Below are 72,089 nucleotides of genomic sequence, written 5' to 3' on the forward strand. Positions count from 1 at the left end.
TGAGGGTTGGAGACCAGCAAAGACAGAAAGAAAGTATTTAAATGAGTCCATACACGAATTGGATTGTTTAGCGTAAAGGTGATTAAAAAAATGCCCCTACCCTAGGGCTGTGAGGTGGGGGACTACAAGTGGCTGATGGTGTTTACCCTGTCAGACAGGGATTCCTGTTGTTTAACTGTTGGGAGAATGAATTTTCTTTACTACAGGGATGACTTAAGAAGGATCCCACATGGCACAGTTGGCCATGCAGATTCCCCTTTCATCACGGTGTTAGAACAACCCTTGTAACAAAGAAGTGGCTTCACACTGTGGGCCCTACAGATGGAAAGTGGCTGACAAACCTTTCTTAGGGTGCTGAGGGTTGTCGTTTGGAGTCCAGCAAAGGCAGAAAGAAAGCATCTAAATGACTCCATACATCAATTGGTTAGGTTAGCCTAAAGATGATTCAAAAATAATGCCCCTAGCCTAGGGCTGTGAGGTGGGCAACTACAGGTGGTTGCTGTTTTTCACTCTGTCAGACAGGGTTCCCTGTTGGTTAACTGTTGGGAGAGAGAAGTTTCTTTGCTACAAGTCTGACTTGAGGCAGACGACCATGCAGATTCCCTCTTGGCCATGGTGTTAGAGAAGACCCTTGTAACAAAGAGTTGGGTTCCCACCGGGAGCCGTACAGATGGAGAATGGCTGAGACACATTTACTAGGGTGCTGAGGGTTGTGTGTTGGAGACCAGCAAAGACAGAAAGAAAGCATTAAAATGGGTCCATACACGAATTGGATAGGTTAGCCTAAAGATGATTTTAAAAATGCCCCTACCCTAGGGCTGTGAGGTGGGGGACTACAGGTGGCTGATGGTGTTTACCCTGTCAGACAGGGATTCCTGTTGTTTAACTGTTGGGAGAATGAATTTTCTTTACTACAGGGCTGGCTTAAGAAGGATCCCACATGGCACAGTTGGCCATGCAGATTCCCCTTTCATCGCGGTGTTAGAAAAACCCTTGTAACAAAGAAGTGGGTTCACACTGGGGGCCCTACAGATGGAAACTAGCTGAGAAATCTTTCTTAGGGTACTGAAGGTTGTGGGTTAGAATTGACCGAAGACAGAAAGAAAGCATGTATATGGCTCCATAGAGAGACTCGTTTGGCTAACAAAAAAGTGGTTCAACAAGATGCCACTACCCTAGGTCTGTGAGGTGGGGGACTACAGGTAGTTGATGGTTTTCACTCTGTCAGACAGGGTTCCCTGTTGGTTAACTGTTGGGAGAGAGAAGTTTCTTTGCTACAAGGCTGACCTAAGAAGTATCCCACATGGCACAGATGGCCATGCAGATTCTTCCTTCATCACGGTGTTAGGACAACCCTTGTAACAAAGAAGTGGCTTCACACTGTGGGCCCTACAGATGGAAAGCGTCTGACAAACCTTTCTTAGGGTGCTGAGGGTTGTCGGTTGGAGTCCAGCAAAGGCAGAAAGAAAGCATCTAAATGACTCCATACATCAATTGGTTAGGTTAGCCTAAAGATGATTCAAAAATAATGCCCCTAGCCTAGGGTTGTGAGGTGGGCGACTACAGGTGGTTGGTGTTTTTCACTCTGTCAGACAGGGTTCCCTGTTGGTTAACTGTTGGGAGAGAGAAGTTTCTTTACTGCAAGTCTGACTTAAGGCAGACAGCCATGCAGATTCCCCCTTGGCCATGGTGTTAAAGAAGACCCTTGTAACAAAGAGGTGGGTTCACACCGGGAGCCGTACAGATGGAGAATGGCTGAGACACCTTTACTAGGGTGCTGAGGGTTGTGTGTTGGAGACCAGCAAAGACAGAAAGAAAGCATTAAAATGGGTCCATACACGAATTGGATAGGTTAGCCTAAAGATGATTTTAAAAATGCCCCTACCCTAGGGCTGTGAGGTAGGGGACTACAGTTGGTTGATGGTATTTACCCTGTCAGACAAGGATCCTTGTTGTTTAACTGTTGGGAGAGTTAATTTTCTTTGCTACAGGGCCAACTTAAGAAGGATCCCACGTGGGGCAGACCCCATGCAGATTCCCCCATCATTGCGGTGTTACAGAATCTCTTATAACAAAGAGGTGGCTTCACATCGGGGGCCCTATGGATGGAGAATGTCTGGGAAACTTTTACTAGGGTGCTGAGGGCTGTGTATTGGAGACCAGCAAACACAGAAAGAAAGCATCTAAATGAGTCCGTAGACAAATTGGATAGGTTAGCCTAAAGACGATTTTAAAAATGCCCCTACCCTAGGGCTGTGAGGTGGGGGACTACAGTTGGTTGGTGGTGTTTACCCTGTCAGACAAGGATCCTTGTTGTTTAACTGTTGGGAGAGTGAATTTTCTTTGCGACAGGGCCAACTTAAGAAGGATCCCACGTGGGGCAGACCCCATGCAGATTCCTCCGTCATTGTGGTGTTACAGAAACCCTGATAACAAAGAGGTGGGTTCACACCGGGGGCCCTACGGATGGAGAATGGCTGAGAAACCTTTACTAGGGTGCTGAGGGTTGTTTGTTAGAGACCAGCAAAGACAGAAAGAAAGCATTTAAATGAGTCAATAAGTCAATTGGATAGTTTAACATAAAGATGATTCAAAAATAATGCCCTACCCTAGGGCTGTGAGGTAGGGGATAACAGTTGCTTGTTGCTGTTTAACCTGTCAGACAGGGATCCCTGTTCTTTAACTTTTGGGAGAGTGAATTTTCTTTGGTACAAGGTTGACTTAAGAAGGATCTCACATGGTTCACATGACCATGCAGAATCCTGCTTGGTCTCCGTGTTAGGGAAGGCCCTTGTAACAAAGAGGTGGTGTAAACTGGGGGCCCTACAGATGGACACTAGCTGAGAAACCTTTCTTTGGGTACTGAGGGTTGTCGGTTGGAGTCCAGCAAAGGCAAAAAGAAAGCATCTATATGGCTGCATAGAGAGACTGGTTAGACTAGCAGAAAAGTGGTTCAACAAGATGCCCCTACCCTAGGGTTGTGAGGTGGGGGACTACAGGTAGTTGATGGTTTTCACTCTGTCAGACAGGGTTCCCTGTTGGTTAACTTTTGGGAGAGAGACGTTTCTTTGCTACAAGGCTGACTGAAGGCACATGGCCATGCAGATTCCCCCTTGGCCATGGTGTTAGAGAAGACACTTGTAATAAAGAGGTGGGTTCACACTGGGGGCCCTACGGATGGAGAATGGCTGAGAAACCTTTACTAGGGTGCTGAGGGTTGTTTGTTAGAGACCAGCAAAGACAGAAAGAAAGCATTTAAATGAGTCAATAAGTCAATTGGACAGTTTAGCATAAAGATGATTCAAAAATAATGCCCCTACCCTAGGGCTGTGAGGTGGGGTACTACTTTTGGTTGATGGTGTTCATCCTGTCAGACAAGGATCCTTTTGGTTAAACTGTTGGGAGAGTGAATTTTCTTTGCTACAGGGCCAACTTAAGAAGGATCCCACATGGGGCAGACCCCATGCAGATAGATTCCCCCATCATCGTGGTGTTACAAAAACCCTTATAACAAAGAGGTGGGTTCACACTGGGGGCCCTACGGATGGAGAATGGCTGAGAAACCTTTACTAGGGTGCTGAGGGTTTTTTGTTAGAGACCAGCGAAGACAGAAAGAAAGCATCTAAATAAGTCCATACACGAATTGGATAGATTAGCATAAAGACGATTTTAAAAATGCCCCTACCCTAGGGCTGTGAGGTGGGGGACTACAGTTGGTTGGTGGTGTTTACCCTGTCAGACAAGGATCCTTGTTGTTTAACTGTTGGGAGAGTGAATTTTCTTTGCTACAGGGCCAACTTAAGAAGGATCCCACGTGGAGCAGACCCCATGCAGATTCCTCCGTCATTGTGGTGTTACAGAAACCCTAATAACAAAGAGGCGGGTTCACACCGGGGGCCCTACGGATGGAGAATGTCTGAGAAACCTTTACTAGGGTGCTGAGGGTTGCTTGTTAGAGACCAGCAAAGACAGAAAGAAAGCATTTAAATGAGTCAATAAGTCAATTGGATAGTTTAACATAAAGATGATTCAAAAATAATGCCCCTACCCTAGGGCTGTGAGGTGGGGGACTACAGTTGGTTGATGGTGTTTACCCTGTCAGACAAGGATCCTTGTTGTATAACTGTTGGGAGAGTGAATTTTCTTTGCTACAGGGCCAACTTAAGAAGGACCCCACATGGGGCAGACCCCATGCAGATTCCCCCATCATCGTGGTGTTACAGAAACCCTTATAACAAAGAGGTGGGTTCACACTGGCGGCCCTACGGATGGAGAATGGCTGAGAAACCTTTACTAGGGTGCTGAGGGTTGTGTGTTGGAGACCAGCAAAGACAGAAAGAAAGCATCTAAATGAGTCCATACACGAATTGGATAGATTAGCATAAAGATGATTTTAAAAATGCCCCTACCCTAGGGCTGTGAGGTGGGGGACTACAGTTGGTTGGTGGTGTTTACCCTGTCAGACAAGGAACCTTTTTGTTAAACTGTTGGGAGAGTGAATTTTCTTTGCTACAGGGCCAACCTAAGTAGGATCCCACATGGGGCAGACCCCATGCAGATTCCCCCATCATCGTGGTGTTACAGAAACCCTGATAACAAAGAGGTGGGTTCACACCGGGGGCCCTACGGATGGAGAATGGCTGAGAAACCTTTGCTAGGGTGCTGAGGGTTGTGTGTTGGAGACCAGCAAAGACAGAAAGAAAGTATTTAAATGAGTCCATACACGAATTGGTTTGTTTAGCGTAAAGGTGATTAAAAAAATGCCCCTACCCTAGGGCTGTGAGGTGGGGGACTACAGGTGGCTGATGGTGTTTACCCTGTCAGACAGGGATTCCTGTTGTTTAACTGTTGGGAGAATGAATTTTCTTTACTACAGGGATGACTTAAGAAGGATCCCACATGGCACAGTTGGCCATGCAGATTCCCCTTTCATCGCGGTGTTAGAAAAACCCTTGTAACAAAGAAGTGGGTTCACACTGGGGGCCCTACAGATGGAAACTAGCTGAGAAATCTTTCTTAGGGTACTGAAGGTTGTGGGTTAGAATTGACCGAAGACAGAAAGAAAGCATGTATATGGCTCCATAGAGAGACTCGTTTGGCTAACAAAAAAGTGGTTCAACAAGATGCCACTACCCTAGGTCTGTGAGGTGGGGGACTACAGGTAGTTGATGGTTTTCACTCTGTCAGACAGGGTTCCCTGTTGGTTAACTGTTGGGAGAGAGAAGTTTCTTTGCTACAAGGCTGACCTAAGAAGTATCCCACATGGCACAGATGGCCATGCAGATTCTTCCTTCATCACGGTGTTAGGACAACCCTTGTAACAAAGATGTGGCTTCACACTGTGGGCCCTACAGATGGAAAGTGGCTGACAAACCTTTCTTAGGGTGCTGAGGGTTGTCGGTTGGAGTCCAGCAAAGGCAGAAAGAAAGCATCTAAATGACTCCATACATCAATTGGTTAGGTTAGCCTAAAGATGATTCAAAAATAATGCCCCTAGCCTAGGGTTGTGAGGTGGGCGACTACAGGTGGTTGGTGTTTTTCACTCTGTCAGACAGGGTTCCCTGTTGGTTAACTGTTGGGAGAGAGAAGTTTCTTTACTGCAAGTCTGACTTAAGGCAGACGGCCATGCAGATTCCCCCTTGGCCATGGTGTTAAAGAAGACCCTTGTAACAAAGAGGTGGGTTCACACCGGGAGCCGTACGGATGGATAATGGCTGAGACACCTTTGCTAGGGTGCTGAGGGTTGTGTGTTGGAGACCAGCAAAGACAGAAAGAAAGCATTAAAATGGGTCCATACACGAATTGGATAGGTTAGCCTAAAGATGATTTTAAAAATGCCCCTACCCTAGGGCTGTGAGGTAGGGGACTACAGTTGGTTGATGGTATTTACCCTGTCAGACAAGGATCCTTGTTGTTTAACTGTTGGGAGAGTTAATTTTCTTTGCTACAGGGCCAAGTTAAGAAGGATCCCATGTGGGGCAGACCCCATGCAGATTCCCCCCTCATTGCGGTGTTACAGAATCCCTTATAACAAAGAGGTAGGTTCACACTGGGGGCCCTACGGATGGAGAATGGCTGAGAAACCTTTACTAGGGTGCTGAGGGTTGTTTGTTAGAGACCAGCAAAGACAGAAAGAAAGCATTTAAATGAGTCAATAAGTCAATTGGATAGTTTAGCATAAAGATGATTTTAAAAATGCCCCTACCCTAGGGCTGTGAGGTAGGGGACTACAGTTGGTTGATGGTATTTACCCTGTCAGACAAGGATCCTTGTTGTTTAACTGTTGGGAGAGTGAATTTTCTTTGCTACAGGGCCAACTTAAGAAGGATCCCACGTGGGGCAGACCCCATGCAGATTCCTCCGTCATTGTGGTGTTACAGAAACCCTGATAACAAAGAGGTGGGTTCACACCGGGGGCCCTACAGATGGAGAATGTCTGAGAAACCTTTACTAGGGTGCTGAGGGTTGTTTGTTAGAGACCAGCAAAGACAGAAAGAAAGCATTGAAATGAGTCAATAAGTCAATTGGATTTTCGCATAAAGATGATTCAAAAATAATGCCCCTACCCTAGGGCTGTGAGGTGGGGGACTACATTTGGTTGATGGTGTTTACCCTGTCAGACAAGGAACCTTTTTGTTAAACTGTTGGGAGAGTGAATTTTCTTTGCTACAGGGCCAACTTAAGTAGGATCCCACATGGGGCAGACCCCATGCAGATTCCCCCATCATCGTGGTGTTATAGAAACCCTGATAACAAAGAGGTGGGTTCACACCGGGGGCCCTACGGATGGAGAATGGCTGAGAAACCTTTGCTAGGGTGCTGAGGGTTGTGTGTTGGAGACCAGCAAAGACAGAAAGAAAGTATTTAAATGAGTCCATACACGAATTGAATTGTTTAGCGTAAAGGTGATTAAAAAAATGCCCCTACCCTAGGGCTGTGAGGTGGGGGACTACAGGTGGCTGATGGTGTTTACCCTGTCAGACAGGGATTCCTGTTGTTTAACTGTTGGGAGAATGAATTTTCTTTACTACAGGGATGACTTAAGAAGGATCCCACATGGCACAGTTGGCCATGCAGATTCCCCTTTCATCGCGGTGTTAGAAAAACCCTTGTAACAAAGAAGTGGGTTCACACACTACAGATGGAAACTGGCTGAGAAATCTTTCTTAGGGTACTGAGGGTTGTGGGTTGGAATTGACCAAAGACAGAAAGAAAGCATGTATATGGCTCCATAGAGAGACTGGTTTGGCTAACAGAAAAGTGGTTCAACAAGATGCCACAACCCTAGGTCTGTGAGGTGGGCAACTACAGGTAGTTGATGGTTTTCACTCTGTCAGACAGGGTTCCCTGTTGGTTAACTGTTGGGAGAGAGAAGTTTCTTTGCTACAAGGCTGGCTTAAGAAGGATCCCACATGGCACAGATGGCCATGCAGATTCTTCCTTCATTACGGTGTTAGGACAACCCTTGTAACAAAGAAGTGGCTTCACACTGTGGGCCCTACAGATGGAAAGTGGCTGACAAACCTTTCTTAGGGTGCTGAGGGTTGTCGGTTGGAGTCCAGCAAAGGCAGAAAGAAAGCATCTAAATGACTCCATACATCAATTGGTTAGGTTAGCCTAAAGATGATTCAAAAATAATGCCCCTAGCCTAGGGTTGTGAGGTGGGCGACTACAGGTGGTTGATGTTTTTCACTCTGTCAGACAGGGTTCCCTGTTGGTTAACTGTTGGGAGAGAGAAGTTTCTTTACTGCAAGTCTGACTTAAGGCAGACGGCCATGCAGATTCCCCCTTGGCCATGGTGTTAAAGAAGACCCTTGTAACAAAGAGGTGGGTTCACACCGGGAGCCGTACGGATGGAGAATGGCTGAGACACCTTTACTAGGGTGCTGAGGGTTGTGTGTTGGAGACCAGCAAAGACAGAAAGAAAGCATTAAAATGGGTCCATACACGAATTGGATAGGTTAGCCTAAAGATGATTTTAAAAATGCCCCTACCCTAGGGCTGTGAGGTAGGGGACTACAGTTGGTTGATGGTATTTACCCTGTCAGACAAGGATCCTTGTTGTTTAACTGTTGGGAGAGTTAATTTTCTTTGCTACAGGGCCAACTTAAGAAGGATCCCATGTGGAGCAGACCCCATGCAGATTCCCCCCTCATTGCGGTGTTATAGAATTCCTTATAACAAAGAGGTAGGTTCACACTGGGGGCCCTACGGATGGAGAATGGCTGAGAAACCTTTACTAGGGTGCTGAGGGTTGTGTATTGGAGACCAGCAAACACAGAAAGAAAGCATGTAAATGAGTCCATACACAAATTGGATAGGTTAGCCTAAAGACAATTTTAAAAATGCTCCTACCCTAGGGCTGTGAGGTGGGGGACTACAGTTGGTTGGTGGTGTTTACCCTGTCAGACAAGGATCCTTGTTGTTTAACTGTTGGGAGAGTTAATTTTCTTTGCTACAGGGCCAACTTAAGAAGGATGCCATGTGGAGCAGACCCCATGCAGATTCCCCCGTCATTGTGGTGTTACAGAAACCCTGATAACAAAGAGGTGGGTTCACACCAGGGGCCCTACGGATGGAGAATGGCTGAGAAACCTTTACTAGGGTGCTGAGGGTTGTTCGTTAGAGACCAGCAAAGACAGAAAGAAAGCATTTAAATGAGTCAATAAGTCAATTGGATAGTTTAGCATAAAGATGATTTTAAAAATGCCCCTACCCTAGGGCTGTGAGGTGGGGGACTACAGGTGGCTGATGGTGTTTACCCTGTCAGACAGGGATTCCTGTTGTTTAACTGTTGGGAGAATGAATTTTCTTTACTACAGGGCTGATTTAAGAAGGATCCCACATGGCACAGATGGCCATGCAGATTCCCCTTTCATCGTGGTGTTAGAAAAACCCTTGTAACAAAGAAGTGGGTTCACACACTACAGATGGAAACTGGCTGAGAAACCTTTCTTAGGGTACTGAGGGTTGTGGGTTGGAACTGACCAAAGACAGAAAGAATGCATGTATATGGCTCCATAGAGAGATTGGTTTGGCTAGCAGAAAAGTGATTCAAAACAATGCCCCTACCCTAGGGCTGTGAGGTGGGGGACTATAGGTCACTGATGGTGTTGACCCTGTCAGACAGGGATTCCTGTTGGTTAACTGTTGGGAGTGAATTTTCTTTGCTACAGGGCTGACCTAAGAAGTATCCCACATGGCACAGATGGCCATGCAGATTCCCCTTTCATCAAGGTGTTAGAACAACCCTTGTAACAAAGAAGTGGCTTCACACTGTGGGCCCTACAAATGGAAAGTGGCTGACAAACCTTTCCAAGGGTGCTGAAGGTTGTGCATTGGAGTCTAGCAAAGAGAGAAAGAAAGCATCTAAATGACTCCATACATTAATTGGTTAGGTTAGCCTAAAGATTATTCAAAAATAATGCCCCTAGCCTAGGGCTGTGAGGTGGGGGACTACAGGTGGCTGATGGTGTTTACCCTGTCAGACAGGGATTCCTGTTGTTTAACTGTTGGGAGAGTGGATCTTCTTTGCTACAGAGCTGACTTAAGGAGGATCCCACAAGGGGTAGATGGCCATGCAGAATCCCACTTCATCTCAGTGTTAGGGAAGACCCTTGTGACAGAGAGGTCAGTTCACACCGGAGATGCTACAGATGGAGACTGGCTGAGAAACCTTTACTAGGGTGCTGAGGGTAGTGTGTTGGAATCCAGAAAGGAGAGGAAGAGATCATATCAGTGACTAGATAGATGGAATGGATAGGTTAGCCTAAAGATGGGCTGTGAGCTGGGGAACTGGAGGTCCTTGGTGATGTTTTCCCTGCCAGAAAGGGATCCATGTTGTTTAACTGTTGGGAGAGTAACTTTCTTTGCCCCAGGCCTGACTTAAGAAGGATCTCACCTGGGGCAGACAGCCATGAAGATTCCCACTTGGTCTCTGTGTTAGGGAAGGCCCTTGTAACAAAGAGATGGTATAAAGTGGTGGCCCTACAGATGGACACTGGCTAAAAAACCTTTCATATGGTACTGAGGGTTGTGGGTTGGAGTCCAGCAAAGACAGAAAGAAAGCGTCGATATGGCTCCATAGAGAGACTGGTTAGGCTAGCAGGAAAGTGATTTAAAACAATGCCCCTACCCTAGGGCTGTGAGCTGGGGGACTACAGGTGGTTGATGGTGTTTACTCTGTGAGAAAGGGATCCCTGTTGGTTAACTATTGGGAGAGTGAATTTTCTTTGCTACATGGCTGACTTAAGAAGGATCCCACATGGAGCAGATAGCCATGCAGATTCCCCCTTGGTCATGGTGTTAGAGAAGACCCTTGTAACAAAGAGGTGCGTTCACACCGGGGGCCCTACTCAAGGAGACTGGCTGACAAACCTTTCTTGGGGTGCTGAGGGTTGTTCATTGGAGTCTAGCAAAGAGAGAAACGAAGCATCTAAATGACTCCATACATCAATTGGATAGGTTAACCTAAAGATGATTTTAAAAAATGCCCCTACCCTAGGGCTGTGAGGTGGGGGACTACAGGTGGTTGATGGTGTTTACCCTGTGAGACAGGGATCCCTGTTTGTTAACTGTTGGGAGAGTGACTTTTCTTTGCTACAGGGCTGACTTAAGACAGATCCCACAAGGGGCAGATGGCCTTGCAGAATTCCACTTGGTCTCTGTATTAAGGGAAGCCCTTGAAACAAAGAGTTGGGTTTGTACCGGGGGCCCTACGGATGCAGAGTGGCTGAGAAACCTTTACTAGGGTGCTGAGGGTTGTGCATCGGAGTCTAGCAAAGAGAGAAACAAAGCATTTAAATGACTCCATAGACAGACAGGTGAGACCAGCAGAAAATTGACTGAAATAAAAAATGCCCCTACCCTAGGGCTGTGATGTGGGGGACTACAGGTGGTTGATAGTTTTTACCCTGTCAGATAGGGATCCCTGTTGTTTAGCTCTTGGGAGAGCGAATTTTCTTTGCTACAGGGCCAACTTAAGAAGGATCCCACATGGGGCAGATGGCCATGCAGAATCCGACTTAGTCTCAGTGTTAGGGAAGGCCCTTGTAACAAAGAGGTAGGTACAAACCCTGGCCCTCTGAATGGAGACTGGCTGAGAAACTTTTACAAGGTGCTGAGGCTTGTATGTTGGAGCTCAGCAAAGACAGAAGGAAAGCATCTAAATGACTCCATAGAGAGACTGGTCAGTTTAGCAGAAAAGTCATTCAGAAAAATGCCCCTACCCTAAGGCTGTGCAGTAGAGGACTATGGGTTCATGATGGTGTTTACCCTGTCCGTCAGCGTTCCCTGTTTTTTAACTTTTGGGAGAGTGAATTCAAATTAAGAAGGATCCCACATGGGTCAGACAGCCATACAGATTCCCCCTTTGTCTTGGTGTTAGGGAGTGCCCTGGTTACAAAGAGGCAGGTTCATACCAGAGGCCCTAGTGATGGAGAATGGCTGAAAAACCTTTACTAGGCTGCTGAGGGTCGTGTGTTGTGGCCCAGAAAATAGAGAAAGAAAGAATCTAAATGACTCCATAATGAGACTGGTTTGGTTAGCGTAAAGGTGATTCAAAAACTGCCCGTACCCCTGGGCTGCGTAGTGGGGGACTACAGGTGCTTGATACGGTTTACCCTGTCAGACAGGGATCCCAGTTGTTTAACTGTTAAGAGAGTGAATTTTCTTTGCTACAGGGCTGACTTAAGAGGGATCCCACATGAGGCAGAATACCATGGAGATTTCCCATTAATCCCAGTGTTTGGAAAGCCTTTGCACCAAAGAGGTGGATACTAATCAGGGGCCCTACAGATGGAGACTGTCTCAGGAACCTTTACTAGGGTGCTCAGGGTTGTGTGTTGGATGCCAAAGAACAGAGAAAATTCTCCCTGAGTCCATAGAACAACTGGTTAGGATAGCAGAAAGGTGATTCAAAAAAGACCCCTCGTCTGTGAGGTGAAGGACAAGTTAATGATGGTATTTACCCTGTGAGACTGGGTTACCTTTTAGTTAACGATAGTCCTCTAACCCTTGTACTGCATGGTCTAGTATTACTTGTGGATGATGGTGTTTACACCGTCAGACAGGGTTTCCTGTGAATTTTCTTCGGTCCTGGAATTGCTTTGTTATTATTCATCTTGCCAGACTGCCAAGTATTCTCCCCCTTGGTCCAAGTGGAATGAAAGCCCGATCCTACAAAATAGTCAATATAATCCAGGGTCTCTGTGGGTGCAGAATGGCTGAGACATCTTTGCCTTTACTCCGAGGATTATATGATGGAGCCAAAGAGCCCAGGAGCAATGCTCTTCCTGTGTTTTCAGAATGAGCCTTTGGGCAAAGAGCTGGCTGGTTAGGCTACCTGCTGCTCCTGCTTGGCATGGAGGTGGGGGAGACTCCAGGTACGCTGTGGTACCTTTCATAGCAATCAAGGTTACTGTCTGCAGTGAGTTTTTTGGGCTACATGGTACCGGCAAGGAGCAAGGTACTTTGGATTGCAACCCAGTGCTCCTTCACCCTTGCCCTGGGTAGAATGGATGCCCTGACTAGCCAAGTATTAGAAAGAAACCAGGGGCACTGCTGCTGGTAAATGGCTGAACAGCCAAGGCTGATGTACTGGCCACTGACCAATGGAGAGAGAATACCTGACCTCTGATTGGATATCATGACCCTCCTTGGCCTCAGAGAACACGTTAACCTGTTGGGCCCCATTTCTGTGCTCAGAGCTGGGACACTCGGTGAAATGTGGTGCCTTCCCTGGAAGACAGGGTCAGCTTGGAACTCATTGGTGGTCTATATCTGGTCTTTGCTGTAGGGCCTATGCAGAGAGTTATTACATGGAGATGGAGCCCCATGTTCATCCTATCTTGATTCTGCTGTGAGACTCACCCTCACTAGCAAAGCCTAGGGAATGAATGGGGACATCCATCATGAGAGGAATGGGAGACAAACCCTTGACCATACACTGATGTAAATTTTTAAGTGAGAAATGGTGTGAGAAGTCCTACCCTCTGACTAGATATCACAACCCTGCTTGGTCTCCAGAGAGCACATTAGCAAGTGGGTTTACAGACATCTGTGCTTCAGGTTGGACAGCTGTGAATGAAATGGGATGCCTCCCTAAGTAGACAGGCTCACTTTTGAGCTGGTTTTGAATTAAGTGGGTTTTTTGGGCTAGAAGCAAGAGCAAAATAGGTGGGGGTGATATCCCATGCATGACAGTAGAGTGAAAACTGTCCCTGGCAAAGAATTGGTATTCAAAAATGGGGTCTTTTCCAGGATTGGAATGTCTAACACACCAGGGTCTGTACAGCAGGCTTTGTTTCTGTGTTGCTACATCTTTTTCTGATCCTTTCTGGGTGTTTCTGTGTGTGTGTTTTAATGTGTGTCTGTGAATTTTTCATATAGAGGAACAAAATGAGAAAGATAAAACTGATGTTTTGGCCTAAGATTGAGTGAGCACTAAGGATGAGAGAATGGTGAGAAGAAAACCAACCACCACCTCTGGGCTGCAAGGTGGGGAATGAGGATGCAGTGTGGTACCTACCCTGACAGAGAGGGTTCCCTTTTGTCTAGCTGTTCAGAAAGTGAGTTTTCTTTGGTACACAGCTAGGTTAAGGAGCACCATACATGAGGGCAGACACTCATGTGGATTTGCCTTGATCCAGGTGGAACACAGGCCCTGTGTGACAAAGAAATAGGAAGATACCAGGGTCCCTGCAGATGGAGAATGGCTGAGAAACCTTTGTAAGGAGGCCAAGGATTTTGTGTTGGAGGTCAAAGAAGAGAGAAAGCAAGCCTCTGCATGAATCACTGGAAGGACTTGTAAGGATACAAGAAAGGTGATTATGAAGCATGCACCCACCTCTGTGCTGCAAGGTGGGGGGCTACAGGTACATGAGTGCGTTTACCCTATCAGACAAAGTTCCCTTTTGGCTGGCTGTTGGGCAAGTGAATTTTCTTTGCTACAGGGCTGGCTCGAGGTGGATAAGCCATGGTGGCCATGTGGACTCCCCCTCAATGCCAATGGACCAGAAGCCACATGTAACAGAGAAGTGGATACAAATCAGGGGCCCTATGGGTGTAGAATGGCTGAGAAACCTTTTTCTCTACTCAGGATTATGCGATGCTAGCAAAAGAGCAGAAGGAACAAGGCTGTCCTTGATTTGGAGTGGGCAGTAGGGCAGAGAGCCAGATGGTTAGAGTACCTGCTGCCCCTGCTTGGTGGCGACTCCAGGTGCAATGTGGCACCTCCCCCTTGTGTTTTCCCCTTTTATTCCTATGGAAGGGAAGCACTTTACATGAAGAAATGGAAACAAATTGGTTGAATGTTCTGAGGTAGAATGACTGAGGAACCTTCATCTCTGCACTGACAACTGTGTGATAGAGGTAGGAGAGTTTTAAGAGAAGTCTTTAAATGACATATTAGAGTTAGCAATGCAGCAATGAGGAAAGTGTTTAAAATATTTGCTGCCTGGTTCTTGTTTGATTTGTGGGGAACTTAGGTTCAATAAAGTTTACCCCATAAGACAGGATTACTTTTTCCCTTGTTATTTTTGAAATGAATTTTCTTTGCTAGAGAACTAATTCAAGGAATACCATATGAGAGTTCAGACCTCTCTTTTCCTTTTTCCTTGAGCTAGACTTAATAGAATGCCCTCAGTATCAAGGTGACAACTGCTATCTAGTGACTTTCTATATTTTTTTTTGTTTGATAAATAAGATCAGAGAGTTGCTGGATTTCATTGTTTATAGTTACTAATATGGTTGTGTGTGAGTAAATTAGGAATCATTTTCCTTCTATGTCCAGAGAGCTATGGCAATATGAAACCAAATAATGCCTTCTCTTTCATACGTGGTCACTTTTTGCTGAGTTATTATTTTTTTCCTTCTTCTATTCATGTTCAAGGTGTCACATAAGTGTAAACCACCGTGCTCATTTTACTTTTTAATGTCAGAATTGATATAATAGCTAGCCACAATGTGGAATGGAACTGAAGGCCCTACAACTGAACAATTCCAGATGGTCAATTTTTATTGTCTCTACCGTGGTCGATTTTGCCAGTGGATAAAGAGAGGAAAAAGCAAAATGCTATCGGAGTAATTATAATGACCTCTAGTTACCAATAGAGTGACCCACCACTTTCTATGTGATAGAATAGATAAAAGGCAACCAGGATCCCTCCTCTGGAAGGTCAACTGGGGCTCTGCCATTTTAAATTTTGGCACCTTTTTACTCATATGGATTCCATTCAGCTGTGATCTTTTTTTACATCTTTTATTCGTTTTACTAACGGGCAGGGTCATGGTGGTACTTACATGGCAGTAGCCAGCCATGCTCCTCCTGCGGGAGGTTTTGTTAATGTACACTCAATCACAGAAGTGGAAATAAACCAGTAAGCCTTTCAGATGAGACATGACTGACAGATTTGTGACCATATACTGGCTGCAGTCTTGAAAAGAAAAAGAGAATGAAGAAGAATCCCTTGTCTGTGTATTTACAAAGAATGAATGAGAAAATATGACACCTTCCTCCCTACGTGTTAAGACGTAGATGGATTTTTGTTCACTTTTTTCCACAACTGTTGTCAGTTCAGTGAATACGGTAAGTACGTAAAGGAAGAGAACATTTTGAGGAAGCCTTTCTTTATGACTATAACTCAATACAATTTTATAAGAAGAATATGAAAAGGCCAGGAATTTTGAGAATCCCTAGAAGATGCTTAATAAATTTATGTAAAGAAAATCTGTCTAAAATAAAAATATATTCACCATTTACAGTAATATAAAAGTAAAAAGAAACTAAACTCTGAATAATTTTCAAGACCATTTTTTTCCCCAACAGTAGATACTGAACCATGACTTTCTCTTTTGGTCTTAGAGTTTGGGCTCTACAGTTTCACTCTTTTTACATTCGTTGCCTGACAGGGTCACCCTTTGGGTTGTTGTTGCTTCAGTTTTTCTTTGCTACAAGGCATGTTCAAGGTGGATTTCCAGTGGGGACGACCATACCTGCTCTTTCTACCTTTTTATAGGTGCAGTCAATTATACTTTGTAGTAAAGAATTGGAAACAACCCGGGTGCCTTCCCCTAGAGGAATGGGTGAGTAAATCATGTCCTCACGTACGAACGTAACATATTATTGTACAGGAATAAAGGAGTAATATTAAGAAATCAAGAAACATTTAAAGACTTCTTTGATCTTATGAGTGAAGAAAGTTCAATCAGGAGCAGAATATATACAATGACTACAATAATCTAACTGGAAAAACAAACAAACACTAAAAAGAAGCTGAACTCTGGCTAATTGTAATGACCTGTGTCGACTGTAGAAATCAGATAATGCATTATACTTCCCCTTCTTGGGATGAGAGGTTTGAGTCTGTGGCTGCACACTGTTGCCTACACTGTCAGCCAGGGTGACCTTGGAGTTGCTAATGCCTGACTGTTTTCCCCTACCACAAGGCAGATTTAGTGTGGAACTGCAATGGTTCTGATCATACCTGTTTCAACTAAACTTGATATAGGTGCTATGTGTGTGTATATGTGTGTGTGTGTGTGTGTGTGTGTGTGTATTTTAGCAAAGAATGGAAAATAAACCAGGTGTCCTTCATTCAGGGAATGACTGTTTTCCAGTGTCCATGTAATGTAGTGTTATTATGTCGTGTGAAAGGACAAGTGTGAGGAATTCAGAGAAATATGGGCAGACCTATATAAACGGATGCAATCAAGTAAGCCTATTCAAGAGAAGAATATATATGCATATATATGTATATACAATAAATGAAAAGAATGAAAAAAAGGAACCCAAACTCTGCACAGTTAGAATGACTTTTCTTGGTTCCAAAGACCAGCTAATGAAATATGCCTTCCTCTCTTGGCTGAGAGGTGAGCACCTATGGGTACCGCATGTTGCATTCCCTCTATGAGTCACCAAATTACTGCTACTGTTTATTTTTCTTTCCTACGAGGAATTGTTTAATGCTGAAACAGAACAAGATTGACTGTTCCTGCTTCTGCTACCTTGAAATAGGTGTTGTGACTATCCCTCAAGTGGTAGGTGTGAACTTGACGCATTCCCCGGATGAAACTCTATGAATACAAGTTGCAATACTGTTTGGTATCTACAACAAAACCTCTATATAATGCTGGTGTTGTAAAGGAAGGATAGGCTAGAACCAGCGTACAAAGGGGGAGGGCACCAAGTGAATATTTAAGTTCTATACTAATCATAGTCTACCACATTTCTGCCAATCGCTGGTGTCAGGAGGCACGGTTTGACTCTCAATTTTTGAAATCATGAACTCTTCCATAATGGGTTCTGTTCTTATTGTCACTGTCAAATTGCCTTTCAGGGCCAGGGGAAGGCCCCCTTTCTAGGTAGGAGAGTTTCCTGCTCCTCCCTCTTCTTCGTTACTCATACCCCTGGCCCAAGAAATCTTGCTGCCTTTTCAGCCACCTGGAAAGTCACACATGCCGGTGTCACAATATTCCCAAAGAGGGGCAAGAATCAAGTCTCTAATTGCAGAGGCTTGGTTACGGGTACCTTGGGCCACATTCTAGCCAGTGCCTTTTCAAGCACAGCCTCTGAACAAATTGGAAAGTCCTTCCAAAAAGGAGCTCAACCAGGGAAGAGTGAGCAAAGAGGAGGAGGGAAGGGGAAGAAAGGGAGATCTCCAGCTGTCAGCTGTCAGACAGCAGCAGCAAACTTGGTGCTGTTGGATAGACTTTTTTTGTCCCCCTACAATGTGATCCCCTTCCCTTATGCTAGAGTTTAAGCAAACCCCTTGGCCCATGGACTTTCCTTTTCATGATGGCCCAGCTCTGCCCCTCACAGCTCCTAAATGCTGTGACATAATCACAGGACACTCTGTAATGTGCCCCTTATTATAAAATCTGAGACTCTCAGGACAGGCTCCTGTGCAGTGCCATAGGTCTGTTGGTGGAGGAGTATCTTACAAAATTCCCCACAGCAACTCTCTAAAGACCCACTTCTAAGTTTGTAGAGGGGTCACAACATTTGTTGGGAATACCCACAATATTCCAGAAGTGTTACAAAGACTCAGAAACAGGAAGGCTTTTTTAAGTAGTCTAGACCATCCTCCCACTCTGTGATATTGCTGTGGGGAGAGTGGGTGGAGGGGGAGCTTCTCTGAGCCTCTGTTTGAGCACTTCCAGCATCAGGAAGCTCACACTCCCTTCTGAGGCCTACTGATCCATTGCAGGACACCTCTGACTGTTCCTTGTACTAGGCTACAATTTTTCTCCCTGTGACTTCCACCCAATGGCACACATTCACTTGGCACAGTTTTCCCATTGCCATTTTCCCTCCATTGTACATGCGTCTCTTGCTACCAAGGAAGGACTCAATCCCAAAGGGGAATACAATTCAGTAATGTTGAAAATTCCAAAGGCTGAGATATTTATAAGCTTCTCTAAGGTCCAGAAGAAAGCATTTTACTTTTAGGATCTTAATCAAAGAAATAATAACCCAGCCTAAAAAAAAGTAACAATAAGTACCAACCCAAGGGAACTATGTGCCTAGCCCAGTGCTAGACTACATTCACCCTGGGAGCTACAAAGACATATAAAGCACATTCCCGGCCCTCAACACAAGCTTGAGCTCACCATTCGGCAAGGGAACCCAGGCTCACACATAGGTTAAGCTGAGTAACAATACAAGACAATAAGAGAACACTCACTGGACAGTATATGATGTGAGTGCCAATCAAACAATACAGTACAGACAAGTGCTGTTTGAGTTCAGAAGAGGGAGAGGTCCCCTGAGACTGTGTGGGTCAGGGAAGGCTTCATGGAAGATGTAGGGCTTGAGCTAAGCCTTTGAAAGATGACAGGGTTCAAGTCTCATCTCCTCTGTAAAGCTCAGCTCAAGTGACCCTCTTCAGAGGTCTCATTGTGGTGTGGAGAAGGTGACTGGGAATCCTTGAAGTCTGTGCCCCAGGGGGGTAGGAGGACAAGCTCCCTTGCCAGGTCTCCAAGGATGGGCCAAGGATGGACTGTTGTATGAGGACCAGCCAAGCTAAGTTCATAAAGACTTAGGGCCAGGTCGGCCTCATGGTGATGAAAGTTTTTGGAAACAGTGCCTCTCAAAGAACATCAGCTAAGCCACAGAAGGGGTTATAACCTGTATCAGTGAAAGGAGTTCCCACACCAGTGAAATTACAGATCCTTGTAGTGTTGAATCATTTGAAGGATGGGAGATAGGGTTGGAAAAGGTAGTATGGGACTGGAATGTGGCCACCAGCCTAATGAATCTGGATTTGATCCTATTAGGAACAGGGAACCACTGGAAAGTCTTTGAACAGGGAAGTGACATAATGAATGAAATCAGTAGTCTAGTGACAGCTCTGGCATAATCCCTCCCTCTCCCTGAGCAACCGACTCTTTAACAGGCTTCACTCAGCCATCTTAAGAGGGAGTTCAGCCTACAGTGTCTGTGGCTCCAGAGCCCCTCCAGGAGCGTACCTGGAGCCACTCGGAGCCAATGCTCCGTTAGGCACAATGGTTTCTAGGAGCCAATGCCCCATTAAGCACAATCGTTTATAGGAGCCAATGCCCCATTAAGTACAATGGTTTCCCAGGAGCCAATGCTCCATTGAGGAAAATGGTCTTGGGCCAAAAAATAGGGTGTGGCTCCCCAGGGAGACCACATTGCTCCATGGTTCTGATTATTTTCACTGCCTGAGCCCAGAGTAGCAGTTACACCAAAGCTGCTTACACAGTTTGAACAAAATGGTCTATCTCTGTCTATTATTTCCTCTTTAGAAATGCCAGAAAATCAAATGCTTTGGGCCCAGGTACATGTATTATTTGCAAGCATGCTGGGATGCTTACTTCTTCTGCATTATAGCTAATTAGTAGTAGACCAGGAGCTCAGGCCAGTTTGCCCTCAAGGCCTCAGTTTTACCAGCTGCAAATTTACAGATTAGGACCATAGTATCTCTAAGGTCCCTTCAAAAGAACCTTGGACTTGAAGTCAGAAGACTGAGTTCAAATCCCATCTTTGCCTCTTTTGTGATTTTGGGCAAGTACTTCCCCAGATGGATTCTCCATCTGTTAAATGAGGGGGTCGGACTGGATAGTTTTGTAAGAACTACAGAACAGCTCTCTAACTCTGAGGTTTGATGACCCTATTCCAGGACATATTCTCCTGAGGGGTTACAGAAATCATCCCTCAACTTGTCAGTGTAGAAATCACTTGCTAAGTTTTTGTAGGATCGTAAGGATGCTTCCCCAAATCCTCCTTATATTTCTTGTCCTCCTTTTGATCTTCTCAAGACCCCAGATGAGCTAAGGCTATACACTAGGCATTGATTAACGCAAACGAGGGGCTGTTACTGCAGAATGTTTGACCGACCTTTGTAACCATCTTCGAAGAATGTTCTTCCAGTTGGGTTTCCTTTTCCGCTTCCTCTTCCGCTTCTTCTTCCTCTTCCTTTTGCTCTTCCTTTTACGCATCCCGATCTGGATCACTCAGTCTCTCTCACATTGGTGACTTGCTTCTGGTCCTGAGGGGAAAAGAACAAAATCGTCAAAGCAAAGTCTGACTCTACTTTTCTTCTATCACCTGAGACGCACAGCTCTTACTTTTCACGAGGTAATCATTTGTCCAGTGATTTTGGAGGGGCTATCACCTTTCATTAGGGAAAGAACAGACGGGAAGAAAAACAGAAATTTCGACCTCACAGTAGCAATCACCTTACAGACAATGGCTTGGGACTGTAAGATTTTAACATTCATTTTCATGAACACAGCTAGGCATGTTTCTGAACTTCAACGGAAAGAGGTAGAGTTGGGTTCGATAAAGGGAACTATGTTATAGTTTATGCTAGAGCTGGGTCTTTCCTTTCCTCACACCCACAAAGGCAGATCTTTTGATCCTTGCTAGAAAAAAGGGACAGGGTTCAGGGATACACATGTGGACCAGGATGATATTACAAGTTGGAGGCTTTATGCCCTTCTAGGAAGAAATCCCTTTGCCTGCTATGAGGGAGATGTGAGATTGCTTTCATGATTCTAAATGGTCCTCACTAGTGAGGGCAGGACACCCCCCCAGGGGAACCTCACTTTGTGTGATCTCCACATTCCAAGGAAATTATGAGTAAATCAAATCTATAATGATGGAAGGTTTTTCCAAATAAATATTTTTAAAATAGAATCCTTTAAATCCTTTAAATGTGTGAGTGGAACTGATTAACTAAGGAGAACCTGCAGTGTAGAATTTGACGAGGGAGGGGAATTTTGGAAACATTTTCTCAAAAATATTACTAAAAATTGGCAGCTTATTGCCCAGATATTGGACTCTTAAAGATGTTAGGATACAGTTTCCATGAGGCCTGGGGATGAGGCAAGCTGGAAAACCATTTTTAAAAGTATTCTTAGGGCAGCTGGGTGGCGAAGTGGGTAGAGCACTGGTCCTGGGAATCAAGAGGACCTGAGTTCAAATCTGGTCTCGGATACTTATTAGCAGTTTGACCTTGGGCAAGTCACTTAACCCCACCTGCCTCCCCCCACCCCCCCCAAAAAAGTGTTCTCCATTAGGCACTCTAGTTAAAGCAAGGGGCTACCCTTGAAGACTACACTGGGGTACATATTATCCCCAGAGCACGGTTTCCTGGACCTATCAGAGCCAATGTTGCCACTATCATTTTATAAAATGAATGGTTTGTCAAAAGACACTTGAGTGGCTTCTTCATATGCTCTGTAGCTGCTTCTATCTTTTTTTAATATCTGTGTCTCTTAAAAATTTGAGCTTGTCTGTATATAGTTAATAGTGAGAGTAAACCAGATTCAGAATATCATTTTCAGTTGTGCTACATGACTTTTAGTTGTACAGCGGGAAGGGCCTCTGAAGAGGAATTCCTGGCATCATCCCCTTGGATGGTAAATACGAATGCCAGACATAGAATGTAGTATTTTAGAGCTGGAGGAGACCTTAAAGGTCAGCTTATCCAAAATCCTCTTTTTGCAACTTGGGAAACTGAGGCCAGAGAGAGAAAATGATTTGCCCAAAACCAATAAGTGGCTAAACTAGGCAACAGGTCTTTCCACAACACGGCATTAGTTCTCTTTCCAGCTCAAGGGGACAGAAGTCTAGTCTAAGTCTTTTCTCCTTTTCAGAAATGAAATCAATTAAACTTTCTGACTTTTTAAAAAATAAATACATGGTTCCAAAGTGGGCAAGGGAAATATTAGGAGACCTAAGGATTTTTTTTGTGTGTGTTTTCTTTTCCAACATGAAAACGTCTTCTCTTGCTTTTCTCATTCTCTTTCTCCACCCTAATTCCTGTAGAAGCTTATAATTTTATGAGGAAGTTGATTATCTGAAATCACCTTAAAAAATATCCTAAAAACAAGTTAAACAAATCTACCCCACCACGAGCCATATCTTCAATGCTTTGCCAGTGCTTCTCCTCGGGCACCACCACCCCCAAACCCCACCCCACCCCCTGCCCTGCCCCGCCCTGCCCCAGAGCGGTAACAAAAAATGTTTCCACTAGGGGCAAGCTTCACAAAGTAGGAGTGAGTAGTAGAAAATGCACCTTCAAACCAGCTTTTTAAAGAGGAATTCAGTTAGGGCAGAAAGGCTGGGCATAGACAATTTTTTGAAGGAGGAAGTGGAACATGAAAGGAACTAACCTAGGGTACAGCAGCTAGGGGGAGTGAGGGGGTACCTTCTGGTAGCTTCCTAGTTTACTGAGTTGTATTTACACTTAACTAGATGGTAAACTCAGTCAGCCTATGCTGCTGAAGGAGCATGAATGCTATTGGTGCCCTCTAAATGTAACCTCTATAAAGCAAAGCTCAGACTGCCCATCCTGGTTATGTCTCTGAAATCCATTCTCCTTTTCAAATACTATTTTGCTTTTGTTTATTTGCTAAGATACTAGACTGCTTTAGGTTCTCTTTGACTATAAGAAAGGGCATTAAAATGACCTTAGATAAGAAAAGCTTTCCTTCAGTCACTGAATAAACAGGCTTTTGGGATCAGAGCTCCTCAGCATCTCACGTTGAAGTCAAGGTACAATGGTGAAAAATGCCCTGGAGTTGGCTTCATTTTTGTTTTTGAATCCCCAATGTCCAGTCTAGTGCCTGGCACAGAGTGCCTACATTTAATATATTCTTAACATATTGATTGTTGGAGTCCAAGGACCTAGATTAGAATCCCACTTTAATCAAGACCTCTGGAAAAAGAAGAGGTTGGACTTAATCTATAAAAGTCCCTTCCTGTGATCAAGGAACAATCAAGGAAGAATGAAAATATTCTAATCTGTGGCCTCAAGGCCACATATGGCCTTCTAGGTCCTCGAGTGCGACCTTTTGACTGAATCCAAACTTCCCAGAACAAATCCCCTCAATAAAAGCATGTGTTCTGTAAAACTTGGGACTGAGTCAAAGCACCACACTTGAGGATCTAGACAGCCACATGTGGCCTCAAGGCTGAAGGTTCCTCACCCTTGTAAATCTAAGAGGAGGCCCATTTTAAACTTCCACCATAGCAAAGAAGGGCCAATTTGTTCTGGAATGACTGGATATAGAGTCACTCCCACCAATATAGGGTGCCTATAGGGTGCCAATAGGGCGACTGTTCCTGGGGACTCTCCAACCTGTGATGTAGTGCTAAGACAAAAGCCCTATTTCTTAAAACTTATCATGGTGGCTGTAGAACCTAGTTTGTACTGATGAGGAAAAATCCCTGGGAGGAGTATTAGCCCTTCAAAAGACTGAAAGAGCCCAAGGCTGGAGAATCAGTAGATAATCCCCACCCTATGGCTAATTCACTGTGTGTCCTTGGATGAGTGAGTCTCTTCCTTTCTTTGGGCCTCAGTTTCCCCAAATTGTAAAAGAAGAGAAGATTGGACTAAGCCATTTCTAAGCCCTCTTGGGGCTCCAGCATTCTATGCCTCTATGAATCTGAATTTTCCTCTCAACATGCTTGCCCTGGATTTACTTCACAAGGTTGGTCTGAGAAGCAAATGAGATCATGGTTTCCAAAGTGATTTGTAAATATTCCTGACCTAGTGCTTTAAAGTTTGCAAAGTGCCTAGAGCAGTGCAAGTGTTAAGGAATGTTATTATTTTTATAAAATCTGACTTTCAAAGCAAGTGGCCACCTAGCCCAAAAACTTTGATCAAAAACGATGGCAAGTTTGTGACCCACCCTTCCCCCAATCAGATTGCTTTAATTTCTACCTGCCCCTGGCCCCCCAGTAGCCTCCTGGTAACACTGAGGTTGGGGGGAGAGTTGGAAGGACATAAACTGCTATTTGGACAAGGGGTGTTTCCCTCAGTTAGGTTTCACCAACAAAACAGTTACAGATTGACACTGGCCAAAGCAGAGTACCCCTTTCTGCCTGTTAGCTCATGACCCCAGGCAAACAATGGAGAAGCAGCTTCAATATTTGGGGCACTGTTTACATTACTGAACCCTATATACAAGTAGCCCATCCCTTCTATAGTTGTGTATTCCCATTTCTATCATCAGTCATCTCAAGCTTCCTAGGAAGTTTCTGGAAGAATGGAAGGACACTGTGGAAAAAAATGTGGGCTCCTTGAGCACAAGGATAATTTGGGGGGCAGTTTTTTGGGGCAACTTTCTTTTTATTCCTTAGTGCTTAGAACAGTGCCTGGGCACATAGAAGGTGCTTAATAAATTCTTGTTGATTTAAATTGACTTGGAGGGAGAGGAGAATAAGGAGCCAAAAAGGAAATAGAAAAATTACTCCTTCCTTTTGAAAAAAACAAAAACAAAAGAGAGAAAACAAGTGGAACGGATATCCCACTCCTTGCTGCTAGTCCCTTGGGTAGATATGTTGCAAGATTCATAATAGAATATATGATAGGGGGTTAGGGCAAGGGTTCCTAATACATGTGCCCTTAGAAGGGATGAAAAGCTAGTCCTATGGGGAATATTTGGAAAATAACCATTAATGAAATTAATTAATCTCCTAATTTCTTATTTATTTATTTCTTACATGCATATGAGTTACAAACTCTAGCATTTATTTCTTTTCATACTGAAAAGGCGGTTCAAGAAGACTAGCTGAAAGCCAAGGGAGTATCCGAATGAAAAAGGTGGGAACCCCTTATATAAATTAGGAGAGATGGAAGAGTGATTGGTGATCCTTGGGTTATGACGTGGTGCCCATGGGGCTTTGGGGCTGGCTGGATCCTTAGGAACCTTTTTCATTGAAGGCACCTTTGGTGCTTGGGGGCCAGAGGGTCCAGGGTGTGGTCCGCCAGCTGAATGTCAGGCATTGGTTCTTAAGACTAATTTTTGGCTCTAGGCCTTGGTGGGAGAGGAGCATGGGGGAGGGGACAGGCTCATATTTTCATAGGGCTTTAAGATTTACAAAGTACTTTTCTCAAAATCATCCAGTTAGGTAGATAGAAGTAAAGGATTATTATCCTGATTTTACATAGGAAGAAACAAAGATTCAGAGAAATGTCCAGGGTTACACAGCTAGTCATGGCCAGGATTCAAACTCAAATCTATCCCAGAATCTAAAACTAGAGCTCTTTACACCATGCTAAAAGTGACATTTTGTTTCTTTCTGGCTTTTCCAGCCCAGTCCCCCAGGATAGGAAAGGAAAAGGGAATTAGGGACAGACTGACTGAAGCTGTATCCCTCAGGAGCCTAAGTGCAGTGGATGAGGTGTGAAAGAGTGAGAAGTCATTCCAGTGGCTAAGATACCTACCCCACCATCCTGTTATAGATATCTGAAACTCTGCAATTAAAAATCCAGTTGACCGAAGAAACTGTCCCCTGTTAAAATGCATGTTAAGCCCTTACTGGACCTTATTTATCATTAACAACTCAGCATGAATTAGTGTAAAAGATGCTTTTCCAAAGTGAGAACTGGTTGAAGACACTGCCCTGCTGGAATGAGATACAGGACAGTTTAGTTTTAGTAAGGGTAATAGTAGTGAGCTAGGTTTAGAAAATGGGTATGGTATGGGTAAGGTAAGTGGACGCCAAAAAGACAGCTGGGCAGCTTTGCCGATGGCCACACCCTAGTTGGCTGTACTCTTAGATCTGACCAAAGGGAGAACTGTTACCTTTGAGTCCCTTGGGTCCCAAGAATATACTTGGCAGCTCAAAGATGGCCAGGGCTGGGTGGCGGTAGGAGTAGGGTGGAGGGAGAGGAGATTTGACTTGGAACAAACTCAGGGAGTCAGATCATACCCTTTGTTGGGTGCCACTCCTCACTTCCCCACCATTTCTAGCAGAACTATGTACAAAATGGGGAAGCCTAGAGCAGGTATCCCATACCCTGAACTCACTGCCTCTTTCTCAGTGACTTCTTGACTTCTCTCTCATAAAGCCAAGGGGGCTGGTTGTAGCTCACCTGGACTGCTGAGCTAGGTGGGGCAGAAGTTTCTATGCAGTTTCAATGCTCATTTTCAGAGCAGCCGCTCTAACTTTATCTGCCAACGTGGATGATTTACTCTGCCAACGTATATGATTTTCTGCGTCAAAATAGATGATTTTCTCCATTCAGGAGACCTGAAGTTCCTATGAGGAAGAAGAAAAAAGACCTTTAAAATTCTCAGGATAATAGCCCCTTCCTCTATCCCTTTATGAGTTATTAAAAACACAGAGATTCAACAACCAACGATGATCAAGTCATCTGTACGCACAATGGAGAAAATATTGTCTTTATTTAACATATGCCATCGCCAAGTGCTGGAATTCACATTATCAGTCCTCCCCTTAAGACATCTCACTTTGCTTCAGGGTACTTAGAATGATCACTTTAGCCATACTACGTTTACAAAACACCAGGACCTGCTATAGGTCTCCATGGGGTGACCTTGTATTTTTTCAAACTTGGACTTCTCTTTGCATTTTACTCTTTAACTCAATATCAGTCCCCTGATAGAAAAGTTACACATTATTCACATGCTTACCAGAATTCAAGGGCTTCAGCTATCTACTCTACAGAGTCAAAGGGCAAGACTTTTTTTTTTCAAAGTGTGTATTATATTGACCCGGCTCTGGGAGCTTTCTGACCTTTCCTGTACACTTATTATCCATGGTATTGTAGCAGTCCACACAATCTATCATGATATGTAAAAACAGCTATGGAGTTAAGTTTTTGCATTGCCCCATACTTCTCTTAATCAATTCTGTTTATACAATGCTTTTTCTAAGAGGACGGAAACTCCACACCCTCAAATGAACCCAGATAACATAACAGAATCTGTGAGGGGGAACCAGAAGAGAGGAGCATTTCAAAATAAGATTTATGCCCCTTTTACAGATGAGGAAAACTGAGGGCACTGCCACATTAAATGATTTTCTGCCAAATGAGTGAGCAACTTCTTTTTCTCCAAACAGAAAAGAGACAAGGTTCTGTGTGGGCAAAGCTTCCCGCATACTACTTTGTAATTCCTAACAAGGTTGGACGTCTGGACTAGAATACTTCTCTTAGATTGTGGCACTACGGCAATTGCCAAGATTATTATACATACAGGTGATATTAACTGGCTTTGTTAAGGATGCTTGCTATATACGGCACAACTTTTACATAGAGAATAAGTTTCAGACTCACTCCTTGATAAAAGACATGTATTTTTTTAAACCAAATTTCAAAGGCTGCACTTTATGAGAACTAAAAGGCCTGGCTTCTAATTCTATCAGAGATTTCCTTTTTTAACCACTCCGAACACACTGAAATAACTATTTACTTTAGAACAGATTTGGTGGGTTCATCTTGGATCCCATCCAAGAATTTGGTTCCTAAAGTAATTTTAAAGGACCCTATTCTAAGTATATCTCTCCTGTAAAGCTCAGTACCTGGCCCCCTACCTCTAAAACAAAGGGATTATAAACTCCCCAAGGGCAGGGACCTGGCCTCCTCCTTCCCTTCCTCTAGTTTCCCCCACAGCGCCTAGGCACGGCAAGCGCTCCATACATACTTATTGACGGGTTGACCGCGTCTCCGATGCATAGCACGTCAGTTTCGCGAAGTTCCTGGGGTGTCCCACGAAGTCCAAACTCGCCGAGGAAGAGAGGAGAAATTCGGCCGTCGTCCAGATGTTCTTCTTCTGTAGCGTGAGCTGCAGCCGAGTCACTGCACTCTCTGCAGCCGGAGGGTCTCTGCAGAGATGAAACAGGAGACTTTGGGAGAGTCAGGGGCTGGTGTTCGCCCCGTGAAATAACTCATCCATCCTAGCGTCTCTGCAGACGCAGGAGTTGCTCCTGATCTCAGCAGTGGCGATTCTGCTCTGTGCGCAGCCCCTTTTAAATGTTGGGTCCTGACTCACCTTCCCTCTTTCCTCCCACAATGCCCAATGAGAGACTGTTAACAAGACGAGATCCCAGGGTCTGTTTTCGGAGCAGATGGAAGTCTGCCAAACACGGAGAGACTCGGCTTGCCTCCCAGCTCCACACAGGCTCACTGTCCCGGCAGAGCCAAACACCAAGAACAAACTCCGGCATCCTCCCTCCTCCAAACTCCTCGAACTTCCAGCCCTAGTCTCGCAGCAAATTGGACCCCAGGTGAGTTCTCCAGTCCCCACAGCAGCACCAAGTCAGCCCCTTAGAGGTCAACTCCTCTATTCAGAGCCTGCTGGGGAAATGTATGATCCTCCCTTTGCTAAGAGAGGCCTCCATCTGGCTGGAAAAAAGGGGGGATCTTTTTTTTTTATTTAACTTAGGTTTTACTGTTGATTAAGCGATAGCATATTAGAGAGATTGTTTGCAGAAGAAAAACCAAGTCCTGTTGCAGTCACCAGCTATCCACCCAAAGATGAAGTATAGCCTTTCTGTGTCATTAGTCTCATACAGGGTCCCCACACACAACAAAGAGGATGTATGTTACCTTAAACCATATATGGCTGTATACACTGGGAGAAGCACCTTAATATAGGAAGGAGCACAGGACCAGAAATCAGGAGAAATGAGTTCACTAGAAGTTCTGCCACTAACTTGTGTGATTCCCTACTTTGCCGGTAACTCACAGTCCCTTGGACAAATCACTTCCCTTCATTTGCCCTCAGTTTCCGATTCTGTAAAATGAGATTGAACTAGATGATCTCTATGTTCCCTTCTGTTCTCTGACATATGATTCAAAGACTCAAAGCCACTTCATTCCTCTGAGCCTCAGTTTCCTCACCTGTCAAATGGGGATCGTATGACTTCCTGCACAGTTTTGGGGAGGATCAAAAGAAATGATAAATGAGAAAGTGTTTTACAAAACCCTTTGCACTTTGTATGGACCTATGTAGGTATACACAAAAATCATTTCTAAGCCCTTTTCAAGCAGAAGAAGGACCCCTAATAAACGGATGATCCAACTGGGAGCTTCCTAGTCCTAAGTTCCTTCTTAGTTTTATACCCTGATGATGGAGAACCAGAAGTGAAGGATAACTTTCTTTCACAAAATAAAATCTTAGCAACTGCAACTATGGGAAGATGATTACCCAGTACTACTTTCCTTCCCCTGTGATCAGGGACGCTCCCTTGGGGCTGCAGCTGCAGTGGGGTGTTTCCCAACCTTTTTCAATCAGAGCCCCACCTGTGAACATGTTGGGACATACTATGCCCCTGCCCACTTGTCCCAACGTGTCCATCCTTCACCATTCCCTGACACCTGTCTATCCCACACTCCCTACTGTTCACACATAGAAGGCCATCCTCAATCCTCTCCTCAAAATAGCTGCTATCATTCTTCCATCCCCCTACCCTTCACCACCACCATTCCCCAACCACTCAAAAGTTGACAGATGGATGTAAGGACATAAACCTTACTCATCCTTCAAGGACCAGGAATTCCCGGTGCCTCTATGAAGCCTTCCCTGACCACTCCAACTCCCAGTGATTTCTCAGTGTAGACTTCTCATAACATTTAGAGTCTCTGACACACAGCAGGACTCTTAATTATGTTCTGTCTGTATTGCTTTCTTTTGTTTAAGGTTACAAGTCCTGTCCGGACAACTAGATTCGATGATCCTTAAGGACACTGACTATGTCTTATATTTCTGTCTTCACAAATATAGGCTAGCGCAGGGCTTGATGCACAGTGGGTACCCCCTCCTGCCACAGAAAACCCAACTTATTGGATTAATTGATTCATTACAATAAGCCAAAGCATTCTAGAGCCCTCTTTTATCTCTTTTTCAGGTTATGTCCCTAATCTAAAATGATGTAAGTTTTTCAGATTAATTCCTTCCCTGACAAGATAGGTGAGGCAGGGACCCGGAGAAGAGAGGTGTTGAAATAGAAGGGTGGGGTGGGTAACTAAATTGCTAAAAATACAAATTTATGGACTTTCCATAACGTCCATAATTTAAGTATTGCTACAGTTTCAGGACTAGAAAAATCCCAAGATTTGCCATTTTGTATTTTGTGGTGGGGGAAGTTAGTGTGTAGAAGGTATCTGATTTGAAATGAATTTTTGGAGAGTAGAGATGACATTGGCATCGTCAAGGTTCTGGGGAACTGGGTTAAGAGTGCTCGCTTTATCCCAGACTGAGGGCATGCTCAGATTTGGATCAAGTCATCTAGACATTCCCCCAGAACCTGCTTCTTCCACTGTTCCCTCAGAGCAGTGGTTCTTAACCTTTCGGTGTTTCACGAACCCCTTCAGCAGCTCGATGAAACCCACAGACCCCCTTCTCAGAATAATGCTTACAAATGAAAATAAATAGATAAAATAAAATAGATAGGATAACAAAGAAGACCAACTATATTAAATATGATGGTCAATATATTTTAAAAACAAGCTCATGGATTCTGCCTTAGGGAAAATGCCACCTCTGATGGTATAGGAAGCACCACGGGTGCTCCAGGCTGGCTATAAGAGAATTAGGCATGTGGGTCCAAAACTGACCCTTAAAAGATTACATGTTTAACATATTAGTTTTATTAAGTTCCCCTGAGCCATATTTCTACCTTTACAACCCACCTAGTTCCTGTTAATGAAGCCTGCAGGACTAGCAATCAGGCAGTCAAGTCGGGAAATGCCCACCTTATTAGAAATTTTCTTTTGGCTTTAATTGAATGATAACTCTATGAGTCTATGAACTGACCCTCAGATCTGATGAAAAATACTAATATCCATTACACTGGTGAGGTCCCCACTGGTAGTGTGAAATGAATACCCTTGTAATCTCTGAACATCTTGTACCAACTGTCAGGCTATGGTCTGATTTGGTCTGCTCTGGTCTGCTGTTGTAGTCTCCCCACCGAGGCAGGGTCCCTATTTCCAGAGAAACCAGCTAGTACATATGCCCTTGGGAAGGGTGAGGAAAGGAGCAGAAAAACCAAAGGAAGCTCAGTTTTCTTGCCCCTTCAGTGGAAAAGCATTGGAAGGGTGGTGTCGGGAATCAGCACATCAGCCGACTTAGCGAGTCCCAGCTTCGGCTATGATTTTCAAAGACTAAGGTCCTCAGTCTTTCATAAAGACAAGCATGAGGAAGAGTCAGAAAGCAGATCTTTTTTAAAAAAAGTACTTAAATACAAAAGTACAAATATAGGGTCATGAATATGGAAAATCAACTTATTTGAATGAACTGAATGATTGATTATAGAAGCTTTAATTTCCTGTATATGAATTTACGTGAAGACTGAAAATTCAGGGAATCCTGTTTAAATCTTTTAGGGGAGCTAATCCCTTTTTAAAAAAACTAACTCATTTTTTTAAAGTGACTTAGCCCATAATTTTAAGTTTTAAACTCTAAGCATAGATTTCGTAAATATCCCATACATTTTCTATTAAAAATTTTAAAAATCATATCTACAGTACTTTAGTACCTGACTTGTATATTTATGTGACTATTGTTAGAAGTGACTAATTGGGTTTGATTAGCTTCATCATTAATATTCTGTCCATAATTTAACATGCTTCAATAAAATACCCTAAAGCAGTATAATGATTAGATTTCAGGAATATGTGTTTTGCAATTAAGTTGCTCTTGATTTTGATATGCAGATTAAGAAATGGTGGTCTCATTTAAAAAAAAAACTGCCCTTATTAACTCAGCAGTATACTCTGAAGATTAGGTAAGAAATCCAAGATTTTCTCTTTGTATATGCTAGTTAAAATGTATTTCAATCAAGCGTATGTGGGCAAATCAGATTTGATTAGTTTAAGTTCACAGTCATTCTATCTAAATGAATAATGTGTCACCTAACATTGCAAAAATTTGATTAATAGTTTATCAGTTAATTAAAAATGAGGTTTAATTTTTCTTTTTTAGGAAAATGCAAGGTAGATATTCCTTGTGTTCATCATAAATGCAAATTATTTCAGCTCGAATCTATTGTTCCTTGTTCCCTTCTAAGCCAACTAGCAAGAAAAATAGAGCTCTTCAAATTATCTCTTGCAGGGAGTAGTAAAACTTTGTTTGCTTCCACATATGGTTGCCACTTGTCTCAGGCTCAGAAAAGATTTTCATTGTGGGCTGAGTCCGAGCAACCTCAACTTTTTCCCCAAGCCTTTCCCAGTCCCAGCCCCATGGCTCCTTCTCTCTCTTCCCCTTTCCTTCTTACCACCAGTTTTTGTTTATTTTGTTTCTGTTTTGGAAAGACTATTTTCATCCAGCTATTTTGTTTACCTACTAGTATTGCAACCCCCTCACCCTTCACCAGTTCATGGGATCAACTTTACTAGTCACCTCTTAGAAACAGCAAAGAATGATGCCTTGACCCACCAATATACACGTACTGATGCCTTCTAAATTTGGAGGCTGACTTTTCACTATTCGGCATGAGAGGACAAGTCACTAAATCTCCTTGGGTTTCAATTTTTTTGAGATTTTTCATTCCCTTCCAGCTCAGATTCTGTGTTCTACCTGGGCTATTCCTAAAATCATCCAACTGGATCAACCAGAACCAGTCATTTAATGTTCTCTAAGAGGCTTTGTAAGTTGTAGTAGCCTTAACACAAATGTGGTATCCTTCTAGTTATTGGTTGTTGATTTGCACATGATCCAAGGGATCTGTGGGCAAATTATATTTGACTTTGCCAATGAGATGATCTGAAACAGTCAACATTAATTTTTACTTAAGCCTTTGGTATCTAAGGCTCTGAAATCTGTGCTCAGGGGAGGAATATACAAAAACAAAACAAAACAACAGAACTCACTAAGATTAGCACCCAGTCTTCTTGCCAGAATTAAGCTCCTTGAGGTCAGGGATTGTTTAGTTTTGTTTTTAATTCGTATACCCAGTATAGTGCCTGGCGCATAGTATGTGCTGAATAAATGTTTGTGGAATTGAAATGAATTAAATTAGAGGAGATTGGACATGAATTATTATAATAAAAGGTGACATAAAAGAGGTAGAAACAATTATGGATGAAGATTCAGGGATGGGAGAAAAAAATGGGGTGGGGTGGGAATAATTGTTTAAAGCCCTTAGCTTCCTTCCATCCACCCTCTGGGCCATTTTTTCATTAATTAGGTTAATTAAATGAAGCATCTTGGAACTACATAGAGTTGGGATTTTTAGAGTCCTTTAGATGAGGGAGGTCATTTAATAAGCAGTAAAAGACCACTGGGGTGGTACCATGGGAGAGAGAGGCTGGATCCCAGGGTAATTACTGAAGGGACAGACAACAGAGCCCAGGAACAAAAGAGAATGTCTTTCTTCCACGGAAGAGCTGGTCTGAATAAATACTTAGATGAATTTAATTTAAAATAAGAGAGTTAATGGCCTAATTCTCCCACTTGGAGTCAGGGAGGAGGCTACAAAGATCTAAGATCCAGAGGAGTGGAAACCATCCTTCTGCCCATCTCCGGGCCCATCCCTGGCCCTAGTAGCCACCCACAGCTTCTAGATATCATTTCAAAACCAGACCCCCAAAGCTGACTGAATCCACCCCACACACACCTCTGCCCCTCCTCCTCTACCACACCCATACCTTTCAGGCCTTCTTACTGGGTCAAGGCACAGGCAGAATCTGTGGGATGTTCCGCTGCCCACCTCGAGCATGAAGCTGCTCCTCTACACTTAGCAGAATCTATGCTTCAAGGTCCAGTTCACCTCACACCTGCCAGAAAGTCTTCCCTGACTTGTAATATCATAGAATTAAATCTGGAAAGGACCTTAGATGCCAATGAATATAGTCCTCCCATTTTACAGATGCAGAAATCGAGATCCAGAGAAGGTTAAGAGACTTGACCAGAACCACACAGCTAGTAAATATATCTGAGACAGAATATGAACCCACTTCTTCATCACTCTAAGTCCATTGCCCTGTCCTTTATGGCACACTCCTTTCCAGTCCACTTTTATTTCTTATAATCAATATCCCACAACCTGGGTAATATCCTGTCTTGTATTGTTCCCTAATTGCTTTTGGGAGAACCTTGCGCTCTAGTTAAACATCATGAGAGCAAGACTCTATCTGCTATTCCAGCTTCCTTGACTGAGCCCTCAGTGGGGGATCAGGAAAGACTGGTTGCCTTAACTTGAATTGATTCTTACAATCTCCCTGCCTCCAACCTCCATGTAAGCTAATGATGCATAGAAGCCTGATTTTCCTGCTGGGGAAGAGAGAGGGTTAGAAGGTCGAGGGGGAGAAAGAGGAAAATAAATCTCAGAGTAAAACAAATCATTCATTTTAAAATTGTTTGTAAAAGCGTTATTCAAGGATAAGTCTCCAACTGGCTGTGAGATAAAAGATGCCCATATAATTTTGTTTTCTTTTGGGTCCCAATCTGTAATTTCATCAATATAGACAACTCATCTGCAACTCACAGTCTTAGAGATTTTCCTGGGTCACAGAGAATTGAAGAGCCAATATGTTACAGAAGCAAGATTTAAGCCTAGGTCTTTCTGACTCCGAGGCTCCCTCTCTCCAGGGTCAATGGCCGAATAGTATCATTTTAAAAAGTCATCAAGAACTTCAACAGGATCTTTTGCCAGTTACCCAAAACATTCTACAGCAAGATTGGGGACATACTTGTGTCACCTTTTAGAATTTAGAACTTCTGAGCAAATATGTCTTTTTTTTTCCCCAGAGAGAATGAATATCCATTTTTTAAATGACATGGAAAAATTGACCCAAAGCCTCAGAAAAGAACTTCTAAAATTTCTGGTGTTATTAAGTGAATTTCTGATGAAATTTCTATAAAGATTTCAGAGTGAAACCTATCACCTTAAGGCAATTACAGAATAGATAAATTCTGTAGGCTTTTTTTTTTTAAATTTGAATTTAGCCATTGCAATCAGAGGGAACCACTCCTGGTCTCACTTCGGCAACGGCCTTTCTAACTGTACAGAAGCCAAACTTCCAAGTGCTTTGCAGCATCTGGTTATAATAAAGCCTTTATCCAGCATCTAGAATTCAGGCATACACCACTAAATTTGCAGGATGTATCTGGCCTGGGAGAGAAGTGCAGCTACATAAATGAATAGATAAAATCCTATCTATTTTATCTTTGGAAGTAGACAGAGCAAAGGATAAACTGTATCCCTGCAGCGTCACAGATCAGTCAGCACCTGAGCAAAGCTGAGTCCACTTAAATAAGGGTCATATTTTCAAAGGAGGGCCAAATTTCACTGTGAGATGCGACTATATAGGAGTGTGTAAAGGAGTCATGTGTTAGCATCCAAGGGCAGAATTAGCACCTGTGTTTGTGGCTCACGCTGTCAAAATCTGCAAAAGTGTTCTGAATTAGGCCTGATGCTCTCTTCCTCCTGCTCCTAGCAGCTCTCACAAGACCCAAGCATGATCTGTATGAGTTGCACACAGTAGGCAATTAATAAACGCTTGTCTAACAGAACATTGAATCTAGGCATGAATGCTGCTAGAAGAAAGGAGCAGCATAAGGATTCAGGGAAGAGAGCAGAGCTTGAAACGTTATCCTTTGGAGCCGATGGCTGGGCAAACCGTGAAGCTGTCAGGATTGACACTTAAGATGGCTGAAATCACCAGGCTGAATACATTTCACCTTGTTCAGCTATATTCCTGATGCCAGACATTTTTTCCTTTTCCGTGGAATTGCCTGGCTATTTTGGTATCCTGAGATGTTATCATCTAAGTCTTCACAAACTATCTTAATATGTCAATAATAATAATAATATTAACCAGCATTTATAATAGCATTTTAAAGTTTACAAAGCACTTTCCATCTTATCTCATTTGATCCTCTTGTTAACAAGGCAAAACTCTACCTGCTGCTTAACCATCAGAGATTTCATCCATTCTCACAGCTTCAACTATCACCACTGTGAAAATGACTATCTGTATCTTCACCCCAGACCTCTTTTCCAAGCTCCAGTTCCACATTTCCGACTATCTGCGTTCAGTCGATCCACAAGCATTTATTAAGTGTGCCTAGCACCGTGCAATGTGCTAGATATAAAAAGACAAAAATTAAGTAATTCCTTCTTTCAAGAACTTATATTCTTTTGGAGGAGAAGAAGTACCCATAAAAATATAATTGAAATATACATAAAAGAAAATTGGCCAAATTTTGCAGGAGGCTACTAGCAACTGAGAGTAACAGGAAAGGCTTTGGGTAGAAGATGGCTCTTGAGTAGAATTTTCTGTCTCCCTCTACTCCAGTTCCAAACCCATTTCCATCATTCTTATAATTTCCCGGGTCTGAAGACTCATAGTCATCCATCCTTTCAATCTTTCAGCTCCTTTATCCCCCAGAGCTAACTTGTCACTGTGGCCCGTCAGTTCTTGGTTTGGCTCCTTCAGCTCGGTTCCTGTTACCACTACTGAAATCTAAGTGTCCATCACCTTCCACTTATCTTCCTACAACAGCCTCCTAGCTAATTAGCCTGACTGAGCTTTCTTCTTATTTCACTATATTCTGTATGCTTCTTCTGGATTAGTCTTTCTCGTAAAAGACCTCTCTCTCCTCTTACTCCCCTATTCTGGGAGCTTCAATGACAGCTTGCTGCCTATTGCCTTAATGAGAGGGCCTTCCAAATTTGGTTTGGCTTGGTATGACTTCCTTCTGAACTTGGTTGAATGTGCACCACTTCAGTCCAACGAATCACTTCATTATCCTTTGTTTGTTCACAGAAGCAGAGTCTTAAAATCTTGGAGGGGAAAGGGGACCAGTTATAACAACTTCCCACCCCCTGTAGTAAAGAGAAAAGAACCCTGGCCTTGGAACTGGAAGACTTGGCTTCAAGTCCAGATTCTGACATTAGTTAGCTAGCTGTATGACCCTGGGTAAATCACTTAATATCTCTGGTCCTGATTTTTCTTATCTGTAAAATTAGAGCATTGAAAAGGGAGGTTTAAAATTCCATGAGTCTTGCTTGGGAATCTTAACTGAATTCCTTTGTTTCATTCTGTTTCTGCTCCTCCATTTCTAGAATTCCCTCATCCTACCACTTTCCCAATCCAAAGCTTATCAAGGTTCCTCCTCAATTTTCACCTCCTCCAGGAAGGATGGTGTCTGACTTAGCTCAGTGTCTGACAAATAGTTGGTGCTTAAAAACATAGTTGGTTACTCCACCTGCCACTGGTGTGTCCTTTGAAGTTGGTACCACACAGTTCAGCATTTGATTGTTCTACAATTGTTTTGGTTTTTTTTTTTTTTGGTAAATGAGTAGATAATTAACTTCTCCTAGGGTAAGATTGTATCTGATACAGGGAGCTGGCTAGAGTGCCGGGCCTGAGTCAGGAAGACCAGAATTTAAATCTGGCATCAGGCAGTAGCTGTGTGACCTTGGACATGTCACTTAACTTCTATTTGCCTCGGTTTTCTCAACTGTAAAAAAGGAATAATAATAGAACTTATCTTACAGGTTGTTATGAGAATCAAATTAGATAATATTTGTAAAGTGTCTAACATAGTGCTCAGCACATAGTAGGTGCTATATAAATGCTTATTCTTTTCTCCTTCCTCCTCTTCCCTTTCCCATATTTCCCCCTCACCATCTAACACAAGTCTAGGCATAAAGTTTAAGATAGATAAAAACTTTTTTAAATTAAAATGCTTCAATTGGGAAAAAGAATAAGGAGATAATTGGGCCATAGCCCCTCTATGGCACCAACCATTTGGGGATGCTTGGACCCCAGTGAGAAATGCCCCTATCCTGTGATTGATCCCTGGGTAGATTCACCCTTGAGCTGTTATTGACATTTATATGTGCACTACAGCTATTTTAGGATGCTCATTAGTACCGAATCCTTTTTTGCAGTCCTGGAGAGAAGAGGAGAGGAGAAGAGAGGAGAGGAAGTGAGAGGAGAGGTGAGAGGAGCTTACTTTTAATTCAATACTTAACTGCCTTTGAAAAATCTAAAGACAAAAACCTACTGTTAATGGGAGAAATATGAGCCTGAAACAACTAATAAAGTTGATGTCAGTCCAGTCATAAATTGCCGGAGATTTGCTGGGCTTCAGAAAATGAAGTCCCTGGTCCTTCCTTGGCCACATTTTCGAAAGGAAAAGCACAGAGTTCAGTCGGTCTTCACAGGATGCGTTGGGTTCAGCTTATTGAAGCCTTTTGTGCTGTTTATGGACCATTTCTGCATGTAAAACAGGAAATTAGAGTACTAAAAATGACTAACAGGCCAAATTAGCCTGTTTTCATCCTCACAGAATCCCCCCAAGGCCAAATTAACTGTGACCCAAAGGGTCACTTCAGGAGCCAGGGAGCCGCCTTTGGAGCCAGGCTGGGGGAAAGTGGGCCCTCCCACCTCCCAGGACTAGGAACCCAGGCTCTATTTCCTCTGAAAACACAGAAGGATGGGTAACCCCTCCCCTCGCATGAAAGCTCACTCAGGGATGCTTCACCCAGTGCAGAAACACAGTAAATGCCCACGGAGCATTTAAGCCCTTCGATCAACTACATTCAACTTCATTCAATAGGCATTTATTTGTTTCTATTATGTGCAAGGCCCATTCTGGGTCCATTCTGAGTGTCTTGGCATCCAGAAAATGGGGGCATGGGGACATAGTACAGGACAGCAGTACAGTGACCTTTGGGAAGGAGGTGACAGTAGAGATTCAAGCATCTGTATAACCTCCTCCTCCTCCTCCTCTCTTCTCCCTCTAGCAAGTGTGGGATAATGATTATCTTAAAACAACTCTCATTTATATAGTATCAAGCAGTTCACAGAGTGCTCTTCTCCTGGCAACCTGCAGATAGTACAAGTATTATTACCCACATTTACAAATAAAGGAAACTGAGACTCAGAGAGATGAAGTGATTTGTCAGCATTCACAGTTTGTAATCCTTGAAACCGAGGTGGGAAGCCGGAACTACTTACTGACTGACCACCCATTCATTCCTTCTCCCCCAGACCCCACTGATAGGGAAATTCTAATATAAACTCCTTGAGGGCAAGAGACAATTTTATGTTTTTATCTTTGTATCTGTAGGAGTTAGCACAGAGCAGGCATTTGTTGAAACTGTGGAAATTTAAAATCATATAGATGCAAGGGAATTGTTCCATAACAAAAGGATCCTTTCACTTTGCAAAAAGATTCCTTTAGGAATGCATTTAAGTGTTTGTTTATAGTTCCTTAAACACTTGAAAGCCTAGGCAACCCTAAAATGATGGTGTGGAACTGTGGATCTTTGAGAAAACCAGAGTCAGCCTGATCCATCAGGCTCTGGTACTGATTTGACTATCCAAACACCAGGGGAGTCTCCGTTTCTTCATCTGTATAATGAGAGAAAGAACACCTGCCCTCACCTCACATGTCCATCCTGAGGATCAGGTGAGAGAATGTCAGAGATTGCTTTGCCGAATAAGAAGCATTCCCAGGGTCCCCAGAGCTTTCAGCTAGAAGAGACTTCAGATATCATCGGGGCAAAGCCTTCACTATGCAGATCAAGAACCTGTACGGAAATGACTATCCAAGGTTGTGGTCACAATTCGTTGTTATTAAGAAGGCTTCAGCTTGTAGCACTTCAGTGGGACAGAACTCTTCAGGAAAAATGAGCCCCTTTGTTGTGATTTTGCATTCTTTCTCAAGCCCTGTCGCAGTCTCCATTTCCTTCTTTCTGTCTTGTTTTTGTTCTCTCTCCCTTCCCCCATCCCCTCCATGCCCTCTGAACATACCTATTTCTCAATAATCACCTCCTTGGGTTTACAATGTTTCATTGGTGAGCGAGAAAAGGTTGATGTCTTCGGTGATATTTATTGTGCAGAGGGAGCAGAGTACCAATAACTCACCGGTGGTACCTCTCCTAATGAGTAAAGACAAATACCATAACAGGGATCAGCCACGATGCGCCCAACAGAGTAAAAAATATGCCAAAATCACATAAAAATTCACTTCACATTAGTGAGGCATATAGATCACCACTAGATTAAGGAAATTAGAGCTTTTTCTTTATGAGGCTGGAGTGAATTCTGTCATGGTGGTATGGATGCAAGGAAGTAATGGGGACAGACCTCCCAGGAGGGAAATAAATCCCAGGTCTTCAGCAGAACCAGGAATGACTCTTACAGAGCTGGGCTCATAGCTCTGGAATCTGGGTCAGAGTATCATAGAGTAACAGACTGTCTCCAGCCTCAGAGATCATCTAATCCAGGGGTGGGGAACCTGTTGAGATGCAATCAAAGGACTGTGCTTGAGGACCTAGAGGGCCATGTGTGGCCTCAAGGCTGAAGGTTTTAATTTTACTGACGAGGTCAAAAAGAGGAAGAGGAATGACTAACCCAGGTAATATAGGTTATAATTGGTAGAGCTAAGATTGAACCTCTTGCCTTCTGATTTCAAGTATGGCTTTCTCTGGAAGCCCAGAAAGTACTTTGTGAATGGTTAGTGAGATAAGGTGTTCTTTCCCTCAGACCTGTCACAGTGCCTTTCTCCCAGATAGGTTGCTTTCCCAATAACCAGCCAGGGAGGTAGGTTGTAAGAATATGATTTCTCCCTTTTCACACGTGAGGCAACTGAGGCTTTGAGCAGCTAAGTGCCTTTAGGAGCATGATGTAGCTATTAAGTATTTGGGAACGAGATTAAACCCAGGTCTGGTCTCCTGACTCCAGGTCCAGAGCTCTTGCAGTTGTGCTATACTGCCTCTCTTATTTGATCAAAGCGAGTTTCACCTTGGTAGTGCCTGAAATCCTATCTTCCTTCTCCGGTGAGATTACAAACTCCTCCAGGAAGAAAACTGTCTTACCCAAGTCTGTAGCTTTCTCGCTACCTGCCTGGTATAGGGTCCCACACAGAGTAAGCAACTCAGTGAACATTTGATCATTAAAGACCCTGCTTGGTGTTAAAAAAAAAATCCATTCCCTTTGGAGGGATCTCAGCTGCTGGCTCTCCAGGGGAGCTTCCCATATTGTCAGCAAAGATGGGGAGAAGCAGGAGATTCACGGGGCCCCAGGGAGGGACCCCAGAAATGGAGGCATAGGAAGATGCCAGAATCCTTCTCCTTTGAATTCCCACCCATGGGTATGTGGCAGCCTGCTGTTCTGCAAGATTGTTATTCAGAGAGATGGATCATTTTGTGAGTGTGTGTGTGTGTGTGTGTGTGTGTATAAGGGAGGAACACAGAGAAAAGAAGCAGAGGGAGACAGAGAAAGACAAGAGAGAGCAAAAAAAAGGGAAAGAAATAGGTTGAAAAAAATCAGAGAAAAGAATAACAACTCTTGTTTTTTATAATCCTTTAGGGTTTACAAAACATTTTCCTAATGACAAAAAGGGAAAAGAGGGCAACCTTTGGGATGGGCCTGCCTGCCTCCATTTTAGAAGGAAGCTCAGCAAGGCCTGAAGCCAAAAGGGACAGAAAAGGACAGGAGACGGTGGACACATTTTCTCAGCTGGAGAAAGACAACTTGGTTTGTCCATAAGACTTTTAGGTAAATCCACTGGAATGGTTACTGTACTATGGGTTAGAACACTGTACACATTTAATAAATATTGAGTTAAATTGAAGTAAAAGAAAAGGATTGCCATCCTACCCCAAAGGTACCCAATCTAAGGGCTGATTGTAGAAGTCTTTGGAGATGATGGGTCTTGTCTCTGTAGGAAGTGAAGCAGGTGGTCCCAAGACTCTGAATTTGTTTGACCTGCCAGAGTTGACTCAGTCACATTAAAACTAAAATGATACATGAGCCCCGTTCCAGGATGTGTAGATTTTCTTTGAGTCAGGAATTTAGAAATCTAAACTAAAAACCTGAGATCTGCAGTAGGAAGCCCAGAAGCCCAAGCTGAGCATTACCAAAATCCAAGGTCAGTGAAAGGGACTCAATCCTGGCTCTAGCCCATGGAGTTCAGGCTCTACCATGTGTAGGCCACAATTCAACATGCGTGAAGATAGCTTGTATTATCTATCTTCTCTGAATAAGACAGGGAGCTTCGCATGAACAGAACATCTTCTCTAGAGTCTACACCCTCATCCCAATCTGTCTAGGAAGACTTTTCCTGGGAAGCCAAAATCAGGCAGGATTATGCACCAGTCCTGCCAAGGTCAAACACCAGCAATCCCAGAGTAGGAGACACATGGCCAGATCCAGGGAACGAGAAACAGACATGAGTCAGGGATTGGGCAACAAGCAAAAACAGATAGATTGCGGTCAATGACCTATCTGGCTCTTGGCCTCCCTCTCATGTTAACCCTGGCCAGTCTTCAGAACTCTGGGAAGTGGTCCAGGCTAGAGCCCATGACCAGGCCAAGGGACAGAGTCTGGAGACCAGGACAGGGGCAATATTTGCCTTGGGTCCAGGCGCAAATATCAAGATGACGAATCTAGGTCAGAAGCTAGACAGGCCTGGACACTGCAGCTCCTCTCGAAATATCTACTGCTGCTGTTGATGGACCTTTTATCTTTGGCTTCCTTTAAGTGAGTGACATCCTACCATGACACCTGAGTGAAGCTAAAAGACTCAATGTTGAGACCGCCTTCCCTTTTGAATTCTCATGTGTAATCCAGACAGATCATCCCTTGGGATTTCTCTTGGGAACAAAAGAGGGAAAATATTATGGGGGTCTGTTTCAGGGTTCCTGATCAAATGTAAATGGATATTAATTTTATTTTCCATTTACTTCAATATTTTAAGGATCGAGTTTTCATCAGGGTGGATACTTCTTCCATAGCAATGGGTTACTAACTCTCAGCCTTCATTAGTTGCTTTGGCTGGAAATAAAAAAAATCATATGGCGACCAACTTTCTGGAGATAAGCTCTCCAAACTTGGCTAAGCTGGTACTTGGATGGAAGATAACATAGTCTCAAGGCTTTTCCATCTTGGATTGCCCCTACCAGAGTTTGGTTGACACCATCGTAGTACTCAGAAACACTACATTATCTCCATGCCATGATAAGGCACCAGAGAAGGACTTTAGCAGAGAGTTTTCAATTTCCTCTGAAGACATTCTGTCAGAAAGCAATTCTGGCTCATGCCACATCCCTCTGCCAAAACTCTCTGAATAGCAGAGATGACCATTCCTTAGTCCAGTCCACTTCTACTCATAAGCATATTTTTATAGCTCAGACTAGTACAGGATGAATGATTCTGTTTGCATCTAGTCTTATATCTTCTTAAAGACCCTCATTGGCTGCCCATTAGCATAACCTTGAATGACACAGTACCTATACCACCTAAGGTGGTTCCTTTCTCCTGATCTTGGGTCTTCTCATCTGTAAAATGAGAAGCCCAGACCAGAAGAATCCTTAAAATCTCTTCCAGCTCTAACATTCTATGATCCTCTATATTTTTAGTCTCATTCTCTGTTTGTCCCTTCCTTCCAGCACTCCCAATACTTGATATAAGGCTCAGTCAATGTTGGCAACCAAATGGTTATTCAGCCATATTCTGTACCCCTTCAGCATTAATAAAGGTTTACTGTCTGTATTTTAAACCTTCCCAAATACTCCAGTTCAGAGTGGCCTTTCTCTTCTTTGGCCCCCAATCACACTTGCAGTGTGAGCCATGAGATAGACTGCAGATAAACACGTTACCTCCCCAGTTAGGCTAGGACCAGGAGCCACAGCTTCTTTTGTTTCCCACATGCCACCTAACACAGACTTTGGATCACAGTAGGTGTTCGATAAATTCATGAATAATTACAACATGGACCAAGTTGGGAATTCCCTGCAGTCCAGGAAAAGCTAAAGTGCCCTTTGCTTCCAAACCCTGGCAGAGAGAGCATGTGGGGGAGGAAGGGGCATGACAGACATGGCTAGGAACAGCAAACTCTGCAGCTAATTCTAGGCCAAAGGGGAAGATGGATAAAAGTAAATGTATGAGTGAGCTCTTGAAGTAATGAAGTGAAAGTAATACTGATTGGCCTCATTTAGAACAGTTCAGAAATGGATTGCCACCACTGAATAGCAGAGAATCAACTGACAATCATCACCATGGCCCAGCAACCACAGCTACCTCCATCAGTCGATGGAGAAATGTAATTAGGGACCATTTAAACTGGATCACTTAGGAAAGGTGAATTTTCTTTCCCTACTAGTAAGTACCATGGAAAGGGAGGGAAAGATGGAGGTACACAAAGAGAAGCTAAGGTACATAGAGACAGAGACAGACAGAAACAGAGTTGCAACACTTAAAATGAAATAAATTATTAAAACACCAATACCAAATATTAAAATACCAAAATACCAAACTGAATGAGAGGGCTTTAACTGCCACCCAAAGTGGCAGACTTCAAGGGGGCAGCTCTTATAATGAAAAAATTATTAAAACACCAATACCAAATATTAAAATACCAAAATACCAAACTGAATGAGAGGGCTTTAACTGCCACCCAAAGTGGCAGACTTCAAGGGGGCAGCTCATCACTCACTGTTTCTATAGAGCAAAGGCCAACTAACATAAAACTCTCCCAAGACAGACATTTCCCTGTATCAGGATGCAAGGGATTCAGGTTTGAGGCTTAGGGTTCTTTGATAGGAAGTATATGACTGGCCATCAAATAGAGTTTACCTAGAGAACCTTATCAGATGCTGCTCCTGCTGCAGCTGTTTGCTAGCAGGCAAACAAAAATATAAACATGTGAGGATGTTCTGTGCACATATGTGCATATGTTCATGTCTATTGTCCTAGAAATTATTATTAGGATGTAGGATAACTTTCTCCCCAGAATATATAATATATTAATCCAGAAAGGAAGCTTGGGAGAAATAAAGACATCGAGTTTAGATCTGAATTAGCTAGTAGTATATTATTTGAAGAAATGTTGAACAGCTTGGCAAATATTTGATACCTTTGAGTTTGAACATAGCCGTCGAGTCGGAGGCTGAGTTGGTATATTCAGAGCCAAAGCAAATGCTACTTCTTGAGACCCTCTCCTCTTTTGTCTCCCTTCTCACTGATATATCAGGTTATTATAATCTGCTTTGTAGGCAACCTCATGTTATGTGCTGAGACATAATTACAGTAACCTGCCTGATGGAATTGTCTGTGACATACACATAGCCTGATTCACCAGCCCTGATAGTCAGGAAAAGGTCTCAATGGGCAGAGGGGGAGGTAGGGACAATCAAACATATGTCTTTATCTACATGTAGATAAAGATATATGTGTATATATATATATGTGTGTGTGCATATATGTGTATCTATGTATGTACATGTGTATATATATATATATGTATTGTGTGTGTACACACACATATACATTTATCCTCCTTACATTCCTCAGTCCCATTCAAGGATTAAAGTAAGTATCTTCAGATTCTGACTGATGCTTCTGTTGAAAGAGGTTATAATGTCAGGGGGAGAAACTGCAGGATGGACATCTAGTTTGGCCCCTGATGAATAGTTTGTCTGTTATCATGTGGCCTTCTTGTGTGTCCTTCCAGAGCCAGTGTGTTGATTTACTTCCTCTTGCAAACAGACGCTTACCCTCAAGGAATGAGTTATGTCTGCTGATGATTTAATTTATCGTATAATTGAGTCAATTATAGATCCTCTGGGAAGAGAACAGGGTGGTAACTCATTTAGGTGGGCTGGTAAATTCTTAGCCTTTATTTTCAAGACTGAATTAAATCATCATTGTAAGCCCTGACTTTGTTTATCATACACAGCACTATTTTTATACACTTCTTGGACCCTTACCGTGTTCTATTTTGTACTATGTTTATTTCTCTCCCTGTCTCATTTGTTCAGCTAGACTACAAGCTCTTTGAAGACAATACCCATGACTTGATCATCTTTGTATGCCTAACACCTAGCCAGGTGATCTGCACATTGTAGGTGTGTTCACTTGAAGCACTTAAAGATGGAATACATGCTACTGCGTACCAGAAAGGCATATGAAAATAGAGGACTTTATGTCTTTTAAACATGGCATTCCTTGGGCATGCCACATGTAGCATGTACTGATACAGAGCCATTACCTCCATAGAGTTTTCTGGGCTTTATTGTGAAGAAATAATTAAATGTAAGTTAACTGGTAGGAGAAGGCCTCTCAGTATTTCCCTTACCCATTAGGAAGATTGAGGGAGAATTTTCAAATGGCATTTTGGAGACTGATACAAATGATTTGATATGGGTTCTGCTAGATTTTTTTTCTGCAGGAAAAATAAATTAATGTGAGGCCTCAAATAAAACCATTCAAGTCACTAACTTAAAGTGTCTTCATGGGTTCCACAAGCCTTTGGGCATCTTTATCCACTAAAACTTCGAGGATGAGGAATGAACCTTGTACATTCTGCAGTGACCTCTGCGCAAAACTTTGTAGGTGTCTCCACAAGATGGCAGTAGAATCTTTGGAATCTCCCAATCTGAGCCATAACCTCGCACTTTCCGCACCCCTACCCCCCCATTTTTTTTTAAATACAGAAAAGGATGGCGGTCCAACGACTGCTGAGTCCCGGAATCTTAAACCTTAGACCAGAGACAGAAGTGGCTTTATTTGGGACCATGAACCAGGGCGGTGTCAGCTGTGCCTGGAACATTCTGTCTCGGAATCTCGGCCTCCAAGGCTGACTGGGGGAACAGAGCTCACTAATGCCGTTGTTTGGTTGTAAATCAGTCTCTCCTCCAGTTAATCAGCGCTACTAATTCCCCACCACCCCAAAGCTCTCATCTTCCCCAGTGTCACTGCCTCATGCTGTTCCAGACAGTAAGGATGCTGATTGGCTCCTGCTGAACTTAAAAAAAAATAGAAAGAAAGAAAAAAGAAGAAAAAAAGGGAAAAGGAAATTAACCCGCCTGGGAATAGAAAGCAAGAAAGGGAAAGTCTGAGAGGGCTATAGTGTGATCTCTGGCTCCTGGCCTAGGGTTTCATCCATCCATCCATTCATTTGAACACTTACTATGTACCTACTGTGCATAAATCTGTGATGGGCACCAGATAAAACATGGAGATAAATAAGATAGGATCCTCTCTAGACCTTTGGGTGTCAAGACCAATATTTCAGTTCAGTTCAACCTGACAAACGTTTACTAAGCACCTACTGTGTGGAAGAGAGTGTGTGTCCTGGTGACATAGAGGTAAAAACTATAGAGTTCCTGCCTTCAAGGAAGACAAAACCTAATTAATAGTGGTAACACAGCATGTCCATGAGTAAATATGAGGCAAAATAGACTATGCTAGAAGCAAAGGAGAATTGAAAGTGCTCTAGGAAAACTGGGAGAAGGAGAAATCACTTTCAGCTCAGTGAATCAGAGAAGGAAGAGCTGGAGAAGAATTTCAACGGGAGGAAATGAGAGAGGGGCACAGTAACATGAATTGTACCTGAAGACGGATGGCCTAGCAGCATACTCTCTCATTTGGTCTTATGTCCCTACACATACACACACATGCCTTACACCTTCCTTTGTAGCAAGAACTAGATTTAAGAGAACTCCTATAATATACTAGCACCTCAAAGGGAAATCAACTGTCCTGGCGGGGAATGCTAGGAAAAAATATGGCATCCTCAAAGAACATGAGTTCTAGTCCTAGATCTGCCACTAACTTGGCCTGTGACCCTGAGCCAGTCCCTTCCCTCCTCTGGACCTCAGGGTCACCTATAAAATGAGGTGCTTGGGTTAGATGAACTATCTCTGGAGTGCCTGCTGACAATAGGGCTGCATTATTCTGTGATTCTGCAATGAAAGGCCCACCCAGGTTGGTGGCTGAGCCTCAGAGCCAGGAAAAGGAGGTAAGGGGTTCTAGGGTGGGGTTTTTTCTCCTCTCTGTTCCTTGAGTCAATCACATCTACTAGCAACCATCTCCCACCCACCTAAAATCAGTCTATATGTTTCTATATCACTCCTACTCCCAGGGACCAGTACTTCTAATACTCATTCATGGCAATTTCTTCCAAATAGCCCCTTTTTTCAACATCAGCAATTGGGACAATCAAGGATTCCTCCATCTATCCATCTATCTATTCTGTGAAAATTTATTAATTACTACATGTAAGATCCTACTGTAGGATAGGTGCATGGGAGAAGACTAAATTTAGTTTATTCAACCAAGAGGGGGCAGACAGCCCCAAGATAACAACAATACAGTAGAAAGAGCATTGGACTAGATGTTAGAAGACCCCCATTCTAGTTCCAGCTCTGTTACTCAGTTATATGATGTGGAGCAAGTCAGGGGCTATCTTAGGTTGGAAGAGACATTGATACAGATCATCTCAGCCAAGCCCCTTAATTTGCAAATGAAGAAAGAGGGATCCAAAGAAGTGAAATCTTGCTGAAGGTTGCCCAGACAGCTAATAATAGTTGATACTCAAGCCCAATTCTTCCAAATCTAAGTCCAGGCTCTGGGTTCTTTTTATTGTGGCACACTGCTTTGTACCCTTTCTGCGCCTTAATTTTCTCATTTTTGAAAAGGAAAGGAACAGACAAGGTTCAGACATCTGAGGTCCTCCTCTCCGGCTCTTTCAGTCTGTGAATCAAGGACAAATTTGGGTGGGGATGAAGAAAGAGAAAAAGATGGGTAAGTAGGAGATAGGTAGAAAAGAAGAAGAAAAAAAAGAGAGAGACAAAGAGAAAGCAACAGTTCCTTTTGTTATTTCATTTTAGGGGAAAAAATATGAAAGCGTCTCAAAAGTGAAAGTTGTAAAATCCACTAATAAAAATGAACTCAGGGCCTGTGCCTATAAAAAGTACATCTGGCTTCTGGTGTGTGAACACCACTAGGAATGAGGTCCTGGAAGTCCAGACCCAGCCCAGCAACGTGCCCTCTCACACCAGTCCTCATGTACCCAACTGCTGGGCTGCTGCCGGCCTTCTCTATTCTATATCCATGGCCTGGTCAAGAAGATGAAGAGGCTAAGTATGAAGCGGGGAAAGAGATATGCCCTTGGCAAATCATGGGAAGGGAAACAAGAACAAGCACTTGGAGACAAATTGATTGTGAGAGAGAGAAGGCAGGGGCCTCACTCCTTCACTTCAGCGGCCTGCTTCCCTCCCAATATTTCACCTAGGGTCCAGCCAAGAAGCCTAAAATTTGGATTTGGGTGAAGCCTACCGTTTTATTTTGAAATTCAGAAAGTCCTTAAACATCTCAGTATGAATGAGTTCAGCAGATCAATCTCCTCTCACAAGAGAGACCGCTGTCCCAAGAACACTGGGAATAGAAGATAGGCAGAGAGAAGGAATGGGAATGTGGGGAAAGGGGTAAAGGCTGAGATAAGCTTCTCCAGCTTCCACATTTTGGACAGCACTTAGAAGAAGCTTCACTTGGGGCAATACCCTAATGAGAACCACCTGACTATAAAAAAAAAAATCTCACCTTCAACTTCATCTGAAAGACAGATCATCCCTTTGGCCTCTATAGAAAGCTAATGTTGGGAAGCCAAGGGAAGAAGAGAGTATCTCTGAGACCAAATGAAGAGCATCACAGGACTTAGGCTGCCCATCTCTTTGGGCCTCAGTTCCCTCATTTGTAAAAGAAGAGGTCCCTTCCAGCTCTAAATCTTAAGATTTTGTGATCTGGCAATGCTTTCTCCTTCCCATTCCTTTTTTTTTTTTTTTTTTTTGGTCCTTTGATTTCTGACAGTTGGGACCCCTGGAGCACGATGCTCCTAGACTCACTAATCTAGTCCATCTCCTGTCCTCGGCTGGCATGTACCTAGAATGATGCAGACAGAGCAGTTATCTGTTTTCAGGGAAAGTAAGAGTCCTGCTTCCCTTATCAGCCTCTTCTAGAGTTCCACCACTTTCAACTCTGTATTCATTGAGAAGTCACCTCCTGAAGACTGATCTGCTAATCTTTTCCATTCCTCTGTCCCTGGAGATGTCAAGGGTAAGGAAGCCAGTCATGGAGGGCCACAGGAAAGATAGAATGAAAGAGCACTAGACTGGGCATCCAGAAGTTTTGGATCCAGCCTCTGCCCCTTCATACGTGGGCTCTGATTTCCTTATTTGTAAAAAGAGAGGTAATGGTCCCTGCGCTACCTGCCTCTCGCAACTGCTGTAAGGAACAGGAAGGACCACAAAGATGGGAGCTATCATTGTCATGGGTGATGGTCACATTAGTAGAAAACTTCCTGAAAAATAAGGAGCTGTGTGAACCACTGAGTCTTAGCTAGAACTGGAAAATCAGCTATCTATCCAAGCCTCTATTCTGAAAAGTAATCTTCTCCATATGTCTCTTAGTTTGGACAAGATACTTACCCTCTCTTGGCTTTAATTCCCCATCTGTAAAATGAAGAGGTTGGACTGATGGGTTGGATGATCCCTGAGGCCCCCTCCAACATTCATATTTTATAGGTCTCTACCCACCCTCCTTGTTTTCATAAAAGGGAAACTGAGGCCAAGAGAGTGAAAATGGCCTATTCAAGGTCACACACATAGCTAAGAGGAAGGGCTCAGACCAGAACCCAGTTCTCCTGACTTGAAGTTCAATAGGAGCTCCCCCTTACACACATCTTGCTGCCTCTTGTAAGTTATCCCGAAGGTTCTCCCAACCTCAAAGTCTAAAACCAATATAGTACTCTACAAAAATGCATTTGTCCTTGTTAGAAGCAGTATCCCATCCAAAAAACCAGCTTTTTTCTACAGCCTCTACACTCCAGACAGTGAAAGCATATTTGGGGGACTGGGAGGGGGGAAGGGGAGAACTTCTCATTTCTGGCTCCAGTACCCTCATCTTTTATTGAATAGCAGAGTAAATATTTAAATAAAAAGTAGTGTAAACTGCTGGCAGGTATGTGCCATACTAACTAGTCAGCATTTGCTTTTAAATAATTAAAAGTCAACACACAAGTACAACGTTCTTTTCAATGAAGAATATGAGTGGCCGTTGTGGGAAGGGGGGGCATTTTTGGCAATCTCAGGGACACACGTGCATGGGTAGAAGAAAGTCCCTGGTCTGGGAGACCCATAGGTTCTTAGCCTTTGGGCTCCCAAGGTTGAAATTATTTACATTCAGCTGCTAAATTGACAGTACTTTTAGCCAGGAGGGTGTGGAGGAAAGAAAGTCTAGATTTCCTTTGAATTATGCATAGTGGAAGTGTCAGGATAGCTTTGATGGCATTTAATTAAATATTTGGCAGCATTTAATTAATTAAATATTTAAACCTTAAATACCAAATAGGATGTGACTTAGTAGACATTAGTTATATTTCAATAGCCATTAGCCATTCAATAGTTTTCAGATCAGCTCCCCCCTGCCCTCCCCCACAACTAAGGGAGGTCTTAAGTAGTCTCTTAGAGAGCCTCATTAATTAGTTAATAACTGAAGCTACCCTTGGGTTCTGCTGCCCAGAGCCCATCAGTCAGTCAAACCTGGATAGATGAGAATTTCAGAGCTGGAAGGGACCTCAGAGATTTCTCTAGTCTAAAACCAAGCCATTTTACAGATGAGGAAAGTGAATTGGGGAAGTGAGTTGCTGAAGTTCACAAAGGGAGCTATTGCCCTTGGTGCCAGAGAAGTGAAGAAAGGAGAGGAGAGATGGGAAGGCCCAGGGTGGGGGAGGGGGGGGAGGTGAAGGGGGAAGTGAGGGTGAGGGCGGGAAGAGGGAGGGAGATAGATCCTGATTTCCATGAGTTGCCAGTTTTTCTCAGAGCTGGCTTGCCTATTTCCAAGATCTCTCACCCTCCTCCAGTCATACAAAACACTAAAAGAAGGGCTCTTCCACAGGGGTGGGTTCCTAGCTTCTTGAATTTTCCTGGGAGATGAGTTGGGCTCTGGGCAAAGTTTTCACTGAAGCCAATGTGCAGCTCCCATGGGGCACTTGGGCCACATGTGATTAGAACAGTAATTATGTCTTACATCAATGATACTCTCTACAGCTACAAGTGAGCCTAATAACTCACATTTATGTAGCACTTCAAGGCTTCTCAGAACACTTCACATACAGTTCCTTTTTTGATGCTCATTACAAATCTGGGAGGTAGGTGTTCTTATGCCCATTTTACAGAATGAAACCCAGGTTTTCTTGATGTCAAACCCAGATCGGTCATCTACACCGTGTTGCCTCTTCATCAATTATGGAATAGGTTCCTGTTTTTCAGGAGTTCCTAGTATAGAAGACAGGAAAAGAAAAGGAGAACAGAAAAAAAAAAACTGGAGAAGAGGTCCAAGCTGTATATAATGAAGCACCCAACTTTTGAAGTCTAGGGGATCGGGGAGGAGGGGTCAATGTGAACTGGAATGGTTATAGCAAAAAGGGCTCCTAAATAAACTGAGACTCGACAAACAGATTTATTTGGAAAAGTGTTGGGGAGAGGGAAAGGCATTCTAAGAGAAGATATCGGGTAGGAAGGTAGCCGTAGGTGTGTTCCATGTAAGGGACAATAGTAGACCAGTCTGGCTAGAGTAGGAGATGAGTTAAATGCCTGGAAACCATGCCTTATGAGGATCAGTTGAAAGAACAGGAGAGGAGATTTAAGGGAGTTGATCACTGTCTTCCATTCAATTAAATTTAAAAAATATTTATTAAGTACCTGCTTGGCTGACCTGTAGAAAAGGAAGAATACTGGTTCTAATTCTGCCTTCTGGGAACAAACAGAAATTGAAGGGAGGAAGGTTTGGAAGCTTCATATAAAGACCTTCCTAACAACTCAACTTGTCCAGATATGGTTTGGCTTCCTCAAGTGGATCTAGGTTCCCCATCACTAAAATTCTTCCAGGAGAACCTGGGTGACCAACTGCCAGGGATTTCCCAAAGAGTATTCTTCATCAGGTATAGATTAGAAAAGATGGTCTCTGAGGCCCTTTCCTATGCTGAGATAGTACAATTGAACAGGTAGGGTCATCCTAGCAGGGGAGGATGGATTCACTGTGGGGGGCAAAAGGAAGCTAGACTAGGTGAGTGACGTGATGAAAGTGCTGTTAATGGTCTGGCAATGTTATGAAGGGTGGAGTACAGTCAAGGTCAGCAAAATGATTCCACCACCCGCTGCCTCCCCCTGCCCTCTCTGTTCTCTGAAGCACACCTTTATTCTCCTCCTCAAGTGTTCTGCTCTTTCTTTCTCATCACCTTCCTCCTATCAAAACATGTTCAAGAATCCAGTCTCTAACACTGCTTCCCTTCTCTATGAACCTCAGTTTCTTCATCTGTAATATGAGGGGGTAAAATGAATTATTTGTGCATCCACAATTCCAAGTCCATAGACCAAAGGGACTTCCCCTGAGCCATTTAGAATTGGACAGTGGTGGATGGGTGGGGGCCCTCATCTCCCCAGCAGCTGCCCAGAGCAGCTGCCCTGAGCAGCTGTTAAACACACAGACCCACCAAACAACCTAGAGATTGTTTGGTTTTATTTTTTATTTTTTTTTTAACATTTGTTTGCCATGCTACACAGTTGACAGTGTGGAAATTCAGGGTTGAAAAGCAAAACCCTTCTGCCCAATCCATCTTCCTGTGGCCAGAGCCAATTTAAGAAGTTATGACAAGGGTGGGCACAACCCACCAGTGCTGGCCGGGCACAGCCCCAGGAGGCCTGGCTGTGGAGCAGAATATCCAGGGGCTCCAGCTGCTGCTTCTTTCCTTCCTCCTTCCCTCCCCCACTTCCCCTCCTTCCCCCCTCTTACCACACAGGAACAGAAAGGGTCCCATAGGACAGCTTTCCTGTATATTGGCCCCACTGTCCCCTGGATATTGCATGCTAACTGACCACTCTTAAGAGAGCCACTATTTCTTTGTTTCTCTCCTCCATGGGAATCTCTCACACCCCTGAGTACCAGGTCTTTCCCAACCAGCCTGTTTCCCTGGCACGTCCAGCCCGGTCCCTACCCTCATTCCCATCACCCCCAGACCCTCTCTTCTTTGTCTCCTGGCTGTTTATAAATATGTATTGGACCTGAAAGATGGGGGGTAAAGCATTTGCTGTTCCCTTTTTTAAGGGAAAATTAAACATGACAAACTTAGTTATTCATGCAAACCATCAGCCTGTTATCTCTGATTATGCAGGATCCAAACTGTGAATATCTGAGTGGAGACGAGCACTCATCAAAGGCTGCTGTCACAGGCGGCGGGCCTGCTCCTCCTAACCTAGCCTTACCTATTTTCCTTTGTACTCAGATTTCATCATCCACACCAGGCAGTTGGGGTGCCTCATACTGACAGTGCCTGTTCCCAGCAAACAGGCCTCTGTACAAGTGTATTTTAAAGGGATTAATTAACCTTGTGAGATTTGTGGGGAAAATCTCCACCTGGCTATCTATTGAATTAAAGCATCACTTCACCAGTGTATTTTAAGCTCACAGTGCAGAGCATATGGTATTTCAAAGAACAGAAGTTGAAAGTACAGTACATATTTATTCCTTCCACAGAGTGCATTAAAGGGGTTTAAGTATTTTATTAAAGCCTATATGTGTGTGTGTCTGTGCATGTGTGTGTCTCTCTCTGTGTGTCTGTGTGTGTGTGTGTGTGTGTGTGAAATAAGCGGAAATATACTTCACGCATAGAAAAAATAAATTACACAGATTTATTTTCATCTCTCTGCCAACCTACCCCATAGCAACAGTGAAAATTTGGTCTATGTAAACTTGAGAAAACAAGAAATATTTTATCAAGTCATTTCAATTTATGGCTATTGCCAAAATTTACTCTCATGTTTGAATCGAGAAGTTTCCTCAGTTCCAGAGCTGCCAGTGAGGGAAAAGAGTGGGTGTGAGATGAAGAGGGCAAGAGAATGGGAGAGGAAAGCCAGAAGCACCTCATCCCCCTGCTTCAGTGAGGGGACCCTCTGGGGGCTGTATCTCCATTCCAGTCCAGTGCCACAATTCTGCAAAGTGCTGGTGTCTCTGGCCTCAGGTGAACTTTCCTGAGGTGGTGTGTTGGTTAACTTTCAGGAGAAGGCAGAAGAATGAACATCTGATCTCTACTGCTGCCTTTGAAAGTCTGCCCAAGGTTAGGGTCTCACATGGCACTGTGTGCATTGCTCAGGGTCCATTTCCTTTGCGGCTCCTTACAAGGACAGCCAAATGTTAGCTGTTGGGTTATTTCAGGGGACAGCTATTTCCAATCAATCAATCATAGCATTTTAGAGCTGGAAGGAATGCTTGAGATCATCTAGGCCAACCTTCTCATTTTACACATGAGGGAGCTAAGACTCAGAAGGTGAAGCAACCTTTCCCAAGGTCACGCAGGTAGTAAGTAGTAAGCTGGCATTTTTATTGGGGTCTTTTGGCTTCAAATTTAGGGTTTTTTTTTTCACTACATCATGAATCGATCATTAAGGTTTTATGGAATACCTAATCAGCAGTGCCCAGATCTGTTGCTATGTGCTGTGAAGGCTACAAGAAAAAGAAGAAAGATGAGAGACATACAGACTAGAATCACAGAATCTATGTGTTGTCAGGTAATGGTGTCAAACTGAGATAGAAATGGTTGCCCCTAATACATAAGGATCCCTACAGATCTCACATTGACTTAGTTTTAAAAGATAAGGTTATCTATGTCTTACTGTATTTTTATTAATTTTGTTAAATATTTCCCAATTACATATTAATCTGATTGGGCCACATGTATGAAACCTCTGTTGTAAGGAACTCCAAAGGACTTTGAATCTAACCTGTACCTTAACACAAATTTGCCTTCACAGCATCATTGACAAGTAGGCATTAAGCCTCTCTTTGAAGACCTTTAGTGAAAATCAACCAGCTCTTTTCCAGAGCAACCTGTTAACACTTTTGGAAAACTGTATGTTGTCCCTTCTTACCACCAAAATCTTATCTTCTCCACTAACCAGTCCTTTCATGTGATCCTCATGTGGCCCTTCACTGTCTCTTCAGTATGCTCCCATTTTAGCAATATGTTTCCTAAAATGTGTTGCCCATACCTGATTACAATCTTCTAGATGTGATCTGACCCTAGCTCTGGACACTATACTTTTCTTAATAGGATCTTTGCATTAGCTTTTGTGTGTGTGTATGGCCTTACCATATTATTGTTGAGTTTCCTTAAAAAATACTCAGTCTTTTTTTTTTCCAAGCTGACATCTGGCCATGCCTCCTCCATCCATGTACTTGTGAAGCTGATTTTTTGAGCCCAAACATAAGACTTTGCATTTATCATTATAAATTTTCATCTTATTAGATTCAGCTCAACCTTTTAGCCTTTGTAATCTTTTTCTATCCTGTTATCCAGAGGGTCAGCTACCACTCATGGCTTCATATTATCTGCAAATCTCATCTGCAGATCTGACAGCTATGATTCTAAGTCCTTGATAAAAATACTAAAAAGCACAGATCCCTGGGTTGATAAACTAGAGATCTTCCAACCTGACACCTAAACATGAATGACTGTTCCTTGTTTCCAAGTTAGGGACAGAATTATCATACATATAAAACAGCATAATACTAAATAGTAAATTACAGCATACTAAGCAGTAAAATACTAGTTATCCTGGAGTTGTGGTTAGGAAAGAAATGGGTTTCTAAGTGGGATCACCTCATAATCACAAGTCAAGTCTTACAGCCCACCATCCCTGGCAAACACTCCACAGATTGAAGGTGATCTCAGTCCCCCAAAATCCATACTTTTGTTTTGGCACTTAACAAATGATAAGTTCTAAGACATCAATTCATTTATTCAACAAATGGTTTTTGAGGAGCTGATCCAGGCAGTCAAGCTGAGCTGTACTATCTGAACCCAAATCTAACTGCAACAGCCTATGAACAGAGGGAGGGTGTCTAAGGAGCCCACCGGTCCACTGCCAACCATTGTCAGGGAGAAAGTATCCCTTCAGGACACAAAAAACAAGTGGGTTAAAAAAAATTGTGCTTATTGGCTGGATCTCTAATTATATATGTCCCCTAATATCCTCTTCTTGATGGACTTCTGACATGAAAACTATAGACTTACATAGATACCTACAGTATTAAGACCCAGCCAAATGTAATGTAGTTAAGACCAGAGACTTGTAGTTAAGCTCAGTCTTGGGAAAACATTAGGGCAGGGCAGATTGTTTGGGGAAGATAAAGGTTAAAGGTGGTAGGGAGGGTCAGGGAGGAAAGTGTTTATAGGGGTGGGGTATAGTCTATTTCTAGAAGGCCAGTGGAGTGCCTGAGTCTATAATTTAACAGTGCAATCCATTGGCTTGATTGGGAAGATCTTGGTACAATAGAAGGAGCACTGAATTTGGTTCCAGAGGCTCTAGGTTTGGATCCCAGTTCTGTGATTTACTATCCTTGGGTGTTTGTCCCACTTGATCTCTGGTTCTTCCTTTTTCCTCTGGAAAATGAAGGGTGTGTTTGTGTGGAGGGGGGAAGGCAGAGAGAGAGTGAGAGAGACAAAAACAAACAGAGAGAGACAGAGACAGAGAGATACAGAGAGAGATGGAGGGGTGGGGAAGGATAAATGGTTTACATGAATTCCGGAGCTTCTTGCAAGTCTTGCAAGTATGGGATCCTCTGGAGAATTAGCCAACACCCACCAAGAAGCCAGGATCACGGAGACAGCAGAAACTTGGAGATAGCACTCAGATCATTGGAAGTTGTAGGGGCAGGAAGAAATGGGACCAAAGGAGGGAAGGACATTAAACAGAGAACTGGGTCTTCCCCTCTTTCTCCTCCCTTTCCCTGTCCACCTTTTGGCCATGACAAACAATAATGACTCATCCAGTCTCTAGGGAGTACCTACTTTTTATCAGTAAAGCTAAAGTAAGACACAGTTAACCTTTGGCATTTGTAGCATCGAAGTTTTTCTTTAGCTTTTCCCCCCTCCATTTCCCTGGGTTTCCCACAGAACCTTCCATTGCCCTCCCTCCCACCCCCATCCTCATCTTCCTAAATTATTCTTCCCCTTATCCTTTTCATTCAAAACTTCACTCCTCCCCAGCTTTAGAGGAAAGTAACTTGATTGTCTGATTAAAGTAATCCATCCTAAGATGTGAATAACTGTCATTAAGCTTAGCCCTCCTAGGAGGTATTTGCATGTTAAAATAAGGGCTTGTTAAGTGAATCACGGAATCAGAATTTTTGAGCTAGAAGGGACTCTAGTAGAATAAGTTGAAGACAAAGGTTTGTCAGGGAGATCCTTCGGTGCCCCTAGCTGACCCCTCTCCTAAGAAGAGCAGGAGTCAGCAACTTGGCAACCTACTTCTGAAAAATTGCCAAGAAATTCTGCCCTTTTTTAGCAGCCCTTTTTAGGTCTGGGCAGGTGGTGTTGAAGCTGTAAGTTAAAATGGGATCATGGGATCATAGGTTTAGAACTAGAAGGGGCTTTAAAGGTCATCTAGTCCAACCCCTAGCTTCTGTAGATGAGGAAACTGAGGTCCATCCAGGTTATATGACATGCTCAAGGTTGTCCAGTAGCAAAGTCTGGGTTCCAACCCAGATCTTCTAATTCAAAATCCAGTACTCTTTCTTATATACCACATTGACTTGGTAGTTTTCTGCTGCTTTTAATTATATTCCCCACCCCCAGCCTCCCCAACCCATGTCCTTGATTAGTATGGATTTACCTTACCCTCCAAACTCTGGTACAAAGTAGAGATATCCTTGAACCTTGGGATCATGAGGGGGAACCCCAAGGGAAAGAGGAATTTCTGTCAACTAATAAGCATTAATTATGCATTTATGATCATGTGTGCCCCTAGCCTTGTGCTAGGCACCCTATAAGAGACCAATCAGAGGACCTGGGTTCAAATCCAAATACCTTGAGCAAATTCATTTACTCTCTTTAGGTCAGAGTTTCCTCTTCTAGAAAATGGAGAGACTGAACTACATAGTCTCTAAGGCCTCTTCCACATCTAAATCCTATGATCTTTCACTGGGTTCCTGTCTTGATAGAGTTCACAATCCAGTCAAACAAATAACACTTACAGACACTTAACAAAGGTAACCAGTAGGTTAAGGGCCAAGAGAGTGGTAGCAATAGGAAATTCACTAGAGAGATTTCATTCAATGGTAAAACATTATTTAGTAGTATTAATGGTGACATTAATGGGAGAAACCCAGGGTCAATTGCCCTATGACTTCATTCTCTTTCCCTTCTTTGATAATATACACCAGTGAAAGCCAAACTAATTTAGAACTGGGTGGTCTGAGAAGGAGAAGGACTGAGAGAGAACCCACCTTTCCTTCCTTTCTATTGTCTCATCCTATTCCCCAAGTTCAGGAGGAATAATTCAATCTTCCTCCAGGCAGGCTCCCATTCTGCCCCTCCCCCCACCGCCATCTCCCTCATTGTTTATCTTCAGACTCATTTTTACACAAATTCCTCAATTAATCTCCTACTAGGTCCAGGAGGCCCAGATAGACAGCATTAGCTTCTTGATCAACAGCTTGATTTTATAGCTGGGAAAACAAGTCACTCATTCACCATCAGGCAATGGAGGGAGATAAAGAAGAAGAGGAATAAAGTAAGCTCCTAATGAAAAAATCTTCATTTCTTCTTATCACTGTTATCACTTCTTATCACTCTCCTCTATGTGATAATAGAGGGGTGGAGGTTTCAGTTGGCTTGGGGAAAAGATGACTTCATGAGAAAGGAGAATCTTGGGCCTCGGAAAGTTGGGAGCCTCAGGATCAGTGAAAAGAACCATATAATAAATAAATAAAGAATAAATAATCATATAATCTCAGTGGTGGAAGGAACCTCAGGATTCACTTTGTATAATCCCCTCATTTTAGAGAAACTACCACCCAGAGAGATAGATGCTTGTCCTTTTTTGTTCTTCTTTTATCATCAGCTTCTTCAAATTTCTTCCTTTGTATTTGTAAAGGTCGGGAAGATAGTCAGGAGAGGCAGAGATAAAAGCCTGAAGTTTATGGGGGAAGACTGGACCAGGAAAAAAGATAACCAGATTATTGGTTGATGGTCTTTATTTATTTTTAAAGTTTCTACTGCCTAGCTAGTGAGGTAGAAGCTATTTTGGAAGGGGGTAATATTAGAAAAGTGTGTCCTGTTTCAGAAACAGACTTTGGGACATAATGAAAAAAAAAAACGAACCTAAATTGGGCTTTCTGCCCAGAGACCAATCCAAACAAACCCCCACAACTCCTCTTGTCACTTGTGAGGCATTGACAGTATACTGGGAAATCTGGAGATAGAACATGGATGCAGTTCAATTCTCCAGAAAGAAGCTGTGAACACACAGGGGGGTTTTAGTATTCTGGGGACAGGAGAGGCAACTAGAATTACTAGCATTTCCTTTCCTTTGGTCAGTGATTCATCATCTATCAGCAAATTACTCCCCACAGTAAAAGAGGAAGAAAAAATAAGTCCTATGAAAGAGATTTCCACACCAGGGATGAAGCTTAGCCTACAATTTGCCCTGCCATAAAAATTGAGCTTTGGTGAAACATTTAAAACACTCATTATGTTTGTGTTGATGAATCTCCAGAATTACTGGAGGATTATAATCCCATCAGTGTCTTTGTTCTAATGAAGTGGATCCCCCAGGGTGAGTGGCTTATACTGGAGGTTATTCCATATGAAAGGCAACTCAGAAGGCCCGGTTCTAGTTGGCTTTGCTACCATCTCACTGTGTGGCCTAAGGTAACTTATTGCTGGACCTCAGTTTTCTTTTCTATAAAATAATGGGCCAGATGTTCTCTAAGTGCCCCACCAGCTCTGACATTCTTTGAATCTACCTTTGGTCTGGGGCAAGTCCAAAGCCAGAGCTCCCAAAAGGAAACAAAATGCTGTGAATTAAGATCTCTACTTCCAATCCCGCTCACCACACTGAAGTTGATCTCTTCAGCAGACAACATTATTTAGTAATTCAAGTGGGATGAGGGCTTGAATTACCTGGAGTTTTTATTCTGTTCCTCCATTTGAGCTGAGTCAGCCATACCCTCTGTAAACCAATTTTTCCCTTAACTTGCTAATTTCACATAAGCAGCTAGCGTATAATTCAATCAACTACAGTGGCTCCCTATTGCCTCCAGGATCAAATATAAAACCCTCTGTTTGGCTTTTAAGGTCCTCCACAACCTGACCCCTTCCTACCTCTTCAGTCTTCTCATACCTTATACCACCCTCCCTCCTCCACCCATCCAAATGAGCTATGTGATCTAGCAACATTGGCTGTCTTGCTGTTCCTTGTGAAAGACAATCCATCTCCTAACTCAATGCATTTTCACTCGATGTCTCCATGCCTATAACTCTCTCTCCCTTTTCATCTCCCCTTCCTAACTTCTCTAGCTTCTTTCAAGTCCCAGCTAAAATCCTACATTCTGCCTCATCCCCCTTAATGCTGGCAGCTTCCCCTTGTACAAAGTTCTTTGCTCATTGTCCACTTCATTAGACTGTGAGCTCCTGGAAGACAGGAACTGGTTTTTTGCCTTTCTTTGTATCCCCAGCACCCAGCACAGTGCCTGGCACAAAGTAGGCAACTAATAAATATTTGTTGACTTGACTAAGGTTATGATGATAGCTAAAATTTACATAATACTTTGAAATGGTTCAAAGTGCTGTACAATGCCTTAATCTCGGTGGAACATCGAAGTGGCCCTGTGAGGTAGATACCCCATTTCACAGAGTCTGAAGAAAACGAACTCAGAAAAGTGACGTAATTTGTCCACAGACACACAGTTTAGTAAGACTTAAAGGCAAGATGTAAACTATCGTGTCTCCTGACTCAAAGTCCAGAGCTTTCCAGTGACGACCCTCTGCTTGAGGATCCTTGATACTCTGAAATATGTACCAAAGAAACAATGCTATAAACTCAAAGAATGACCCTCGTGGGCAAGAATCCTTGTTTTCTCTACCATTTGTAACATCAGCTATTATCTGCAGTGGGTATCCGAAAGATTAACATTCACATTTATTCAATAAACATTTACTAAATTAATTACAGTGTGCAAAGTACTAGGTTAGATGCTGGGAGAAAATACAAAGTTTATATGAGATATTATATTCCTGCCTTTATAGAGAGCATTGCACCTAATGGGATAAAGTCATTGACACACACAAAACAACGGGTCACTGGAGTTTTGGAATGAATAAATTAATTAAATAAAAAAATCAACATTTAATAAGACTTAGGAGGTAGGGAGGGAGAAACAGAAAATCCAGATAAGTCATTTTTTTTTCAAAACCTTGAAGATTGAATCAACTGAAAACTATTTAACTGCTATGTGCCAAATCCTGTACTAGGTGCTGGGGATATAAATACAAAAGTGAAACACTTCCTGCCCTAGGAAAGCTTATACTCTAGAATGAACAAAGGATATGTGTCTGTAGGGATGCGTGTGTACACACTAAGAGACTCGCTCAGTCTCCTTTCCTCATGCCTTGATAAACAAACAAAGGCAATTTCTCATTGCAGATTAAATCGGGTCTGAGGAAGGAGGGCGGATGGGTCGGAGTTCTGGGTCCTTTTCCCAATTCTGCCTGATTGGTTTTCCAATTCAGCGCAGCCGTCCTCAACTTCCCTCGAGATACGCCCGCCCGCTTCGATTTCCACAAGGATCTGAGCAGGAGACCCAGAGTGACGCCAGAACTACATCTCGAGAGGCCCGACCCTGCCCTGCCCAGCTCAGCGCTGCAGAGAGCCACGTAGCCTGACCTCGTAGGCCTGGAGCAGGATGGAGAAAGCACGGGTAAGACCCATTCCCTGAGCCCTGGGGTACAAAGTGTCCCCCGCAGAGGCCCGAGGTGCCCAGGAGAGCGGGAGGGAACGGTGTCCTAGAACGTGTCTGGAGGCGGGGCCTTGAGGCTTTAAACGGAGAAGGGCGGGGCTTAGAGCCGCTGGGCCCTTAGGGCGGGATTGACGCACCACGTGGGTAAACAAGGTGCACGTGGAGGAAGGCTGGCCCTGAGGCTTGTTGGCCAGTAGGGAAAGGGTAGAGCCAAGTCTGAAAACCTGGGCCCCTTGCAACAAGGTCCCCAAGTGAGAAGTGAGTGGGAGGGAGAAGGTGGCAAGAGGAACTAATTTAGCCTCCCGTGGGACTCTTGTCCTTATATTAGATCTCTGGTCTTCCTGGTGTCACAGTAAATAAACAAACAAATGGATAAATAAATAAATAGATAAATGAATAGATAGATAGATAAATGAGCCTTCGACTAAGAAGTAAGAGAACTGGATTCTAGTCTTGCCACTTGTGCCTCTAGTGTGCCACTTGAATTGCCTACGAGACCTTTATCCAATCATTTTCCCTCCCTGGACTTTACTTTATGAAGCGATTTATTCTTTGTCAAATAAGAGTTGAACCAGATGATGCAATGAACTCCCTTGGTTCCCCAAATACTGTACTCCTATGTTTCCTCCTATCTCTCTGACTTTCTAATCTGTCTCTACTGGTCTCACCTCCTTGTCCTAATCCCTTAATATAGTTGTTTCCCAAGGTTCTGCCCTTGCCTCTCTTTTCTCTCTAAAACCTTCCTTGGTGAACTCATCTTCTAAAGCTCCAACTGTCATCTTTTCTTTTTTTTTTTTTGTAAATGACTCCCAAATACATCTCTTCAGCCCTTACTGTTCAGACTTGTATTCCCAGCTGCCTACCGGGTGTCTATAGTTGACTGTTCCCACCACACCTCAAACTTAAACACATCTAAAATCAAACTCTTATTCTTTCTCTCAAATCAGTTTCTCCTCCTCTTTCAGTTTCTGTGGCACCACCATTTCCCTAAGTGCTTGAGACTAAAAAAACTCAGTGATTGTTGACTCTCTTCCCCTCAGCCAACACCCAGCTCTAGTCTTCAGTCATCACCAATTCCTGTGAAGGATTTGGTCTTTATCCTCCACCCTGCCTCCAGCAGAATGTAAGCTCCTTAAAGGGCAGGGATCAGTTTTGTCTTAGACCAGTGCCTTATGCATAGTTATCAATTAATAAATGTTTGTTGAAGTCTATTATTGGTTGACTTGTCATTTTGCTTCTTTATTCAAAATCCTTCAAAAACTCTCTGTTAAATTCAGGGTTCTCCACAATCTAGCGTCGACCTACATTTCCAACCTCAACCTCAGTCTATTTCTCCTGAAACTACAGCTTTCTTCGCAACTCCAAATGTGGTGATTCCTCATTCCCCAGCAAATTCTCTTGTTCTTCCTTGGTGCCTTTTCTCACGCCATAGCTAATGCATAGATTGTCATTCCTCACATCTCTACCAGTTGAAATTTTACCCATTCTTCCAAACGTGGTTTGAATGCCATCTCCTTTCACACATAAACTCAAAAGGGCAAAAAATGATCTTGTCCTTGTATTAACTCTTAGCAGTTCACTCATCCCCCTCATATTAATTGTCATGTTTTACCTCATCTTGTAGTTATGTGCTTTACACATTATTCCCAAGCTAGACTTTGTGCTCCTCAAGGACGTCGTTGATCTTTATACTTTCTTCAGTGCTTAGCCCAACATATCTGATGTAGTTGGCCCTTGACAGACAGATGTCTATTGAATGGGGAAATGAATAGTTGAGAAAATGGTCCTAGATGATTTCTAGATTTCATTCCAACTCTAACTTTCTATTGTCATCCTAGATTCTATATAATAGAATCATAGAATTTTAGAGCTGGAAGGGAACTAGAGATTGTATCTCTATGTAGTATTCCTGTTATACCACACACTTATATTATACACAGCATCAATTAGAAAGACTCTCTTACCACATAATAATAGTACATATCATCAATGATGTACTACTTTTTATGTTTTTTGTACTACTTATTAATATTACATTATCTTTAACACTTTTTTTTGGATGAATTGTCACCGCTTTCTTAGAGCTAACTTAGTACCCAAGTCTCATTTTTCCAAACCGTGTCTGGCCCAGCCATCCTCTTCCTCATCCTCAAATTCAAATAGTTCTTTCATTAGAACCCACATGGCCCAGGGATCTGTTCAACAGAGCAAATGTAACAGATGCAGTCTCTGCCCTCCAGATGTTACTGTCAGTTTATGCAAGATTTTCAGCCAAGCCAAGTTGTTTGGGTTTGATCCGGGGGCCTCCTGTTGGTATTTTGGTCACATGTGGGGAAAACAAAGAAACCCAAAGATTCATATTCCCACTGGTAACGCCGATGGCAACAGGTGGGTGCTTTTAGTGACATGGGAGAAATGACCGAACACAAGTGTATTATGTAGATTCCAAGGATTACACCAACATCCAATGCTCAATTAGGACAGGAAACTACATGTTCCAAAGTGAGCACGTTTGGGGGGCCTTTTCTCAGTCTGTGTTCCCAGTCCTCAATTTTGAAGGTTATGCTTCTTGGTAAAATGCCAAATTCATGCCAACCCAATCTGTCCCCATAATACATATGCTTGTGGGTAAGAACACTGTTCAGACACATATAGACCCTCCTGTCAGAAAATCCAGTCAACAAAAATTGAGATCTATAAAGCAAGTAGACTAATCACTCAGACCTGTAAAGGAATTTCGAAATTATCTAATTCAACCCTCCCATTTGACCAAGGAAAAAGCCCAGAGACACCAAGTGACTAACCTAACTCACTCCACAGTGAGTTGGGGCAGGGGCAGGACCAAATTGCAAGAATCTTGACTCTCAGTGTGGCACTTTTCTCCCTATAGCTATAGTCATAGATTTCAAGCTGGATGGGATATTAGAGGTTATTTCCCTCTCATTTCATTTTACAGAAGAGGAAACTGAAGAGAGGTTGTAAGCAATTCAAACCCAGATGATTGTTATTGTTTGTCCTTTGTACTCTAAGAAGACCAATGACATCACAATATTGGGGTGAAGGGACAGTGTGTTCGACTGTATAAGCTCAGAAGGCTTTACCACAAGTTGGGAACAAATAGTATGTTTGGACATCTGGGACAGAGATCTCTCTAGATCTGCACATCTCACATTTCCTTTGTGCTACTGTGATTCTGCTTTGCTCATAAGAGTACAGCACCTTCTTTAATGCAGGCCCGCCATGCTGGGTGGTCTCACAATGGATACTAAAATTCTTCAGAAAGACCTTGAGAGTGTCCTTGTATCACTTCTTCTGACCTCCCTGTGAGCACTTGCCTTGTGTGAGTTCTCTGTAAAATAGTCTTTTAGGTAAATGTATATTTGGCATTTGGGCTACATGACTAGCCCATTGGAGTTGCACTCTCTATAGTAGAGTTTGAATGCTTGGCAATTCATCTCAAGAGAGAACCTCAGTGTCTGGCACCTTATCTTGCCAGGTGATCTTCAGAATCTTCCTGATACAAGTCAAATGGAAGCACTTTAGTTTCCTAGCATGGCGCTGGTAGACTGTCCAGGTTCCACAGGCATACAATAATGAAGTCAGCACAACAGCTCTGTAGATCTTCAGTTGCAGCCTAATACCTCTTCTCTCCCACACTTTCTTTCAGAACCTCCCAAGCACTCAGCTACTTCTGACAATACTCCAATTACAAATACAGCATTCTTTTCCTTATCCCATGGGGTGTTCTTTTTTTCTTTTCTTTCTTTTTTTCTTCTTATTTTTTTTGAGATTGGGCCTCCTCCCTATCTTGCCTAGGCTGGAAATACAGCAGCCACTCCCAGGCGGATCCCAATACTTATCATCACCAGAGCTTTAACCTGTTCTGTTTTTCCAACCTGGACTGGTTTGCCCCTCCTTAGGCAGCTTGGTGGCCCTCCACTCCCAGAGGCTCATCATGCTGCCCTCCTGCATTTCAGAATGCCCAAACTCAACTGAGCCTTCCCAGTAGCAAGGACTACTAGTTCACCACTACACCCTACAATCCTTTGCTTTCCAAAGGATCTTTTAGTAAGACCCCCTTAGTTAGCAAGCAACTCTAGTGTATTTAAAATAGGATTAAATTTACAAAACTTGGAACACACTAACTCAGGAATAGAGTCGTTATAAGTATGCCTGTTTAAGAACTAAACTTCCACAAGCTTAACGGTCATTCACCATTTACACATCTGGCCTAGAGATCCTAGTCCAGAATTTCACTAGTCCTGCCTGGAGCCTCATCCCATCCTCCTCTGGGCAATGGGATGATATTCTCAGGGATGATATTCTCACTAAGTCCTTCTCTGATAATACTTCTTCCTTGCACAATAAGGACACCCACACCTGTTTTTATGAACCTAATGGACCCTTCTATGACTTGTAGTGCAATTTAATTTCTTGTCAATGTCAGCATATTTATTCTATTAAGAAAAATTAACATTTCCTACTAAGTTGATGGAGATGACAGCATTGTCTCTGACTCCTAAAGAAAAAGGGGATTGAGGTTTGTGTGGGCCTGTTGGAGAATTATCTAGCTCAACACTCTTCTTTTCCCTTATTTGTTCAGTCCAGGGGTGGGGTGGCTGAAGGGCATATGTGGTAGAGGTAAAGGAGGAGAATTTGTTTCTAGCACTATGGCAACCTTGCTTAGCTTCTGAGCCTCTATGGCCTGACCGTAAGGAAAGGGCCCACTGGAGACATAACAGGCAAAGATTTATTTCTGAAAGCAAATCATTGGCACCCAGTCAGGAAGGAAACGTGGGAGGACATGGGAGAACTCAAGTCCACCAGACAACTGGCCCCACCAGCAGGTCCTGGAGAGAGAACAGGATCTCCACTCTGGTTCATAGCACCCCCACTTCCCAGGACCACTGGCTCCTTAAGAAGTCTCAGTCTGTTGGCTGAGAGTGAGTTGAACATTTCCAAGATGAGGCTGAGCAGGGGCGTAAGCTTGGATTCCAGGCCCCTGAGCTAAAATTTGGCAAAGCTGCCCTTTACCCCCACCCCCATTGCTTGACCTTTCCTCCTTCCCACTTTCCTCCCCAGAAATGCTGGCTCCTTCATCACCCCCTGCCTGGCCCAGACCTCCTGGAGGCCTCTGGTAGGGCTACTCCACCCCTCCACCTGGTACAACAAGGGCACATGTGTTCTTTGGCAGCTACTTCTGCTTTCCCTCCTTGGGACTTTTCTAGCTTGTAGGGACTTCTCAGGAGGGATTAGTCCCTCTGAACTGGGGTAAACTTGGGTTGTTTTTGCTATTTTCTGGCTTTGATGTCCTTCCCCATGAGTCTCCCCCAACCTGAGGCTAGTTTCTGATATCAGAGTGGGGTTTCATAGGGACAGAGTTGAAGCCCCAATCTGGGGCCTCTACTGGGTTGGCATCTGCCTACTTATGCCTTTGCCTGCCCCATATGTTTTTTCTTTCCCCATTTCTTCACCTCTTGTTTGCTAGAGAAGCAAAGGGACCTTTTTCCCAGCCCCAGAAGCAAGTCTCCCTTGTCTCCAACTTGATGAAAGAGGTCCTACCTCAGCTACTATCTCAGCAGAGTTTTCATCCATGGCTTCTTAATGGGTTTCACCCCAAATGAGAGGATTGTTCCAGTTAAGGTCCTGTCAACAGCAATCACGATTTAAAATGGACAATGACCAAAGTGAAACCCGCCTCTGAAGTGTCACTATTGATCAGACTTCCTTTGAAGAGGTCCAGGGTCCATGTTTCCAGGACTGCTGGGGAACCTTTTCACATTCCCCTTGTTTGGAAAGCTCAATCAATCAACAAATATTTATTAAGCACTCAGGAGGGCAAGGCTCTGGGCTGCTTCTGTTGGAAAGATTAGAAAACATCTCTGGACCTTATCTTTCTCTTTACCCCAAGGGGTCTTACCTAGCCATTTCAAAGTGGGCTATAGGGATCCACTTCCCCTTTTGCCTAGTTTTTATAGTTTATAAGTAACACTTTAACCCAACTTTGTAAATAAGTACAAACAACTTACCAGTCCACACTTCAATCCCCCACACCACCCCCAGGCTCGCATTGGCTGAGGTGAGATGCTATGGGTACAGTGGGCAGTGTCAGAAGTCATATCACTACTTTATTCCCAATATTCAGTAGCTGGGAGCCAAAAGGGGAAGTATTCAGTGGAAATAGCATTCATTATATGCCCAGTCCCTTGGCCCCAGAAAGCCGGATACTCAGCACTTGGTGACGAGTATGACTTGGGCGGGTCCCTTCTTCTCTCAGTTTCCTCATCTGTAAAATGAGGGCCTAAAAGAGCCTTACAGTGGTTCTGAACCTTCTTTGTGTCATGTATCTCTTTGGCAGTTTGGTAAAGCCTTTCTTAGAATAGTATTTTTAAATGCATAAAATAACATACAGAGGGAACCAGTTTTCTTGCAATATAGTTCTGGACCCCGGGTTAAGAACCTTAGAAGATCTCTTGAAGACCCTTCCCAGTTCTAGAAGTCCATGATTCTTACCTAGACCTAATCTCAGAACTCAACAGGGCAGACCCTTACTGTTGTTATTTCAGTGTCAAGGCTAGCAAAGAAAGGAGTTTTCTGTTGCTGTATTAGTCAAGGAGGAAGAGGACTTCCTGACACAGTTTATGAGCTACAGGCCATTCATTCTCTTAGGCGTCATAGTGGTGTGGTGGATATAGAGTCAGGGGACTTCTGTCTTGAGTCCTGCACCACCAATTCCTTAGTTGTATAATTTAGGACGATTTATTTCATCTCCCTGACTCTGTTTCCTCTTTTGTAAAATGGGAATGATAATATTTGAACTACTTACCAGTCAGGATTGTTGTGACAAAAGTTCTTTGTAAATGTGAATTTTTATTATTGCCAGTCATAGAATACTGGAACGTTAGAGTTGGAAGGGAGCCTTGGAGATCATTGAATGAACCTCTTCTGAGAAATATTATCCTTTGTTGTTTAGAGTGGTTATTTGCCCAAGAGGTAGAATAAGAGAAGAGGGAAGGACATATAAGCTAAAACTATCTGTCTTCTACCATCTTGTGGTGATGCTTGAAATTCCACCATTAGAAAGTAATACCTTGGGGTCAATGCATTAGAATCAGTCTCTCTAAAATGCAAAGCCCTGGGAGGAAGCCCTCTGCTAATAGCCCACTGTAGGTCATTAGGATCTGAGTGCTAAGGAGTTCATCATATTCTTTTCCATTTGACAGCTGCCAAGAGCATATTTTGATTATGAAGAAGGTAGGAGGGAGGTTAAGAGTAGAGGGAAGAGAAGACCTTGGTATAGAGCCCAGGACTGCCATTAGGGAGGAGAGAATCTCCAAAGACAAACTTTACCAAGAGCCAATATCCCATACCTCACACTCCTGCCTACCTCCATGCCAACTCTTGTAGCATTGTCAAGTAGCGATTCCCTATTTGGAAACCAAAACTGTTCATCGGAAGATCACTAACAAACTTCCCTCCTGTGTTTGTATAGGGGTCTAATGCTCTATTTTCCCCTATATAAAGAAAAACACCTCAGGGTGCTCTTTTCCCAGTAACTGCTACAGACAACTGGCCTTTCTTGGACCTATGGTGACATCTAAGCTTGAACTCTATCTTTTGTTTCTCCCAAACTGCTGATGTGAAAAGAGTGAAAGAACAAAGCTTGGGGACTCATGCACGTAGTGCAGCCTGAATGGGAGAATATGATTCTAAAAAGGGAGATGTTTCTGCTAGGGTGAAGGCAATGTGCTTCTTTAAAATGTACAGCGAACACATCTGCACAGAGAAAAAAGAAGGGGAAAAATGCAAGCTTTGTTATTTTTACTCTTTGGTGGTTGGGGCCATCTGTGCAGGTTTAAGCTTGTCTGGAGAAAATTGGGATTTGTAGAAGAAATTCAAATTTATGATTACTTTCCATGCTGTCATTATGAAAAGAATTTTTACAGGATTTGGGGAGGCAATTCTGGTATTTTTACAGCACTTGTGCCAAATTCCAACAGCTGTTCTGGGTGTGCATGGATGTGACGCCTTCTACCAGGGTAGCACCATGCACTGAATCAATATTCTTTCTCTCAGCACTTTGACTTTTGGGGTCTATTCACATCTGGTTGGTGGGGGGGAGGGAGGTCCACATTCCCTGTACTTTCTATGAGTCAACCTCTGCCTCTTAGGATCTTTAGGAACCTGCCATTACAAATGATGTGAGATAATACTATATTATCTATCTTTGCCCTATCAATGTGAGGGCACAGTCATCTCCAGTCATTTTGATCTATATCTTGCCACCGGACTCAAAGAACTCCAGAGGAAAAAGCTAGGCTGGTGACTTTGCACAGCCCTCCCTCACTTAAACCCAATTTACTTGCAAGTCATGGCATCACCTTTGGGAAGGTCATGGTCCTCCTCAAGAACGAAGGACAAGCAACAATAACAATCTATGTAAGGGGTATGTTTTGGATGTAGAAATGCTGAGAGATTCAGACTCACAGAATTTTAGAACTAAAAGTTACCTCAGAGGACATGTAGTCATTCTGTAGATAAGGAAACTAGAGATCACAACAGAGAAGTGATTTGTCCAAGGTCACACACCTAGCAAAGGCTACATAAATCCAAACTCAGGTCTTTTGACGCTTGGTTTGCTGTTCCTTCTACTACAGAACATTGACACAGTGTGGAACTGACACTGTGCTGAGACAGTGAGTGTGGGCTTTTAGTAGTGTTAATACTCAGGAAAAAGGGGTAAGAGAGAGCGAGCTAGACGGTAGCTCTGGGATTCATTTATTCAGCTAACCTTAATTAAATACCCACTATAGTGCTCCAAGGAGGTACAAGGATAAGTAAGGCAGAACTGGGATCTCTCCACTAATCAACCTTTCAATCAAGCCCTTTATTAAGCACTAACCACGAGCTGGATGCTCCTCTAGGTGCATGGGATACCAATACAAAGAATGAAACGGTCCTTACTTGAAAATATCTTATATTCTAATGGAGAGAGAGAACAAATACATATGTAAATATACGCAGAATGAGTATAAACAAAATAAATGCAAATAAATATGAAGTAGGGAAATGCAATATAGGGAGAAAGGGTGAGCTTTCACAATTGGGAGAGATCAGGAAAAGTTTCCCGTAAAAGGTAGTGCTTGAGCTTCATCATGAAGGAAGAAAGGAATTCTATGAGCCAGGGAATTCTATGACAAGAGAATACATTCCAGGTATGGAAATAGCCTATGTAGAGAGGCAGGTAGAGAGAAAGCGTCCTGTATG

General features: G+C 43.2%; 1 long non-coding RNA gene across 1 annotated transcript; it reads right to left on the reverse strand.

The window, feature by feature from the left end:
• Positions 1-13,353: 13,353 nt before the first annotated feature.
• Positions 13,354-28,222, reverse strand: LOC118842972. Its single transcript, XR_005009889.1, has 3 exons — positions 27,925-28,222; positions 26,352-26,518; positions 13,354-20,510 (listed from the first exon to the last, which is right to left on the reverse strand). It is a non-coding gene; the product is annotated as an uncharacterized LOC118842972 (long non-coding RNA).
• Between the last annotated feature and the right edge of the window lie 43,867 nt (positions 28,223-72,089).

This window comes from Trichosurus vulpecula, chromosome 3, assembly GCF_011100635.1.
Source record: "Trichosurus vulpecula isolate mTriVul1 chromosome 3, mTriVul1.pri, whole genome shotgun sequence".
Classification (NCBI taxonomy): Eukaryota; Metazoa; Chordata; class Mammalia; order Diprotodontia; family Phalangeridae; genus Trichosurus; species Trichosurus vulpecula.